Source organism: Oncorhynchus masou, chromosome 21, assembly GCF_036934945.1.
Source record: "Oncorhynchus masou masou isolate Uvic2021 chromosome 21, UVic_Omas_1.1, whole genome shotgun sequence".
Taxonomy (NCBI): Eukaryota; Metazoa; Chordata; class Actinopteri; order Salmoniformes; family Salmonidae; genus Oncorhynchus; species Oncorhynchus masou.
The window spans coordinates 21,409,056-21,481,144 of record NC_088232.1 but is presented as its reverse complement, the minus strand read 5'-3'; the positions used below and the strand labels follow the sequence as shown (position 1 = coordinate 21,481,144).

The window sequence follows — 72,089 nt, the reverse complement described above, 5'->3', positions numbered from 1 at the left end:
TTCATCATCAACAGTACATACTTAAAACGAGACAAGGGCAGGAGCAGGTCAGAGAGAAACTTGGCACAAACACAAAATTCTTCAAAAACATATTCAAATTTAGATTTTAAATCATCACCAAAACCAAGTGCTCCACTTACCTGCTCCTTCCTCTTCAGCTGCTCTAGCTATGTTTGCTACATACTTCATTGCGGAGAAGGACATGGAGAGGAAACAAATGTCCGTGGGCATGACGTAGCGTTTAGCTGGAGCAAGGAGTTTGGGTAGCCAGGGAACTCTACATCTCCCCCATTACTCGTCAATGCAGGTGAACATCTACTGTACTTGAATTTACTGCTTGATTGAGAATACTATGGTAGTAATATCTTCATTGAGTAGCCTATTGATTGAATGTAAATTACTATTTTTCTGATATTGCCCAGGGAAGATTTCTTATTAAGTGGGAGTGGTGATAAATGATATCCAGGAACCAGGGTGAGGAAGTGGGTTGAAGGGAGGGATGGGAGGGGGAATGGCCACGACACTGCTGAATGGACATCAGGTCCACATGGATGTGCTGTGTGAAGAGGAAATCTCTTTCTGGTCCTGAGAGTAGGATATAGACAAGGAAATTGAGAATAGGGTCTCAGGATCAGAGATGAGAGGTTGACAAAAAATGCTGTATAGGCTAAAGTCTATTCTCATGCTAAACCTAGTCAGTCATAATCTGGTGAATATGTTAAATACATGTTCAACAGACAAATTAATGAATTCTTACGAAGTTATTTGCTCCAATGTATCTATCGATAAGAGTCCTACTAATCACCCCAATCAACTGTGAATAACCACAAACAGGCAGCCCAAACAACTGCAAACAAGTACCGCAAACAACCCCAGAGAACCACAACAAGCCAAAAACAACCACAAACAGGTACCAGCCCCCCCAAAAATAACAACAACAACATTAAACAACCGCAAACAGGTACCCCGAAGAACCAAACAACCACAAACAGTCAACCCAAACAACTGCAAACAAGTACCTCAAACAACCCCAGAGAACCACAAACAACCACAAACAGGTACCACCCCCCCCCCAAAAAATAAAAAAAATAACAACAACAACATTAAACAACCACAAACACAAACAGGTACCCCAAAGAACCACAAAGAGGTACCCCAAACAGGTACAAACAACCACAAACAACTACAAACAACCACAAACAGGTACCCCAAATAACCCCAAACAAGTAGTACAGGTGCTCTAATGCCATGTACCTGAGGATAATTTGTCACTAGCTCTGGTCCAGGGCATAGCTAGTAGCTAGCTATCTGTGGTCCAGGGTACAGCTAGTGGCTCTGGGCCACAATAGCTCTGGTCCAGGGTGTAGCTTGTAGCTGGCTAGGTCTGGTCCACATTAACTTTGGTCTAGCTCTTGTCTGCAGCAGTGTTGGGATTAGTTACTTGGGAAAGTAATACATTACATATTACTCTGTCATTAACAAAAGTAAGGCATTACTTTACTATTTTACTTTGTGTGGAAAGTAATGTGTTAAATTACTTTCAATAAAAAATACATTGATCTATTTTTCACTGTGGGAAGGAGCAAGGCTAGCCACATGTGTTCTTAAAAAGATAGGCTACTTACTAACTCAGGTTTGATCACTAGTTTCTCCTTTTATCTGTGGCAATGCTTTCCTGTGCTAGATGACAAGTGCTGCGGCTATATACAGTATGTGCTGCTTAATTAGCCATAATATACTGTAAGCCATACATCTGTACAGACCTTTTCATACAAAATCGTTATTTCGAGCTGCCAGTTCTGGTTATAAACCGCAGGTACACGGACCTATAGAGATGTATAGAGGTAAAGTAAATCTCAGTAAGACTAAAATAATGGTGTTCCAAAAAAGGTCCAGTTGCCAGGACCACAAATAGAAAAACCATCTAGACACCATTGCCCTAGAGCACACAAAAAACTATACATACCTTGGCCTAAACATTAGTGCCATAGGTAACTTCCACAAAGCTGCGAACGATCTGGGAGACAAGGCAAGAAAGGCATTCTATGCCATTAAAAGGAACATAAAATTCAACATACCAATTAGGATCTGGCTAAAAATACTTGAATCAGTCATAGAGCCCATTGCCCTCTATGGTTGTGAGGTCTGGGGTCCGCTCACCAACCAAGATTTCACAAAATGGGACAAACACCAAATTGAGACTTCTGCAAAAATATCCTCCGTGTACATCGTAGAACACCAAAAAATGCATGCAGAGCAGAATTAGGCCGATACCCGCTAATTATCAAAATCCAGAAAAGAACCGTTCAATTCCACAACCACCTAAAAGGAAGTGATTCCCAAACCTTCCATAACAAAGCCATCACCTACAGAGAGATGAACCTGGAGAAGAGTCCCCTAAGCAAGCTGGTTCTGGGGCTCTGTTCACAAACACAAACACACCCCATAGAGCTCCAGGACAGCAGCACAATTAGACCCAAGCAAATCATGAGAAAACTAAAAGATAATTACTTGACACATAGGAAAGAATTAACAAAAAACAGAGCAAACTAGAATGCTATTTTGCCCTAAACAGAGAGTACACAGTGGCAGAATACCTGACCAAAGTGACTGACCCAAACTTAAGGAAAGCTTTGACTATGTACAGACTCAGTGAGCATAGCCTTGCTATTGAGAAAGGCCGCCGTAGGCAGACATGGCTCTCAAGAGAAGACAGGCTATGTGCATACTGCGCACAAAATGAGGTGGAAACTGAGCTGCACTTCCTAACCTCCTGCCCAATGTATGACCATATTAGAGACACATTTTTCCCACAGATTACACAGATCCGCAAAGAATTCTAAAACAAACCCAATTTTGATAAACTCCCATATCTACTTGGTGAAATTCCACAGTGTGCCATCATAGCAGCAAGATTTATGACATGCTTCTTGTTGCCACAAGAAAAGGGCAACCAGTGAAGAACAAACACCATTGTAAATACAACCCATATTTATGCTTATTTATTTTCCCTTGTGTACTTTAACCATTTGTACATTGTTACAACACTGTAAATATACATACTATGACATTTGTAATGTCTTTATTCTTTTGAAACTTCTGTATGTTAAATGTTTACTGTTAATTTTGATTGTTTATTTCACTTTTGTATATTATCTACCTCACTTGCTTTGGCAATGTTAAAACATGTTTTCCATGCTAATAAAGCCCCTTGAATTGAATTGAAAAAAGGGCACACTTTCCACGAGATAGGAAGCCCTCTATGTGCTTTGCTATCACAGAAGGGATCAATGGCAAAGATCAGAGTTGCGCCCTCTATGCATTTCTATGGACAGCAGCTGTCATAACATTTCTCCAAACAACCTTCCTCCGCTCACTCGAGAACTAAATTAAGCAACAAGTTGAGATCGTGCCCGGTAGAGATATGATTTGAAGAGTAATGCATGTGTTGTTTGATATAGTAACTGTGATAATATTATCCCATTACTCATGAATGTTGCATAACTGCAACACTGGTCCGCACTAACTAGCTCTGGTCCAGGGCGTAGCAAGGAGCTAGCTAGCTCTGGTCCGCACTAGCTCTGGTCCAGGGAATATCTAGTAGCTAACTAGCTCTGGTCCGCACTAGCTCTGGTCCGGGGCGTAGCTAGATAGCTCTGATCCGCATCAGCTCTGGTCTAGCTATGGTCCACACTAACTATTTCTGTTCCAGGATGTAGCTAGTAGCTCTGGTCCGCACTAGCTCTGGTCCAGGGAATATCTAGTAGCTAACTAGCTCTGGTCCGCACTAGCTCTGGTCCGGGGCGTAGCTAGTTAGCTCTGATCCGCATCAGCTCTGGTCTAGCTATGGTCCACACTAACTATTTCTGTTCCAGGGTGTAGCTAGTAGCTCTGGTCTGCACTAGCTCTGGTCCAGGGAATATCTAGTAGCTAACTAGCTCTGGTCCGCACTAGCTCTGGTCCGGGGCGTAGCTAGTTAGCTCTGATCCGCATCAGCTCTGGTCTAGCTATGGTCCACACTAACTATTTCTGTTCCAGGGTGTAGCTAGTAGCTCTGGTCTGTACTAGCTCTGGTAGAGGGCATAGCTACTAGCTACACCCTTTACCAGAACTATTTAGTTTGGACCAGAGCTAGCTAAATAGTAGCTATGCCCTAGACCAAAGCTAGTACAGATTGAAGCTACAAGCTATGGCCTGGACCAGAGCTAGTTCATGTGGACAAGAGCTATCTAGTTACGAGCTATGCCCTTGACCAGAGCTAGTGACAGATTATAGCTCTGATCCAGGGTGTTAGAGCACTGCATGCACACATTGGACGACAGGTAGCCTAGTGGTTAGAGCATTGGACTAGTAACCGAAAGGTTGAAAGATTGAATCCCTGAGCTGACAAGGTAAAAATCTGCCATTCTGCCCCTGAACAAGGCAGTTAACCCACAGTTCCTAGGCCGTCATTGAAAATAAGAATTTGTTCTTAACTGACTTGCCTAGTTAAATAAAGGTTAAACAAATAAACATACCAACTGAGATGCAAAAATACCATCTGAGATGCATGTGCTTTGCGGTTTGCAAACCAGGTGGCCTCAGCATGCATATTTTGCAGCTGGATGCTTCTCGTTGCTTGGGGTTGTTCAAAAGTTTATTTGTCACGTGTGCCGAATACAACAGGCGTAGGTAGACCTTACAGTGAAATGCTTACTTACAGGATCTAATCAATAGTGCAAAAAAGGTATTAGGTGAACAATAGGTAAGTAAAGAAATCAGCTACACAGCTGATGCTCTCATGCATGCTTCAGTGTTGCTTGCCTCGAAACGAGCATAGAATTGATTTAGCTCGTCTGGTAGGCTCGTGTCACTGGGCAGTCTGTAATAGTTTGCAAGCCCTGCCACATAAGACAAGCGTCAATCTTAGCCATATATTGACGCTTTGCCTGTTTGATGGTTCGGCGCAAGGCATAGCGGTATTTCTTGTAAGCTTCCGGGTTAGAGTCCTTCACCTTCAAAGCGGCAGCTCTACCCTTTCGCTCAGTGTGAATGTTGCCTGTAATCCATGGCTTCTGGTTGGGGTATGTACGTAAAGTCACTTTGGGGATGACGTCATCGAAGCACTTATTGATAAAGCCAGTGACTGATGTGGTGTACTCCTCAATGCCACCGGAAGAATCCCAGAACATGTTCCAGTCTGTGATAGCAAAACAGTCCTATAGTTTAGCATTTGCTTCATCTGACCACTTTTTCACCACTGAGTCACTGGTGCTTCCTGCCTTAATGTTTGCTTGTGAGCAGGAATCAGGAGGATAGAGTTGTGGTCGGATTTACCAAATGGAGGGCGAGGGAGAGCTTTGTACGCGTCTCTGCGTGTGGAGTACAGATGATCTAGAATTTTTTCTCCCTCTGGTTGCACATTTAACATGTTGATAGACATTTGGTAGAACTGATTTCAGTTTCCCTGCATTAACGGCCAGTAGGAGCGCCGCCTCTAAGTGAGTGGTTTCCTGTTTGCTTATTTCCTTATACAGTTGACTGAGTGGGGTCTTAATGCCAGCATCTGTCTGTGGTGGTAAATAAACGTGATCGTGATCGTACCTCGTCTAATTTATTGTCCAATGATTGCACGTTGGCGAGTAATATTGATGGTAGCGGCAGCTTTCCCACTCGCCTTCTCCGGCATCCGACTCTTTGTCCTCTGTACCTGCGTTGCTTCCTCTTGCAAATAACGGGGATGTCGGCCCTGTGGGGTGTTTGGAGAATGTCCTGTGCGTCCTGCTTGTTGTAGAAAAAAATAATTGTCTAATCTGAGGTGAGTGATCACTGTCCTGATATCCAGAAGCTCTTTTTTTGCCGTAAGATGCAGTTGGAGAAACATTATGTACAAAATAAGTTACAAATAACGCGAAAACACACCACATAATACACAATTGGTTGGGCGCCCCTAAAACTGCTGCCATTTCTTCCGGCGCCATTTTAATGTTTGGGGTACTTTTGAGTTCTTTTGGGTTTCTATTTGGGGTTGTTTCATTTTCTATTAGGGGTTGTTTGTGGTTGTTTGGGGTGCCCGTTTTGTGGTTGTTTGGGGTTGTTTTTGCTACCTGTTTGTGTTTTTTGGGGGTTGGTTTGGGTTGCTTGGCGTACCTGTTTGGGGATGTTTGCTGTTGTTTGGGGTGGTTTGTGGTTGCTTGGGGTTGTTTGGGATACCTGTTTGGTGCTTGGTGTTGTTTGAGGTACCTGTTTGCGGTGATTAGTATGATCCATGGATAATACTATTGACTATTTACATCACTATTTCCTTGATACCAGACCTTGAATAAATCATTAGTGGATATACTGCATCTTCATGCAACATCATTTTATAATGTTATGTCAGTGCCAATCATATTTTATATCCACATGTCTGTCTGAGTGCTATTCTATGACTGTAATAATGTAGGTGGTGTATTATTTACGTGGCTAGCGGCTTTTAACCCAGTTAGAATGCAATCAGCAGGATTATTGACAATTGTAGGGAGGCATGAGACACTTCAATTCCCAGTGTCAATAACGTAAGTAGCAGGGATCTCCAAGAGCGGGCGTACATGTTCATTAAGGCGTTAAAGATGCCTCGGCAGCCATTATGCCTGGCTGCGTCATTCCCTACATAGTGTACTACTTTTGACCAGAGCTCTATGGGCCCTGGTCAAAAGAAATGCACTGTAGAGGGAATAGGGTGCCATTTGGGACGCAGCCCCTGACTGAGATGGGTAGAGCAGGAAATCATAGCAGCTCCCCTCCAATCCACTTACCCAGCGAGCGGAGAAATGCCAGATAATAATGTAATGAATCAGAAAATATGCAATTCTGTTACATCTATCAGGCCACTCTGTCTATATGTGGGAGGGTGCAATGGCTAATTCACATTAGATTGGAGAATCAATCTACACACCACAGCAATTCATCCCGCTGTTGTCGCTTTCCAGTGGCCAACATATATTCATGTTTAACATTTAGGGTCAGATCCATCATGAGGTGTTTAGATATCACAGGGCCAGGTGGAGTAGTCTCTCTCTCTAATCTCTCTCTATCTCTCTCATACTCATGGTTGTTCTATCTGAAAAGGAACTATCAAAAGACAACGATACACACTAAGGGTTCTTGGAGTCATTATGGTTCCACATAGAACCATCAACCTCACCAACGAAATCTTGATGAACCAACCATCTTTTCTTAGTGTGTATACATATAGAGTTTAGCAAAGCATCCTCCATGTTGGCACCAACCATCCCATAACGATAACATTCTAATTTGCATTCTAACTAGAATGTGTTGAGGAACTTTCTTTGCCAAGATGCCTGTCATTAAAATTCTGAATCTAAACTGAGTTGTACTTGTATACTGTAGCTTGTTTATCTGTGGCTCTGGTTCTATCCAGTCTGATTTTGTGGTTCAATCCAAGTCTCTCAGCGCCTTCAGTACAGTTTGGTGATCAATAGTAGCACCCTGACACCAAATGAATCCATTCACAGTCATGGAAAGGCTAAAGAAAGCCATGATACCTGTATTGAGACAAACACGTTACATTCCTTTCTAAGAAACACATATGATGCTATTTCACTCTAGAATAAAGAGCAGATGTAAAGTTTCATTAATACATTGGTTTGAAATCCTCTTTTATAATGTGAGCTCAATTTGTCATGTTTTGAAACGGGCAATAATGGTAGCGATAGTGAAGTAAGGGTGGCAGCCAATGTTATGAGCAATGTATCCTCTATTCCTGTAGGTTATAGGACACATTCTCCCAGCCAGACATCCTATAACTATTCTCTAGTCCGCATAGGGACTCATGCACAGAGACACAGGCATAAACACAGAAGCATGTACACACACACACACACACACACACACACACCACACACACAAACACTATATCTGGTAACAATGGACATAGCCTTAATGCAGGGGCTGAACCTGATTAGAGGAGAGAGGAGACAGGCAATGGTGTCAAGGTCAAATTAAGTCAAACTGCACTGAAGTGTGGTCACCAACTCTCATAGAAGGGGACATAGGCTCACTTGACATTGACATAAACCCTCTATCTCAGCCAACAATGTCTCTAATACTCCCAAATAGATTTTCATTGAATGGGATAAAAAGCTGTCAATGTCATGTTGCTTTGATCTGTGAATATTCTCCATATTTTATCTCTTCAGATAGTTGCATTTCAGCTAGGCCAGATGTGTCCTTGATTATGATAATTATCTGAGCATGTTTTTGATAGTCTCACATGATTATTGACAGAAAATCACAGTCCTGTGGTGCTTGTAAAGTAAAGAAACTCACATTTTCATCTCCCAGGGAAACCATCTGTCGGTCAGGAAAGCCCCGTTACTCCATAATATCTCTATTTTAGCACTTAATCAATTCTAGTAGATGCAATGACAACCCAAGACAACATTTAACACAGATTTGATATTTTCTGCTCATGTTTGCACCTTTTTATTTGCTCAGAACAGAAGAGGCAGTCTATCTCAGGCCAAACCATTAGGGCTGGGGACCATTTTTCATAATCCAGTGGAACCCCTTAGATCAATACTTTCCTGTGTGTGTGTGTGTGTGTGTGTGTGTGTGTGTGTGTGTGTGTGTGTGTGTGTGTGTGTGTGTGTGTGTGTGTGCGTGTGTGCATGCCAGGGTGTGAGGAAGAGAGCGTGTGTATGGGTGAGTCTGGCTGTGTGTGAGGGGAAAGAGTGTGTTTGTGTGTGTGTGTGTGCTGGGGTGTGAGGAAGAGAGTGTGTATGTGTGTGTGAGAGAGTATGTGGGGGAAGTAGATTGTGTGTGTGTGTGTGTGTGTGTGTGTACTTGATAATTATACCTCTGGCGAGTTGGGAGACCATCATTCAGGGGTCCCTTACTCAATAGAAACTGCACCCAGTGTAAGTGTGTGCACAAGTCAGTGTGTGTGCCTGTGTCTGTGTGTTTAATTGAATGGAAGCTGACCATGGTAATGACCATGAGGCATAGAGCCCAAATGTACCTGAAAGCTTGGGACCAATATATCCAGCAACTGCAGCAGGGCATTAAACACTGAGTTCAGGGGTAGTCCACTGCTATTGTTTTCTGCTTGATAAGTGCGGTGAAATGTGTTGTTATACGGTGCCAATGGCGACGCAGCTTCAGACACCTCAGCCATTTTGAAATCTCTGCAGTGATTTTCACACTAAGGAGGTACATCTCTTCAACTGAACAGACCCTCTTCCAAGGGAATTTATCGCAATGTATGTTCAATCAATCCTGTCTTCCTCCCCCATCCCTTTGTATCTTCTCTTTACCAATCGTGAGGAAAGCACTGTCATTGCACTGTCAACTATGTTGTCTCACCGGGCAGTGACCTTCTGGTACTAAGACAGTGTTTGTATCCAAAATGGCACCCTATTTCCTACATAGTAGATACTGTTGACCAGCGTCCTACAGTAGTGCGTTATATAGGGAATAGGGAGTCTGTTGGGATGCAACCTCAGTGTCACCCGTGTGATGTCCCACCCTCAGTTTTACAGTGGCCTGGCTATTAGTTGACTGGCCAGCACAGTTACTGTAATTGTTCAGGGATGACAATGGACAACCAATGACATGATCACTTAAAATATAGAGTCGACAGGCTAGTCCAAGATTCAAATTAAATGTGCTATTCCAATGTGCTAGTATTCACCTGTATTTTAGATATTTGTTCTGTGTTTGTGGTAATAGAAATACAGAAATATAGAAAATATAGCATATACAATGGTGGTATACAATATACAACCAACGAAACAGAGAAGTATTTTACTCATACCAAGTAAAATGATACGATTGCGGTCTAGATTATTTTCATAAAAACAGTAGAGTCCACTTGTCCTCGTCAATCTGTCGTGTGACTAACAAACAGAAAATGCATCTTAAAACTTAAAGCAATGGTCCTTAAAAACACTCCCTCTAAGCGTACTCTGTAAGCATAGCAAACATGATTGCATGCTCTGTGATTAAAAAAAAAAGAATACAGTGGATCAATTATAATTATACCATGGATATGGAGAATATAAAACCTCATGTAAAACCTCAACTGATAGTTGCTCCCAGGCATTTATGACTGAAGAATGAGGACCATGCAGCACAGCCACTGCATGCACTGTCTGAGCTTCTGTTGTTCCAGAAACTAGTCCTTAGATTTTCATTGAATGATATGATAACGTTCAGACCATAAACAAACCTAAGCAAGCAATACCGGGGACTAATCAAGGACATGTGTCAGTGAGGGGTTACACTTTTGGGAGTTTCTTGCATTGGAATTATATTGAATTCTGCTTATATCACACAATAAACAAAGTTCAAATGCTGAGACTCCGAGACCATTGATTGAGTGCTTTGAAAGTGAACGTTTTAGAGTGAAATCTGTAGCCTATCGCCGTTGCGCTGTATCACTACAATGGACAGCACCCTACATACTAGAGCAAGGCTGTTTTGGTATTGAATATAGGCTACAAAACAGATATGTGAATGCAGCCATACACACGGCTGTTTTGCCAAAATAATGGCAACTAAATGCTGAAAGTAGCAGCCTAGTTATTCATGCACGCAAACAAAAATACTGAATAGCAGTTTAGCTTAGAATACCGACGCAACTGCAAACGTGAACAGAACAAAACACTGGTACCAAGTAGTAGGCCGAGTAAACAAAATATAATATTGATAAAGGCATGACACAATCTATATTTAGGCTAGTTACATTAATGGTAAACAATCACAGCAAATATAAGGCGAATGTAGATCCAAATAACCTGAACATAGCCTACAGCCCGCTACAGTGAGATGCAGCCATGTACAGCTGTCTCGCCAAATAAATTGGCTTATACGCACGCTTCAAACTCTAGGACAATTTGACTACTATTCTAATGAAAATAATTGAGATTGCAAATGGATCATATTACTTGGTATGAGTAAAACACTTATCTGTTTAGTTGGTTGTATATAATTTAAGTAGCATTCCAATGTGATATACTTTATATATTTCTATATTTCTACTACCATAACCACAGAAAAAATATCTAAAATACAAGTAAATACTAGCACATTGGAATAGCACATTGAAGTTTAATCTTGGAATTTGTGCCTATCAACTCTGTATTTTAAGTGATCATGTCCTTGGTTGTCCATGGTCAACCCTGAACAATTACAGTAACTGTGCTGGCCAGGCAACTAATAGCCAGGCCACTGTAAAACTGAGGGTGGGACATCACACGGGTGACACTGAGGTTGCATCCCAACAGACTCCCTATTCCCTATATAACGCACTACTGTAGGACTCTGGTCAACAGTATGTACTATGTAGGAAATAGGGTGCCATTTTGGATACAAACACTGTCTTAGTACCAGAAGGTCACTGCACGGTGAGACAGAACATAGTTGACAGTGCGTTGACATTTCCCTCACAATTGGTAAAGAAAAGATGCAAAGGAATGGAGGAGGAAGACGGGATTGATTGAACATACATTGTGATAAGTTCCCTTGGAAGAGGGACTGTTCAGTGGAAGATATTTACCTCCTTAGTGTGCAAATCACTGCAGAGATTTCAAAATGGCTGGGGTGCCTACAGCTGTGCAGCGGAGATACAGAGTGTGTGCCAACATGTCACTCAATCATTTGAACTTTTTTGCTATTTTTATAAAGGGGATGTAAAACTCCTCCACACTGGGCCCGTAGAAGACCTGGACAAAGTACCACACATATAGTATGAGTACACTACCTTCAAATCTGTCCTCAATATGAAAGTATCTCACTCACAGACACTGATCTCCCCAGAGAGGGAGCATTTATTTATTTACTTTTATAGATGCCTACACAACTGAAGTAGACGGAAGTGTGAATTTAGAGGCTAATTACTGTCTACACCAGGAACATAGGTTAGAGATAATTTAGATAGGTCTACTGTTTATACACCTAATTCCTTCCTCTGCTCTCAAGAGGAATCGCGGGAGAATATGTGTGTACACACACACTACAGTATACTGTGTACACATGTAAAGGACGTCATGCTGATTGCTTAGCGAGTACCAATTCTTCCAGATTCAGCCCATACCTGACGCAAACTCAGGACCTCTGCCTTGCTAACACACATGACCGCTCTCCTGAAGCATTTTACCAGTCGGCGCCTCGTGAAAAGCTAGCTATTCGCTGGCGCAAGAAGTGACACTTCAGGCTGAGGAGTACATTTCACACATCCCCATGTGCGACACACACAAAGACTCACAGCTCAAGACTAATGAGGAAAACAATCAAACCATGACCTGGATCGGTACCGGATCATGTAATTGCAGCCATCAGTAGAAAAGGTGGCAGAGAGCCAAAGTGGACTACAAGTCTGTCTGATCTTCAGTGCGGGCAGAGTTTGGCTAAAGTATAAATGACCTTTCACTAGACTAGAGACTGGTTAAAAATAGATGCTAGAATAGAAGCTTCATGAAATGGAATGTCAGAGGTTGACAAAATGTCTGAGGATGAGGGATGCAACTTACTACAGTAATCTATATCATTTTGGAATGTTGGAGAGATTAAAGCCTTCCCTCAATGTTCCACATTCCCGAGACAAGCAATTTGATATGGGACACAATACATTTTGTGACAAACAAATTGCAGTGTCGTCATCTCAGAATTTGTTCTCAAGGATACCATTCAGTGTTTGACTTTTTTTTTTTTTTTTTACATTTATTATCCAGCCTACACTTGTCCCTTTCAAATTAGGGCCCGACTTTTGTGAGAGCTGAGGACACATTTTGGAAGAAAATAACTCAAAGAATCGATGATACAGACTCTCTACATAATTTGTGTATTTCTCCCAGAGGAGACCGTAGCATCACGGATAAAACATTTCTTAAGTGATAAAGAGATGCGATAAGACTGATAAAGCAACAAGATACAAATAAATAATCAAATACGAGGCAATCAATTTTTTCCCAACAACATTTCAATGTCAATTGAATGTATTTACATTTTACACTTTTGTGCAGAAAACACATGGATTCAAAAGACCTTACATTATGAGCTGATCATTTCAAGGCACATATAATATATTACCATAACATGTTTTTTTTGCTGAACATAAACTCAAATAGTTGCTTCATGTCCAACTATCTTGACAGATGTGCTTGTTGACCTTTCATTCTCAACTATACCATGTACAGCTTCCTTATGCTTTAATTTTCATTTTTGGAAAGCAATAAGATGCAAACTTATGACCTGTGCATGATTTGCTGAGTCAAGCTGTTTTTTAAACAGCTTGGGAAACAATCAAAAGGTTCAACAAACTCCATAACTACAGTAGCCTACTACCATTTCATGAACAGTATTTCCAAGTTGTGGTGAATGACCACTGGCCAACATAACCATGTGTTGTTACTGAAATAAATACTTGAATCAGATGCCGCAGGTATCAAGCATCTCAGAATAGGAGTGCTGATCTAGGATCAGTGTATCCAATTTTGTATAAGATGACAGAGGGGGACATGATCCTAGATCAGCACATCTAATCTGAGACACTTTATGTCTACCAGCCCTGGAATCCATGCAGCCATTTGACCAACACTTCTCAAAACTGTGTTCATAGAAATGTGTCTTTGTTATGTAGATGAGGTGATGAAAGAGAGACACTCACTGCAATATTACTTACATAGGGAGAACTACTATTCAATACTCAGCAATGTCCAAGCAAATAAAAAGATCAAGAATCATGAATGAATCATTGACAATAATGACAAATTCTGCCCTCTTGTGGTGCATTTGAATGAACAGATTCTCTCCCTCTTTCCCTCTCTCTTTCCCTCCTGTTCCCCCCTCCTTCCTAAACTTTCTCCCATTCTCTCTCAAATCCTTACTGTGAGAAAATATTTATCCCCAAAGCTCATTTCCTGAATGGTTGGTTCTCTCTGTCACATTGAGTTGCCAAATCAAGTCTATGACATAAACCCTTTTTGTTTTAATTTCCATTGCCAAAACATAGGATGTAGCTATATCTGTTATGGACATTGTGCATGTTAGACTCATTACTGGCTAGGCTATTTTTATAGGAATGAGTAGACTGTCTGACTATCATATGACTTCCACATGGACCAATCTTTATGGAGCTCAAAATATAAGATGATGAGAGAAAGCTCTGATTGTAAAGAACTGTCTGCACAGAACCGAGTTACACAACTTTGAGAAATAAATAACTTATAAATCAATTAGCATTTTTTACTAAGGGAATATAAAAGTTAGCTGAATTCAACATTATAGCCCAGCCGGTGTATAAATTACATTGCAGACACAGAGGTCTTTGAAATATACTTTTCAGTGTACTGTATGTAGTTAAGTGTATTTGTTAATACAAAGGGGGTTCTATAACACTCTGCTATGCAAAACCATCATGTACGGCAAAAGTCTGCGTCTGCTTGAACATTGTTCTTGCAGTATACTGTGCTATTGCTTCCCAGAGGGCAGTCTCTGAAGCCAATGCCCCCATTAGGGGTATAAATGGGCTGTATGCGGTAGTCTCCCTTGAGGAGCTGCTCGTTGTTCAGGGACGCTATCTGGAAGCTGGTCTCAGTCATTTCCAGTATAGAGTTATCCTTTTTGGTTCCTGCCTCGCAGTAGTCGTCTTTTCTCCTGCCCTTATTGTATTTCCACTTGGCCGAGGACGACCGACCCTTCTTGTGCATGTGCCAGCAGAATATGCTAAGGAGAAGCACCAGAACTACGATCACGGCCCCTCCGATGAGACCAGCCAGAAGAAAGGGAGTACTGGGGTCCTGCTGGGTGGCCTGCTCCGGCCCCGGTAGCCCTGTATTATTACCTTGGCCATAGGAGACCGGCTTAGTCACAGCCTCTGAACACACTGTATCATCCTTGGGCCGGTAGTTATTGAACGCGTCCAATGGGATGACACAGATCCGGTAGGTGGACTTAGGCTTGAGGTTGACCAAACGTATGCCCCGGTGCTCCCCTCCCACCATCCTCTCCCTCACTGTGTCTCCCGACAGGCTGGGACCCATCTTAGCCCAGGTGACCTTGTAGGCTGTGACAGGAAAGGAGGCCACCCAGCTGACGTGGATGGCTGAACCATTGAGTATGGTGAACTTGATCTGCAGGGTCTCCCGCTCAGGGTCCAGGGGCGGCAGGTTAGTCCTCTGTTCCCCATCTCTGGAAGGGGAGGAGGGGAGGAGAGGGGGGTTATGTGTGGGTGAGAAGGGGAGCCTGGTTGGGGGAGAGAGAGACTCTGTGTCTGAGGGGTAGCCTGTGGAGGAGGGAGGGAAGCGGGTGGTGAGGCCTGGCGAGGTGGGGGGCAAGTGGGTGGGCAGCAGGGCAGCCGTGGTGCTGCGAGGGCACTGGATAAGCTCGGTGTTGAGCTCTCTGATTACCATGCCCCGGACAGTTTCGGGCTTCTGGCACATGAAGCCGCGCACGTTAAGGGAGACTGGCAGAGACTTTAACCACAGTATGACCCAGTTAATGCTGCAGTCACACAGCCAAAGGTTGTTACGAACAGTGAGCTGTCTGAGGCTGACGAGGCCATCAAAGACCCCCTCTGTCAGGGACTGCAGCTGGTTGTTGGAAATATCTAGCCTCTCCAGCTTTCTCAGCCCCGCGAAGGCCGTCACAGGGATCTCATTCATCTGATTATCCTGAAAGTTCAGCTTCACCAGAACATCCCCTGGGAGAAGCGGGGGCGGGTAGGTGAGGGAGTTCCGCGCAAGAGACAGCTCCCGTAGTGTCACCAGTTCCTGGAAGGTTCCAGGGGCCACACCCTCATCCGTCAGCAGGTTCCCGTCCAGCAGGAGGCGCTCTAACCTCGTCACATTCCTGAGCGCCTCCTCGGTGATCACTGCAATCCGGTTCTCGTCCAATCGCAACTCTTTGAGGTCCTCAGGGAGACCAATAGGGACACTGCTCAGGTGGTTCTTGGTGAGGAAGAGCATCTTGAGGCTGACGGCCTCCCTGAATGCCCCTTCTTCCACCCCAACTGTGGAGATAGAGTTATCGTCCAGGTGGAGCTCCTCCAGCCACAGCAGCTGAGCCAGCGCGGCCCTGGAGATGGTCTGGATGTTGTTCTCCTGCAGGTGCAGTACCCGTACATTCTTGGGCAGGTTGATGGGAAACTCGTCCAGCTGGTTACCATAGAGATAGACAGTCTCCACGGAGGCGACGTTGTGAAGCTCCGAGGGGAAGCCGGCATTGTTGATCTGGTTGTTGTGGAGGTAGAGGGTCTTGTAGCCCTCTCCGATCCCTAGAGGCACCGAGGTCAGGCTCCTCTCGTTGCAGTAAACAAAGGTCCTGTCACAGCGGCACTCCTCGGGGCAGCTTGAGCCAGACGCCCGGTAGAACTGCATGTGCAGGCCCAGCAGTATGGGTATCCATGGCCTGAGGAAAGAGGCCCAGTCTTTATTCCACACGCGCAATGGATGTAGCTCCATTATAAACAATAGGTCAGAACTGATGGAGCTGTCGTCAAAAGAACGACAAATGACAATCACAATAGCCAGTAGCAAAAAAGGGAAAAAAAGAACAAAATAGTAAAAATCCACCCGAATAAAAAAGTTCTGTAACCAGCTGTGAATGCTTAGTTTGCTGCTCCGGCAGTAAGCAGTGGTGGAGCGGCAGCAGCAGCAGTGCTGGAGAAGGCCTCTGGTGGTAATTCCTCCGTAATTGCCTGTCCTAAGCGTCCTAACACAAGAGCAATGGTCTCATTAAGCAATGTGCCTCCTTCACCGGACGCCATCCACACTCACTAGCTCGCTACAGGGGATGATAGCAAAGCTCATCACATTTTCACTCTCAGTCAGCCGCCGCAGTGCACTGTGAGGGCCAATTTAAAATGGTGGCTACCAGAGAGCCATGTATGGTACACTCAGGGTTATCATTGGAGAGACCCCTCCTTCTCCTTCTCTTCCTCTCTCTCTGTCTTTCACTCTCTCGTTGTTTCACTCGCTCACGTTACACACGGCTGGGCCCGGACTGATGCTGCCTCCGTTGGAATTGACATTTGGATCCAGAGGCCTATTTTCAAAGAGACAAATGGAGAAATCAGTCGGATGATCTTAGAATGCATGCTTTCCCTCTAAATTAACAGAAAGGAAGACTTCAATTTCTATCCCTCAAATACAAAGTGAAGCATTGTAAATTAGAGAGAACAGACTCAACATGAATTGACTTATGCATCACATCTTGTGAAGCATATCTTTCAACAAAAGTTTACCAGACTTATGCTTTTCAACAATATCATGTTGACAGACGAGTGGATGGTAAATCTGATAGACACACTTATTTCATATCCTACACCAGACATGTGTTGCAGCAGTGGATGTTATATAAAACAGTGAACGTTGAATAATGCTCTTGTTGTAAAAATAATGTAACACTTTACAGCTGTAATTATGTCATGAAACAGCTGGCCATTGTGATCTGTAGCATAGTTTTACAAATGAATCACAGGTAGAAGTGTCAATGAAAATGTCCATGAAGCATTGTAGGTTTAATCCAATTGTGGCCATATAATAATGGAACAATGGAAACATTATTGTGTGGAAAAAGTATTTGCCCACTTTCTAATTTTCTCTACTTTTGCATATTTTTGATACTGAATGTTATCAGACCTTCAACCAAAACCTATTAGATAAAGGTAACCTGAGTGATCAAATAACAAAACAATTACATACTCATTTAATTTATTTCATAAACAAATTTATGCAACACCCAATGATCCTGTGCAAAAAAAGTAATTGCCCTCCTTACACTCAATAACTGGTTGTGCCACCTTTAGCTGCAAGGACTCCAACCAAACACTTCCTGTAGTTGTTGATCAGTCACTCATGTCGCTGTGGGGGAAGTTTGGCCCACACTTGCATGCAGAATTGCTTTAACTCAGAAATATTTGTTGGTTTTCAAGCATGAACTGCTCGCTTCAAGTAGTGCCACAACATCTCAATTGGGATTATGTCTGGTCTTTTGATTAGGCCATTCCTAAATGTAAAATGTGTTGTTTTTTAGCCATTTTCATGTAGACTTTATTGTATGTTTTGGATCATTGTCTGGCTGCATAACCCAGCTGTGTTTCAGCTCACAGACAGATGGCCTGACATTCTCATGTAGAATTCTCTGATACAGAGCAGTTATACTTTTGACTGATCTGTCTATAGAACATTTTTCCAAGAGTCTTGATGATCATCCAGGTGCTTCCAGTTTTTTTCAGTCAACTTTTTAGACAAGATGTGTCCCATTTTGTCTGGCAAAAACCAAACACTGCATTCCACAGTAAAAACCTCATACCAATGGTCAAGAATGATGGTGGTAGTGTGATGGTTTGGAGATGCTTTGCTGCCTCAGGACCTGGACGACTTGCCTTAATAGAAGGAACGTTGAATTCTGCTCTGTATCAAGGATTCTACAGGATAATGTCAGGCCATACATCTGTGAGGTGAAGCTTGAAGCACAGTTGGGTCATGTAGCAAGACAATGATCCAAAAAACATTTTATTTTGTATCTTTATTTAACTAGGCAAGTCAGTTAAGAACAAATTCTTATGTTCAATGACGGCCTAGGAACAATGGGTTAACTGCCTTGTTCAGGGGCAGAACGACAGATTATTATTTAAAAAATATATATTATAATTATTTATTAATTATTATATATTTTTAACTTTGTAAGCTTTGGGATTTGATCTTGCAACCTTTCGGTTACAATGCTCTAACCACTAGGCTACCTGTCGCCCCAAAACAAATAATCAAGTCTAGATAAAAATGGTTAAAAAGCAACACATTTTAAGATTCGGCATGGCCTAGTCAAAGTCCAGACCTAATCCCAATTGAGATTTTGTGGCAGAACTGGAAATGAAATCAAAATTCTTCCACAGCGATGTGAGAGAATAAATAACAACTACAGCGAGCATTTAGGGTGGCAGGTAGCCTAGAGTTTAGAGCATTGGGACAGTAACCAAAAAGTTGCTGGATCAAATCCCTGAGCTGATATGGTAAAAGTTTGTCATTCTGCCTCTGAACAAGGCAGTTAATCCACTTTTCCCTGGTAGGCTGTCATTGTAAGTAAGAATTTGATCTTAATTGGCTTGCCTAGTCAAATAAAGCTTTAAACAATGGTTGTAGTCATTGGAGCTAAAGGTGGTACAATACATTATTGAGTGTAAGGGGGCAATACATTTTTCACACAGGGTGTTAATTAAATAAATAACTATACTTTTTGGGGGGTTATTTGTAAACTCAGGTTCCCTTTTTCTAATATTAGGTTTTGGTTGAAGATCTAATAACATTCAGTATAAACAGGGTTGGCTAGGTTACTTTCTAAATGTAATCCATTACAGTTACTAGTTACCTGTCCACATTTTCTAACAGTAAAAATTCCAGAAAATTATGTCATGGCTTTAGAAGATTCTGATAGGCTAATTGACATCATTTGAGGTGTACCTGTGGATGTATTTCAAGATCAACCTTCAAATTCAGTACCACATTGCTTGACATCAAGGGAAAATCAAAAGAAACCAGCCAAGACCTCAGAAACAAAATCTTCTAAAGCCATGACATAATTTTCTGGAATTTTCCAAGCTGTTAAAAGGCAGAGTCAACTTAGTGTATGTAAACTTCTGACCCACTGGAATTGTGATACAGTGAATTATAAGTGAAATAACCTGTCTGTAAACAGTTGTTGAAAAAATGACTTGTGTCATTCACAAATAATGTCCTAACTAACTTGCCCAAACTATAGTTTGTTAACAAGATATTTGTGGAGTATTTGAAAAACTAGTTTTAATGACTCCAACCTAAGTGTTTGTAAACCTCCGACTACAACTGTATATACAGTACTAGTAAAAAATGTTGGGTCACACCTACTCATTCAAGGGTTTTTCTTTATTTTTACTATTTTCTACATTGTAGAATAATAGTGAAGACATCAAAACTATGAAATAACACATCATGTAGAACCAAAAAAGTGTTAAACATTTGTTTTATATATAGAGTGGGGCAAAACAGTATTTAGTCAGCCACCAATTGTGCAAGTTATCCCACTTAAAAAGATGAGAGAGGCCTGTAATTTTCATCATAGGTACACTTCAACTATGACATACAAAATGAGAACAAAATCCAGAAAATCACATTGTAGGATTTTTTTATGAATTTATTTGCAAATTATGGTGGAAAATAAGTAATTGGTCACCTACAAACAAGCAAGATTTCTGGCTCTCACAGACCTGTAACTTCTTGTTAAATAGGCCCCTCTGTCCTCCATTCATTACATGTATTAATGCCACCTGTTTTAACTTGTTATCAGTATAAAAGACACCTGTCCACAACCTCAAACAGTCACACTCCAAACTCCACTACGGCCAAGACCAAAGAGCTGTCAAAGGACAGCAGAAACAAAATTGTAGACCTGCACCAGCCTGCGAAGACTGAATCTGCAATAGGTAAGCAGCTTGGTTTAACCTCTTACACTTATGGTGGCGCTATTTCATTTTTGGAAGAAAAACGTTCCCGTTTTAAACAAGATATTTTGTCACAAAAAGATGCTCGACTATGCATATAATTGCTACTGTTCGAAAGAAAACACTTTGACGTGTCCAGAAATACAAATATCTTCTCTGTGCGTGCCCTTTAACGTGAGCTTCAGGCAAAACCAAGATGACTTGGCATCCAGGAAATGACAAGGATTTTTGAGGCTCTGTCTTTCATGATCTCCTTATATGGCTGTGAACGCAAGAGGAATGAGTCTGCCCTTTCTGTCGTTTCCCCAAGGTGTCTGCAGCATTGTGACGTATTTGTAGGCAGATCGTTGGAAGATTGACCATAAGAGACCACATTTACCACGTGTCCGCCCGGTGTCCTGCGCCGAAATTGGTGCGCAAAAGTCACCTGCCAGTATTTTTCCATGGGGCACAGAGAGAGAAGCAAGCTTCCACGAACTGCATGTCAATGAAGAGATATGTGAAAAAACACCTTGAGGATTGATTCCAAACAACGTTTGCCATGTTTCGGTCGATATTATGTAGTTAATCCGGAAAAAGTTTCACGTTGTAGGTGACTGCATTTTCGGTTCGTTTCGGTAGCCAGGCGCAATGTAGAAAACGGAACGATTTCTCCTACACACAGACGCTTTCAGGAAACACTGCGCATTTGGTATGTGGCTGGGAGTCTCCTCATTGAAAACATCAGAAGCTCTTCAAAGGTAAATGATTTTATTTATTTGGTTATCTGGCTTTTGTGAAAATGTTGCGTGCTACATGCTACACAAAATGCTATGCTAGCTTTGCATACTCTTACACAAATTAGTCAATTTCTATGGTTCAAAAGCATATTTTGAAAATCTGAGATGACAGTGTTGTTAAGAAAAGGCTAAGCTTGAGAGCAAAGGCATTATTTTAATTTTATTTGCGATTTTCAGAAATCGTTAACGTTGCGTTATGCTAATGAGCCTGAGGCTTAGTCACAATCCCGGATCCGGGATGGGGAGTTTCAAGAGGTTAAAGAAATCAACTGTGGGAGCAATTATTAGGAAATGGAAGACATACAAGACCACTGATAATCTCCCTTGATCTGGGGCTCCACGCAAGATCTCACCCCGTGGGGTCAAAATGATTACAAGAACGGTGAGCAAAAATCCCAGAACCACACGGGGGGACCTAGTGAATGACCTGCAGAGAGCTGGGACCAAACTAACAAAGCCTACCATCAGTAACACACTACGCCGCCAGGAATTCAAATCCTGCAGTGCCAGACGTGTCCCCCTGCTTAAGCCAGTACATGTCCAGGCCCGTCTGAAGTTTGCTAGAGAGTATTTGGATGATCCTGAAGAAGATTGGGAGAATGTCATATGGTCAGATGAAACCAAAATATAACTTTTTGGTAAAAACTCAACTCGTCATGTTTGGAGGACAAAGAATGCTGAGTTGCATCCAAAGAACACCATACCTACTGTGAAGCATGGGGGTGGAAACATCATGCTTTGGGGCTGTTCTTCTGCAAAGGGACCAGGGCGACTGATCCGTGTAAAGGAAAGAATGAATGGGGCCATGTATCTTGAGATTTTGAGTGAAAACCTCCTTCCATCAGCAAGGACATCGAAGATGAAACGTGGCTGGGTCTTTCAGCATGACAATGATCCCAAACACACCACCCGGGCTACGAAGGAGTGGCTTAGTAAGAAGCATTTCAAGGTCCTGGAGTGGCCTAGCCAGTCTCCAGATCTCAACCCCATAGAAAATCTTTGGAGGGAGTTGAAAGTCAGTGGTGCCCAGCAACAGCCCCAAAACATCACTGCTCTAGAGGAGATCTGCATGGAGAAATGGGCCAAAATTACAGAAAACATTTGACCTCTGTCATTGCCAACAAAGGCTATATAGCAAAGTATTGAGATAAACTTTTGTAGGTGACCAAATACTTATTTTCCACCACAATTTGCAAATAAATTCATAAATCCTACAATGTGATTTTCTGTTTTTTTTTCTCTCATTTTGTCTGTCATAGTTTGTGTACCTATGATGAAAATTACAGGCCTCTCTCATCTTTTTAAGTGGGAGAACTTGGACAATTGGTGGCTGACTAAATACGTTTTTGTCCCACTGTATTTGAGATCCTCCAAATAGCCAGCCTTTGTCTTGATGAAAGCTTTGCACACGCTTGGCATTTTCTTAACAAGCTTCATCTGGAATACTTTGCAAACAGTCTTGAAGGAGTTCCCACATATGCTGAGCACATGTTCACTGCTTTTCCTTCACTCTGCAGTCCAAAGCAAAACATCCCAAACAATCTCAATTGGGTTGAGGTTGGGTGAGTGTGGAGGCCAAGTCATCTGATGCAGCAGTCCATCACTCTCCTTGGTCAAATAGCCCTTTTGTATCCTGGAGGTGTGTTGAGTCATTGTCCTGTTGAAAAACAAATGATCGTCCGACGAAGCGCAAACCAGATGGGATGGCGTATCGCTGCAAATTGCTGTGGTAGCCATGCTGGTTACATGTTCCTTGAATTCTAAATAAATAACTGACAGTGTCACCAGCAAAGCACCTTCAAACCATCACACCTCTGCCTCCATGCTTCACAGTGGGAACCACACATGTGGAGATCATCTGTTCATCTACTCTGTGTCTCACGAAGACACAGCTTTTGGATCGAAAAATCTCAAATTTGGACTCATCAGACCAAAGACAGATTTCCACAGGTCTACTGTCCATTGCTCGCATTTCCTGGCCCAAGCATGTCTCTTCTTCTTATTGATGTCCTTTAGTAGTGGTTTCTTTGCAGAAATTCGACCATGAAGGCCTGATTCACGCAGTCTCCTCTGAACAGTTGATTTTGAGATGTGTCTGTTACTTGAACTCCGTGAAGAATTTATTTTGGCTGCAATTTACAAGGACGGTAAAATAGAATAAAATTATCCTCTGCAGCATAGGTAACCCTGGGTCTTCCTTTCCTGTGGCGGTCCTCATGAGAGCCAGTTTCATCACAGCGCTTCATAGTTTTTGCGACTGCATTTGAAGAAACTTTCAAAGTTCTAGAAATGTTCTGGATTGACTGACATTCATGTCTTAAAGTGATGAGGTACAGTCATTTATCTTTGCTTATTTCAGCTGTTCTTGCCATAATATGGACTTGGTCTATTACCAAATAGGGCTATCTTCTGTATACCACCCCTACCTTGTCACAACACACTGATTGGCTCAAACACATTAAGAAGGAAATCAATTCTGCAAATTAACTTTAAAGAAGTTACACCTGTTAATTGAAATGCATTCCAGGAAACTATGTCATGAAGCTTTTAATTTTGATTAGCTTAAAACTTTTCTGGTTACTACATGATTCCATATGTGTTATTTCCAAGTTTTGATGTCACTTTTATTCTACAATATAGAAAATAGTATAAAGTAAAAAATTAAGAAAACCCCCTGGAATGAGTAGGTGTGTCAAAACATTTGACTGGTACTGTATGTACTATACCAATCAAAGGTTTGGACACATATTCATTCAAGGGTTATATGTAAATATATATCATTTTACAAGTCAAAAAATTGATGTAGCAACTGCAGATTGCCCCTTTTTAATTCTATCAAAAAGTGTGCGAGTTTGAGCATGTGTCCATTAGGCCTATGAATTATGTTGTTTATCAGCATGAATTAGATTGAGCAATAAAAGACCCGTTTTATTCCATAGGCTTGGATCTGCACTATGCAGCTGTTGCAAAAGTGCATTTTTTACTGGCTGTCCACTGGTTTCAAAAACAATGATTGATAAGCAGCTTAAACTTCTTCAATTCAACCATTATTGGGTTCAAATACACAGAAAGATTTGTGAGCAGCCATCCACAACAACCACAATCTAAAAGGCTCAAATAGCTAAATGAGAGAGCTGCATTGTGATTCACATCAATGCGCTATGTAGATATCAATAATAAGTCATATCCGTATCGCCGTAGACTACACCACTCCTGTCATCCTTACCCCCAAGTGTTTATTCAAGTTGGATACTCTTTGGATGCCGACAGCAGTCGCACCATTGGAAGACATAGCATGGAATGTAGCCTACAAAAGCCTATTCCTTTCTTTTCTCATGATCCATTGAACACATTTGGAGTGTCATCATAGTGGTCTCTGACTTGTGGTCAGACTCGCTCAGGTGGAACAAACATAAACGTGTACATTTTTTCAATGCTGATTTGAATGTCATTGAAAAAAACAGAAATCTCAACAATTTTTCCTCTGCAAACATACATTCTGAATTTAAAAGTAATAATTTTCAAAAGTATCTGTAATCTGATTACAATATTTTGCTGGAAACGTAATGGAATACAGTTACTGTTTTTTTGTAATCCGTTACTCCCCAACTGCCAAAATAAAGAAAATACCAACATAAAGTGTCTTAGGGCGTTGGGCCACCAGAACAGCTTCAATGTGCCTTAGCATATATTCTGCATGTGTTTGGAACTCAATTGGAGGGAAGGGACACCATTCTTTCCTGAGAAATTCAATAATTTGGTGTTTGTTGATGATGGTGGAAAACGCTGTCTCAGGCACTGCGCCAGAGTCTCCCATAGGAGTTAAATTGGGTTGAGATCTGGTGACTGCGACACACATACGCTCAGATAGATTCTACCTGTGCAGAACACATGCCCCTTTGCTGGTGGTATAATCAACTCACTGCCCGCAAGTCGTCATAAAGCTTGCCACCCCACAACCAGTCCCGGTTGCCCCTTTTTCCCAGGATGCCCTGTACAGAGATTGTGCGCTCGGTATCCAAACATGCATGGTTTGAGACATGCGGTCACCGGTTGAGTATGTGTAGCTAACTACCCAGTTTAAGTATCAACATTACTGCCACAGCAGCATACCATTTGATTAACACTTGATAACACTTGATTTAGCCTACATCATCAATATTCGATCTGGTTGGTTGATACGTGGAGCAAAGAGAGGCAGAAAGACATACAGACGTAACAATCAGTAAAAGAAATAGAGCTAGCTAAAGAGAAGATTTACATCAATCATCAACATCAATGATCAGCTGATTGCCCACCATTTTCTCCTGATGTCAATTATGTCTATAGGAGGCACTGTAACTACACTGAACAAAAATATAAATGCAACATGAAACAATTTCAAAGATTTACAGTTGATATAAGGGAATCAGTCAATTGAAATAAATTAATTAGAACCAAGTCAATGGATTTCACATGACTGGGAATATGCATCTGTTGGCCACAGATACCTTAAAAAAAAGTAGGGTCCTAAAAAACTCTCAGTGTCTGGTGTGACCACCATTTACCTCATGCAGCGCGACACATCTCCTTCGCATAGAGTTGATCAGGCTGTGGAATTGTGGATTGTGGAATGTTGTCCCACTCCTCTTAAATGTCTGTGTGAAGTTGCTAGATATGGTGGGAACTGGAGCACACTGTCGTACACGTTGACCCAGAGCATCCCAAACAGGCTTAATGGGTGACATGTCTGGTGAGTATGCAGTCAATGGAAGAACTGGGACATTATCAGCTTCCAGGAATTGTGTACAGATCTTTGAGACATGGGGCTGTGCCTTATCATGCTTAAACATGAGGTGATGGTATCTCTGAGCATTCAAATTTCCAACGATAAAATGCAATTGTGTCCAATGTCCAAAGCTTATGCCTGCCCATACCATAACCATGGGACACTCTATTGACATCAGCAAACCGCTCGCCCACACGACCCCATTAAAGCTTTCTGCCATCTGCCCGGTACAGTTGAAACCGGGATTCATCCGTGAAGAGCAGACTTCATCAGCTTGCCAGTGGCCTTTGAAGGTGAGCCTTTGCCCACTGAAGTCGGTTACAACGCCGAACCTCAGTCAGGTCAAGACCCTGGTGTGGACAACGAGCATGCAGATGAGCTTCCCTGAGACTGTTTCTGGCAGAAATTCTTTGATTGTGCAAACCCAGTTTCATCAGCTGTCCGGATGGCTGGTCTAAGATGATCCCGCTGGTGAAGAAGCCAGATGTGGAGGTCCTGGGCTGGTGTGGTTACATGTGGTCTGCTGTTGTGAGGCTGATTGGACATACTGCCAAATTCTCTAAATGAAGCAAGAGGTGGCTTATGGTAGAGAAATTAACATTCAATTCTCTGGCAACAGATCTGGTGGACATTCCTGCAGTTAGAATCCCACTTGCATTTTCCCTCCAAACTTGAGACATCTGTGGCATTGTGTTGTGTGACAAAACTGCACATTTTAGAGTGACCTTTTATTGACCCCAGCACAAGGTGCACCTGTGTAATGATAATGCTGTTTAATCATCTTATTCATATTCCACACCTGTCAGGTGGATGAATTATCTTGGCAAAGGAGAAAAGCTCACTAGCAGGGATGTAATCAAATTTGTGCACAAAATTTGAGAGAAATAAGCTTTTTTTTGCATATGGAACATTTCTGGGATCTTTTATTTCAGCTCATGAAACATGGGACCAACACTTTACATGTTGCAATTATATTATTGTTCAGTGTAGCCTGCTTACAATTTGTGATTATGAGTGAATGTGTTTTGTTGCAGAAAGAAATAGGCCTGTGTAAAATGTTCACTACAGAGCTAATTGTTATGTTACCAAACTCAAGATATTAATTATGAAAGTAAAAAACAAAATTGAATCAGGGGGAATGCCCTTTTATTATTTTGAGCTCCTGCCTCGAGAAAGGACTGCGCGTGCGTGCACACACGTACACACACATTTGAAACTCGCAATGCACGTTTGAGACCCCTCATTTAAACTCACTGAGATCTCTTCTTCTAGCCATGGTAGCCAAAAGAATCGGCAACTGGGCGTTTTTATACATGACCCCAAGCATGATGGGATCTTAATTACTTCATTAACTCAGAAACCACACCTGCGTGGAAGCACATGCTTTCAATAGACTTTGTATCCCTAATTTACTCAATTGTTTTATTTATTTTGGCAATTACCTGTACATTTTCAACTTTTTAAAACGTATAGAACAATTTTTTGCTGCATGTGCTGAAGCTGGCAAGAAATGCTGAATGAAATAATCAGAGTGAGAGAGAGAAATAAATAGAAAAACAGATGCATACATAAATGAATAAATAGATCAATCAATAAATAAGTAAAGTAAATTGAGTCAGGAATAAAGAAAAGCTCCCAAATGTATTTTGAATAGTGGTGAAGTAAGTGAGTGATGCTAAAGAGATCACTGGCTCTGGGCATTGAGGTGTTTAATCTGTCAAATGCCACGGTGATGGGCAGAGATTTGCTCCACTGCACTCACAAGAAGCACTGCACAGTCCTTCAATAGTAATGAGAGAGAGAGAGAGAGATACACAGGACGAATTACATTTCATAATGTCTCTCTCTCAAAACACACATACATGCATGCACACATACACATACACACGTCAGTTCTATTAAAATTCGAAATGTTGTGATTCAGTTTTTTTAGTTAGAGGGGGAACAGAATCTTGCAACTGAAGCTAAAGCCTGGGCAACAATACTCCAGTGAAGTTGATTTGCCTATATATGCCATTGATGACGATTATGCTCTAAAACATAAAATGGAGAGTTGACATCATACCAGATACAAAAGAGCATGTGGGTCATTCTTGAAATACAGTGGCATTTGGGGGAAAAAATATTTGGATACATCCTATTGTAACCAACTAATATGGTAGTTTTACCACTGGTAAGAGTAATAACATCAATGATGGTAACACCAACGAGATATTTTAGGTAAATTCGGATTTTCTGAAATGGAGGTCACAAATTCTAAATCCTAAGGTTATCAATACTTTAAACATCTTTTGCTAAGTGATATGATTAATAATCTTTCTGACAATGTAATTGCCCTTCATTTATATTTAGTAAAACTAAGTGACACTTTGGATTTTGACACACCAAATGATCAATGGAATCCTCAAATGTATGACATAATAGGAAGGTGTGATTAACTAATAATTTTCTTTAAAATAGACCCTTCCTCCGATAACAATTTGCCACTAGAGAGAAGACTCAAGGTCCCTGTATATCTTTGTTATGAGTGATTATCAAGGCGCTAACACCAATGACATAGTACTGAGGGACACACATTACACTGCTCATTTTTTATTTATTTAAATTGCCATTTTTGTATTATTGATCTGTACAAAATATGAAATAATTTTGTTCACTTTCTAACATTCTCAATAATAGATATATCTAAATCCCCAAAACAACTCTACAACTCCACACATCACTACTAGGACAAGCCTGTTTGCTTGCCCTAAGTACTTTAAGCGATGAATAAGTATACAGTCTTATAGTAAAGGACTTGGATTATGTTTTATCAATAATAAAAACAGTTCAATATAAACAAAAACATGTTTGTTGCATAACTATTATTAATTGTAATGTGTTGTGTTTGGTTGAAAATGCCACTGCAATTCAAGAACGACCCATGTAAGACAATGATTCACATTTAAACATGAGTGGACTAATTCAGTTGTATTCAAGCAGTAAAACATGTACTTGCAATCCACCTCCCATAACTGACGATATCTACCCTATGCAACCTCAAGCAGTATCAATATTTAAAGCTGAAGGGGCTGAGCAGGGGTGTCATGCAACCCAAAAAATCAGAGGGGAAAAATAGTACTTGAGGATCTAGTAGTAAAAGTCTGAGTTAAAGGTTGAAAGGAATGTGAGTCTTATTCAGTACATTTAGTTATTGCTTGCTTTTCTTAAGTCTTCCAACCTTGCCAGCATGCATGCCAGCTAAACTAGTTAGGGAAGCTAGCTACTCTAACTTGATTGATAGCCTGAAATGGCCTCTTGGTAGCTAGTTATGAGGTTTGGAGATCGGGAACCTATTTGGGCTAGCTAAAGCCAACTTCATATAATTGCTAGGTGGCTAGTAGTGTTACAGGAAGAAAAAACTGGGCTAATCTGAGGGGGCATGTGTCCCTGTGCCTCCTATGGGCATGACAACTCTGGGACAGAGATCCAGATATGACCACATGAATTATAAAGGTAGAGAAGAGAGATGGGGACAAGTAATGAAGTTACACCTGGTTGGCTGTCATGGAAAATGTCCAAGACATTATCTGATAACTTAGTGTAAACCTCTACTTTTTACCCTGCCAGGACAGGAGGAAACGAAGCCTGGCTGACAACTAGTGTCCCTCAAGGGTTCTTTGGGAAGGATGATGGTTCGATGTGGAACCATACTGACCCAAAGAACCCTTTGAGCCCTTTAATGGTTGTTTGCTATACAGAAAAAGGTTCTTTCATCTTTTGGTGGTAATTAAAATGTCAGGGTGCCAGCTCATTCAAATATTTTGGGGTGTGGTTTGCCCACAGCTTTTTTTGTGCAACCTTGAGTGAGAGTGTCATTCCAGTTTATCTAATCTGTTGTGTTTTGCTATTATATGACTAAAATGATTATAGCTGGTAATGGTGTTTCAGGTAACCCTCAGATATGGCCTTGTGTCACTAATGAGCTATGGACTAAATCGTTTTTTTAAATAATCTTCTTTCTGGCTAACCAGAAAAAAGAACCCTGTATGGTTCTTCATAAGGTTCTCTGTAGAACCTTATAGATTGAGAATGGTTCTATAAAAAAACATTCTCAGTAAAGGTACTATAGACAATGGGAGGCACACAGTACTGTGTGGGTCCTGTGTGGCTCAGTCGGTAGAGCATGGCGCTTGCAACGCCAAGCGTCGTGGGTTCGATTCCCGCTGGGACCACCCATATGTAAAAGTAGTGGCCCCAGCCGACTTGTAAGTCGCTTTGGACAAAAGCGTCTGCCAAATGGGATATATTTAGAGCCATAGCTACATAGAACTCTATTCCACAGACACATTTACACATGATAAGACACGCACTCTACACATGTGGACATGTATGTTGTATTGTAAATATGTGGTGGTGGAATGGTGGCCTGAGGGAATACACTGTATGTGTTGGGTAAGGTGTTATATGATGTAATGTCATGTAGTATTTGAAACTGTATGTAACTGTCTTATGTTGCTGGACCTTAGGAAGAGTAGCTGTTGATTTGTTAGCAGGATCAATAATAAATGCAAAATACAAATACTATAAAGAACCATTAAAAAGGGTTGAAACCATAGTGGAACCCTTTTTTTGTGCTATATGGAACCTTTTTTTATAGTTCTTTATAAAAACCGTAGAAAAGGGTTCATGGCACCATAGAGGTTCCATTTAGAACCGTATGAGCATGGTTCTTTATAGAACCTTCAAAAAACGGTTCTATATAGCATCAAAAAGGGTTCCACTATTGTTACAAGCCAAATAACCCTTATTTGGCACTATATATAACCATTTGTTTTTGTGTAACACGGATCATCAGCTTCTGAACTGGATAGTGAATACCTAACTCTGTCCCTAATCCAGGTGAAGCACTGGACTGGCAACATCTTTAAATAGAATCCTGAGCCGATGTGTCAATATAGCCAGCAATTTAAATAAATGTCAGTTACAGCTGCCAATAGCAGCGTTGGTAAAAGTTCCTTATTATTACCAATATGTCACGAACCGCAGGTGAATTTCAAACGCTGCGCAAAAAGGGAAAAACGACACTCACAATGCCAATAGATTTGTCTGAAACGGCTCACTTGAAGTACTTGATTTGAAATCAAATGGAAAATACATATAAAGTACATTTAAAAAGAATATGTAGTCAGTGTTTCATATAGGCTTGTTTTACATGTCGAAATAAAATACAAAACCATCGGCTATATTGTGCGTACAACATAAACCATATGCGTGACATCAAATTTATCCTATTTTAGCTAAAGTTTTAAAATATATGTATATTTACCACCGTAGTGTTATTGGGCTATAGTGGACAGCGCTGTAGGTATTTAATAACGCACATCCAGATGTCAGCGATAAAACTGGTTTTAGGCAGTAAGATGGTCTTCACCTTTTTCAGGAATGCTGAACGTCGTTTTATTGTATATCCATGGGGCATGGTGAACTATCCCTGGTCCGTTTCCCCCGTAAATGACACAGGCTTTCACTCTGTCAGGCTTTCAGGCTTCCACATTTTGACTGGTGTACTCCAGGGTCCTAGCGGCTCTGCCCGAGAATTCCCGGAGGCGGGTGGTTGTTGTGGGGGGGCATGCTGGTCCGGGCAACGATTCAGTTTATCCCCGGTATGCTCCGCTACTCCTGTACTCCGCTGGCGATGCCACAGCAGCAGTCCTTCGCCTCCCGGGCTGGTTCAGAGGCGCCACCAAGTTCAGCGCTGCCTTCAAAAGATTAAAGGATTACATTCGGCGGAGAGATGGGACTTTTGTCTCCCACCCCTTCATGTACACCCAAAAGAACCGACTGCGCGCAGTTCTCAAGAAAGCAGCCCGATTTCCTAGCCATAAACGACTAACATTGGATTGTTTATTGCTAATGCAAGAATTGCCTTTTCCCCTTGAAACCCATGGGAGACGTTAACTGTAATGAATTCAGCTGATAGCGATCTTTCCCAACTGCGCGCTCTCTCTCTCTCTCTCTCTCTCTCTCTCTCTCTCTCTCTCTCTCTCTCTCTCACACACACACACACACACACACACACACACACACACACACACACACTCTCTTCCTCACACCCTGGCGCACACCTAAGCGTTTCTCACTCTGTCTCTCCCACCATTTCAAGATGACTAGCCGTCCTACACTACACACCACAAAATGTGTGTTCCTCAAGAGTTATTTGGGAATGGTGATGGTTCTATGTGGATTGTTTTAAAATATTTTATGGTGTGGTTTTCACATTGGTCTTTTTGTACAACCCTAAATGAGTGTCATTCCAGTTTATATAATGTGTTGTGTTAGGCCAGATTTTGATTTATTATGAAGGACTATGGAGTGATGCTGGTTTATGAAAGACTCACGTATGGCCTTGGGCCAATTGAGAATGGTTGGTTGACTAAATCAGTCAGTGGGTTTCAATTCCCTCTTCAGGGACCCCAAGCTGTTCCAGAGATAAAATCATGATTTTCATTCAATTGGGTGATGTTTGAAAGAAACCAGATCAAAGTATGATGACCAAAGTACGAAAAATTACTGTTGCTTCTAAATTGATTAAGTTTGATCATAAAGTTACTGGGCCCCTCCCCCATGTCAAACACTTGGATTAATTATCAGAGTGACCACCTTAACTCAAATTTGAATACACCAATGGTAAGATGATATTATTTTACCTAATTTATATTTGCACTTATTACCAACATCGGAGAAGGCATGTTTGCGGAGAGGCGTGGTTTATATACTGTAGGTAGGTACTCTACTGGTGCCAAAATTGGACTGTAGGATGTCAGCAAACATAATTAGATAAAAGTTATTATATATAATTATAATATAATTATAAAAGTTGAACTTATTCATCTATGGCAAAGATACTTATATGTTTGTCCTTTCATCTGTGTCTGGTTTTAAATACAGTTGAAGTCGGAAGTTTCCAAACACTTTAGCCAAATACATTTAAACTCAGTTTTTCACAATTCCTGACATTTAATCCAAGTAAAAATTCCCTGTTTTAGGTCAGTTACGATCACCACTTTTTTTAAGAATGTGAAATGTCAGAATAATAGTAGAGAGAATGATTTATTTCAGCTTTTATTTCTTTCATAACATTCCCAGTGGGTCAGATGTTTACATAAACTCAATTTGTATTTGGTAGCATTGCCTTTGAATTGATTAACTTGGGTCAAACGTTTCGGGAAGCCTTCCACAAGCTTCCCACAATAAATTGGGTGAATTTTGGCTCATTCCTCCTGACAAAGCTGGTGAAACTGAGTTGCTCCCACATGCTTTTTCAGTTCTGCCAACACATTTTCTATAAGATTGAGTTCAGGGCTTTGTGATGGCCACTCCAATACCTTGACTTTGTTGTCCTTACGCCAGTTTGCCACAACTTTGGAAGTAAGCTTGGGGTCATTGTCCATTTGGAAGATCCATTTGCGACCAAGCTTTAACTTCCTGACTGATGTCTTGTGATGTTGCTTCAATATATCAACATCATTTTCTTTCCTCATGTTGCCATATATTTTGTGAAGTGCACCAGTTCCTCCTGCAGCAAAGCACCCCCACAACATGATTCTGCCACCCCTGTGCTTCAGGGTTGGGATGGTGTTCTTCGGCTTGCAAGCCTCCCTCTCTTTTCTCCAAACATAACGATGTTCATTATGGCCAAACAGTTATATTTTTGTTTCATCAGACCAGAGGACATTTCTCCAAAAAGTACGATCTTTGTCCACATGTGCAGTTGCAAACCATAGTCTGGCTTTTTTTAATGGTGGTTTTGGAGCAGCGTCTTCTTCCTTGCTGAGCGGCCTTTCATGTTATGTCGATATAGGTCTTGTTTTACTGTGGATACAGATACTGATGTACCTGGTTTCTCCAGAATCTTCACAAGGTCATTTCTTGTTGTTCTGAGATTGATTTGCACTTTTCGCACCAAAGTATGTTCATCTCGAGGAGACAGAACATGTCTCCTTCCTGAGCGGTATGATGGCTGCGTGGTCCCATGGTGTTTATACTTGCGTACTATTGTTTGTAGAGATGAACGTGGTACCTTTAGGTGTTTGGAAATTGCTCCCAAGGATGAACCAGAATTGTGGAGGTCTACGTTTTTTTCTGAGGTCTTGGCTGGTTTCCCCATGATGTCAAGCAGAAATGCACTGATTCTGAAGGTAGGCCTTGAAATACATCCACAGATACACCTCCAATTGACTCAAATTATTTCAATTAGCCTATCAGAAGCTTCTAAAGCCATGACATAATATTCTGGAATTTTCCAAGATGTTTAAAGGCACAGTCAACTTAGTGTATGTAAACTTCTGACCCACTGGAATTGTGATACGGTGAATTATAAGTGAAATAATCTGTCTGTAAACAATTCTTGGAAAAATTATCTGTGTCATTCACAAAGTAGATGTCCTAACCGACTTGCCAAAATTATACTTTGTTAACAGTAAATTTGTGGAGTGCTTGAAAAACAAATTTTAATAACTCCAACCTAACTGTATGTAAACTTCCAAATACAACTGTAGTTACTGGCTAACTAGGTCTTCAACCAGCATGGAACAAAAGGGGTTGTTCAAAACCTTGATGCAGTTGTCAAGTCATCACAACCGTCAGTGCTGCTGTGAACTGCATCACAAAACATGTGCCAAATGGTAGATACCAAAAAAATGATATCATTGATGCAATTTCAATGTTGTATGAGTTGCTTTGTGTTTCACCAAATTAGTTTCACACTATTTTATTAGTGATGTTATGTTTGAAGCTCTGAGGCATGCATCAAATTTGCTAAGCAGTTAACTTCGAAGCAGTGTCCCTGTGCGTGTTTTGCTTTATCAGAAGTATGTCATCAGTGATGTCTGAAGCTTCGTTTGATCACGTGCTTTTTAAAACGTATTTTGCAAAATGCGAGATCCCACAGATTTCGCCATGGTTCCGGTGCTTTCTTCAATTCCAAGCTGCTTTGCAACACCGACCTCTACTGGACACCGTACTTACAAATATAGTTAGGATTTTGTACAAAAACTTTCATCTGACCGGTAGGTTTCAGGTAGATTAGGGAACTATAGAACATTCAGGGACATGAGGTTAAATCCAGTTTAAGACACAATATTTAGAAATCACACTTTCTGCACTGTTGTTCAAATACTTTGTTTTATTTAGTATATGTGACCCGTTTCAGAAAACTAGGCGTGTTTTGCAAGTCACGACTTCCCAGGAGAGCCATTTAAACCCTTTTAATTTAATTTAATTTGATCAAAATGCGTTTTTTGACAGAAATGCCTCCTGGAACATGTGCCTCAATAACAAACTTGTATGCTATCTGAAAATACGAAAAAAAATTTAAATTACGAGCCTTATTTGTTAAGCTATAGAAAAAGACAGTAACATTCCAACTAGCCATGATTGGCTGAGATAATGACTGGGCTGGAGTTTGGATTGGAGTTTGGATTGGTCTGCCATATTGAATGCGTCTGACTATTTGAGCGTTGGTAATCCTGTCGAACGCAGCTTTAAAAAAAATGTATTGTATAGTGGAGCTGCATAAGTGTTGCTCTCCATTTTCTGACGGATCAAGTTTTGAAATCAGTGGAAACAGAGTATGATAGCTAAAGAGATGGAGAAAACACCTGTTTTTGAAGATTACATCTTCAAAGTAAGGGCAACCATCGTATGGCATTCTTGACCGGGAGACGCGTCCATGATGCATGGTGATGTTTGCATGTAAAATAGTCTAGCGTTATCCAGTTACAATTTCAAATATTACACGTTTCTAATTTTGACAGAAAGTGGTTTCATTACAAGCTAAAGTAGCTAGCTAGATAGCTAGCTAACGTTAGCTGGCTGGTCCCCTAGTTGACGTTATTATTTGTTTCCCAGAGCTGTTTTTTTAATAGTTAAAATCTAATGTTAGCTAGCTAACATTGTACCTGGTTGGTTAGTGCCTAGCACTGTGGCATTGTTGCCACCATGTTCATTGTTGTTTAACTAGCTAACATTAGCTTGCTGGCTCGTTATCTAACGTTACGCGATGTGTGTGATCTTAAACATTGTTTATCTAGCTAGGTTCATTGTTTACCTAGCTAGCTAGCTAGCTAGCTAGCTAGCTATATGTCTTAAGCTAAAGTGTACTGTTAGCTAGCTAGCTAACGTTAGCTGGCTGGCTCCCTAGCGGACGTTATTATTAGTTTCCCAGAACTGTTTGCTTTTCTAGTTTGCAAAAGAAAGTGTTTCATGTTATCCAGAGTTAAACAAATCATTGGCCAGAAAGTCAAGTGTTCACTCCGAGAGCAAAATGAGATGGGTGGAGCTAAAGCTTAAGAGGGTGTGAACGATGCTGAATGGGTGTAGACAAAGAAAAGCTCTTTAAAAACATTCAAAAGTGAGTTTACAAGTTGATCAACTTTCAAAGCAGAATACTTTCCCATTGTTCCTCAAATGTAATGTATGATATACCATTTTGTAGCTCTGAGTCTCTACTTTTATCCTTTGTAAAAAACACAATTTCACATTTTTCTACACAAGACCGAATCCAGGTGGTGAGTCACAAATATGTAGATAACACACACTCATGCGTGCACACAAATACACACAGGTCTTTATCCTGTCAATATCATCATTAGTATTTTGTGTCCACTGCCTCTATGTGACATTATCAGGAGCTTTGTGGCTCTAAGTTCAACTGCCAAACACCACATCTGCTCTCTTTCTCCGACCACTTCCATAATTAAAATAATATTTAAATCTGGCTGTTGGTTACTAAATCATGAAGTGATGGGCCATATCAGGCCCTCACTGACAATATGTCCTTCATGGTGGTTTATTTGGGTGGTGTTGGTATAATCTGTGTTATGATGAGACTATGCAGCCCACAGAATTAAAGCTTTAAAGGGACAATCTGGAATTGGTAGGTTCATTTTTAAAACTTTTAAATGAATGATATTATAACTTGTTGTTGTTTAAATTCGTTGTTGCCCCTTTAAGTACAAAGGCAGCTGCGAAATGAACAAACGCAGTGGTGCTGAACACATTCAAAGCACTGTCTGATATTAAATACATGTATTATATACTCTCTAACTCAATAGAGGAGAGCAGAATGATTTCTGTCTTGTTAAGTGTTCCACAACTGGAAATGAAACATCATCAAGCTGGTATTTGTACATTTCATATGGCACTTATTTGAGAGACTACAGGGTTTGAGGTTGTAAAGGAAGATCTGTGGTAAAGGTTGTATGTGAATCGTGAAATTTAAGCTACTGTATGTGGGCTATATGCAGTGAGTCAGGTGCTGCAAGTTCAACATGCTATATGAAGGTGGCAGTAGTGCACAGGATTGTACCAAATCTGGAGTCATGATATAGTATGTCACACATGAAGGACACCCAACCTTATGGATATAGACCTTCCCTTTGACCCCTTGAAGTGTGGTGCCATGAACAGTCTGTAAAACATATCTTTGTGACCTTGCAAGTACATAGAGACACAAAGCTATTCATTAGAACATACATGCAGTGGAGCAAAAAAGTATTTAGTCAGCCACCAATTGTGCAAGTTATCCCACTTAAAAAGATGCAAGAGGCCTGTAATTTTCATCATAGGTACACTTCAACTATGACAGACAAAATGAGAAAACAAAATCCAGAAAATCACATTGTAGGATTTTTAATGAATTTATTTGTAAATTATGGTGGAAAAGAACTGTTTTCTCTGCTGTAGCAGAGAAAACTGTCTATGACTTGGGTGACTGGAGTCTCTGACAATTCTATGGGCTCTCCACTGACACCGCCTATTATATAGGTCCTAGATGGCAGGAAGCTTGGCCCCAGTGATGCCCTGGGCCGTACGCACTACCCTATGTAGCACATTACGGTCATATGCTGAGCAGTTGCCATACTAGGCAGTGATGAAACCGGTCAGGATGCTCTTGATGGTGCAGCTGTAGATATTAATGAGGATCTGGGGATCCATGCCAAATCTTTTCAGTCTCCTGAGGGGGAAAAGGTTTTGTCGTGCCCTCTTCACGACTGTCTTGGTGTGTTTTGGACCATGACCATTCCTTAGTGATGTGGACACACAGAGGAACTTGAAGCTCTCAACCTTTTCCACTACAGCCCTGTCAATGTGGATGGGGGCCTGTTCGGCCCTCCTTTTCCTGTAGTCCACGATCAGCTCCTTTGTCTTGCTCACATTGAGGGAGAGCTTGTTGCCCTGGCACCACACTGCCAGTTCTCTGACCTCCTCTCTATAGTCTGTCTCATCATTGTCATTGTGATCAGGCCTATCACTGTTGTGTTGTCAGCAAACGTAATGATGGGTTGGAGTAGTGTTTGGCCATTCAGTTATGGGTGAACAGGGAGTACAGTAGAGGACTAAGTACACACCCCTGAGGGGCCCCAGTGTTGAGGATCAGCGTGGCATACGTGTTGTTGCCAATCCCTACCACCTGGGTGCAACCCGTCAGGAAGTCCAGGATCCAGTTGCATAGGGAAGTGTTAAGTCCCAGGTTCCTGAGCTTAGTGATGAGCTTTGTGGGCACTATGGTGTTGAATGCTGAGCTGTACTCTATAAACCACATTCTCACATATGTGTTCCTTTTTTCAAGTGGGAAAGGGCAGTGTGGAGTGTGATTGAGATTGGGTCATTTGTGGATCTGTTGGGGTGGTATGCGAATTGGTGTGGGTCTAGGGTTTCCGGGAGTGTGCTGTTGATGTGAGCCATGACCAGTCTTTCAAAGCACTTCATGGCTACCGATGTGATTGCTACAGGGCGGTAATCATTAAGTTAGGTTACCTTCACTTCCTTGGGCACAGGGTGGTTTGCTTGAAACATGTAGATATTACAGACTCGGTCAGAGAGAGGTTGAAAATGTCAGTGAAGACACTTGCCTGTTACGCCGCGCTTGCTTTGAGTACATGTCCTGGTAATACATCTGGCACTGCGGTTTTGTGAATGTTGACCTGTTTAAAGGTCTTGCTCACATCGGCTACCGAAAGCATCATCACATAGTCATCCAGAAAAGCTGGTTCTCTTGTGCATGCTTCAGTGTTGCTTGCCTCGAAGTGAGGATAAAAAGCATTTCGCTCGTCTTTTAGGCTCGCGACACTGGGCAGCTTGCGTCTGGGTTTCCCTTTTAAGTCCGTAATAGTTTTCAAGCCCTGCCACATCTCATGTGAATCAGAGCCGGTGTAGTAGGATTCAATCTTAATCCTGTATTGACACTATGCCTGTTTGATGGTTCGTCTGAGGGCATAGCATGATTTCTTATTAGAATCCAGATTAGTGCCGCTCCTTGAAAGTTGTAGCGCTAGCCTTTAGCTCGATGCGGATGTTGTCTGTAATCCTTGGCTTCTGGTTGGGATATGTATGTACAGTGGTTCCTCCTTTAAAAGTTGTGTCATACTGTAGCACACCTTACGGGATGCTGCGGCAGCATTCTATGACATGTTATTTAATTGTCAGACATTTGCAAGTTAGTGCATTAACATAAGTTAATGACCACCAGAAGTTAGTGACCACCAGAAGACAACTTTGAGAATCATTCGATAGTCTCCCATATTGGCATTACTAGAGAATTTAAAACATTTTTTGTCATAACATAGTACATGGGATGAATTTGATTAATATTATTGTGTTTCTATTCCGAGAAAAACAAAAAACGAAACCCTCAGGTTTCCTTTAGGATGGAATAGAACATTTTGCGCTGTACAACGTGACGGTCGGGTGTAGGCTACAGCATAAGATGGTTGGATAATTCTAAATTAATTTCTAAGGGGAATAACATTTCCACAGCCTAATTATAATGTAACCAATATTCATTTGCCTATGGTAGGCCTACAGTATATCTACAAATATTTTTTCAATGACATGACTCTCCGCCAATAATTTCATTTAGAGGATTGGAGGATTCTAAATGAATATCTAAGGGGCATTTTCTGTTAGAATCTATTGGAATATCTAAGGGGATTTTATATCATTCTAAATGAATTATTAATAATAATAATAATAATAATGCTTTGTATAAAAAGTTATGATATTTTGGAGATTTAGTTTTCATTTAACCTAGAGTGAGCGAGAAAAAATGCTATTCTTGAACATGGGGTGAGATATTCTCACTAATTTGTAAATAAAGCAAATTTGTTAGAAACCTAAATTGATAATTTAGCAGACATTAGTCTGCTACAGTGAGCGATTGTAATTTGAATAAATGCCAAAATATAACCCTACTAATGGCCATAATGATGTTGTACAAAGTGACCATGTGTGTTTGAAAGACTATTTTCCAGTAAGCAAGAATTTGTTGTCCTTCATTAGACAACTTTGTTCCAGTATTTCTGTAATTCAGTGATATTTATTCCCATAGTAATTCGTTATGGATCCATAACTAAATCAACATCTGCATTTTGAAAGAGTATTTTTATCATTATTTTATTAACTAAATCAGAAAGATGCTGATGAAGAAATACAGTACTGTACAGTATATGCTTTTACATTTGTAAAAAAACATATAAGCCACCTGCATTTGTTTATTAGGCTACTTTGCAGTCTGACAAGTAAATATAGCCAACAATGCATACTGTAGTAAACATGGGAAAGTGCCTAATTCCTTACATAAGGGAGAGCAAGCCATGTCCAGACTTTCTCCGTGACCTCAAGTACCTTCAATAATGACTGTACAAGAGAATGCGGGTACACAGGAGACCGGAGTTCAATTCCCCAACGGGGAGGAAGGAGGAGGATGTCCTTGTAAATAAGAACGTGTTCTTAACTGATTCCATGGTTCTTATTTCATTTTAAAATTATTTTGTTAATGAAAGCGTAAAGATGCCATTATTAGTACATTGTTTTAGTTTGAAGTGCGGACTGGTACTAAGAACAGAACAGCGGGAACGTTTCCCTAGTCAGCGCCAATATTAGTGCAATGCCCCTTAAATATTTTGGAGATGATTTTGTTTTCAAATAACGTAAATTCAGCGAGGAAAAAGGCCATTCTTGAAAATGGGCTGAGACTGTTACTAATTTGTAAATAAAGCCTGTTTGTTATTTATAATTATTTATTTCTGTTTTTAGAGGGAGAAAAAATAAAAATCTACAGTCATCTCATAGATCTCCCAGTCAAGGACAGCATGGGTATTGCACCAGCATCTGTAGCAACACAGCTTGCACTGCTATATGTCTTAGACCATTGCACCACTCGGATGCTGTACAACATGACCGGTCGGGAGTGGCCTACACTACTACAGTAAGAGCAAAATAATCCTAACATAAGTTTTAGTAAGTAATACTGAAGTCGTGCACAATTATCTGTTTCTATTTAGGTTTATGTCACCCATTCATTGTCAGTTAGCTACACAGTAGGACCCAAAAGCATAACCAGTGCTGTAACTCCCCTTTGCTGGTCTGGAGCAATGAAGTGGTGACGCAGGGTACCGTACTAAACCACAAATTACCTCTAAGTCCCGCAGCGTAAGCTCACAACGTTTAAAGGTGGAACTAATGTACGGTCACTGTGGGGACGACGTTGTCAATGCACTTATTGATAAAGCCTATGACTGAGGTGGTATGCACCTCAATGCCATTGGATGAATCCGGGAACATATTCCAGTTTGTGCTAGCAAAACAGTCCTGTAGCATAGCATCTGCATCATCTGACTACTTTCATATTGAGCGAGTCACTTGTACTTCCTGCTTTAGTTTTTACATGTAAGCAGGAATCAGGAGGATATAATTATGGTCAGATTTGTCAAATGGAGGGCGGGGGAGAGATTTGTATGCATCTCTGTGTGTGGAGTAAAGGTATTCAAGAGTTTTTTCCCTCTGATTGCACATGTGACATGCTGGTAAGAATTTGGTATAACTGATTTAAGTTTGCCTGCATTAAAGTCCACAGCCACTAGGAATAGCGTTTCTGGATGAGCATTTTCTTATTTTCTTATGGCCTTATAGAATTGGTTGAGTGTGGTCTTAGTGCCAGCATCGGTCTGTGATGGTAAATAGATGGCTACGAATAATATAGATGATAGCTCTCTTGGTAGATAGTGTGGTCTCAGCTTATCATAAGGTACTCTACCTCCGGCGAGCAATACCTTGAGACTTCTTTGACATTAGACATCGCGCACCAACTGTTATTGACAAATGGACGCACACCCCAACCCCTCGTCTTACCAGACGTAGCTTCTTCTCTGGTCTGCCGGTGCATGGAAAATCCCACCAGCTCTATATTATCTGTGTCGTTGTTTAGCCACGACTCAGTGAAACATAAGATATTACATTTTGTAATGTCCCATTGGTACGGTAATCTTAATCATAGTTCATCAATTTTATTTTCCAATGATTGCACGTTTGCCAGTAAAACGGATGGTAGTGGGAGTTTACTCACTCGCGTACTGATCCTCAGAAGGCAGCCGACCTGCGCACCTTTTCCCCCGTCTTTTCTTCACGCAAATGACACCGATTTGGGCCTGTTCCCGGGAAAGCAGTATATCGTTCTCGTTGGACTTGTTAAAGGAAAAATCTTCTTCAGGTTTGAGGTGCGTAATCACTGTTCTGATGTCCAAAAGATATTTTCGGTCATAAGAGGCGTTAGCAGCAACATTATGTATTAAGTTTAAAAATAAGTTACAGACTCAAAAAAACGTACAAAATAGCACAGTTTGTTAGGAGCATGTAAAACGTCAGCCATCCTCTTTGGCGCCATCTTGGACAGAGGATCTCGAAATCTCTGCGCAAGAAACACGAACATAAAAACACTAATGCTAGGCTATGTTCTGTCAATTGTGCTGTTATTATGTGCCAGATGTTATAAATGGCCCATTTCCAAGATTGCCTTGTCATTTCAATAGACAGGCTACAGATAAAAATCTGGGTTCTTTAACAAAATGTTGCCATAGATTGCTTAGATAAAAGGCAGGTAGCCTATAGGGTTACATCTGATTTAATATAGTCTACAGTAGCCTAGACAAGATGTAGACAAGATGTAAACTGAACAATTTAGCAGCTTTCTTAGTTCAAATACTGGAAACACTGATCTTCCTCACTGGCTTTAAGCACCAGCTGTCAGAGCAGCTCACAGATCACTGCACCTGTACATAGCCCAACTACCCCATTCCCCTACTGTATTTATTTATTTATTTAACTCCTTTGCACTCCAGTATTTCTACTTTGCACACTCATCTACTGTCAAATCTACCATTCCAGTGTTTTAATTGCTATATTGTATTTACTTCGCCACCATGGCCTATTTATTGCCACCATGGCCCTTATCTCGCCTCATTTGCTCACATTGTATATATATTATTTTTTAACTGTATTATTGACTGTATGTTTGTTTTACTCCATGTGTAACTTTGTGTTGTTATAGGTGTCGAACTGCTTTGCTTTATCTTGGCCAGGTCGCAGTTGTAAATGAAAATATATACATATACTAATTTATTCAACATGAATAGGAAGGCGATTTCGTAATAAGACGTTCTTGTGTTTCCCAATAGCCTGCTGGAATAGGCTACTGAAGATGTCGTTACAATTTCGCTGAATTCAATATTAATAATATGTGTAAGAACTGAATATGCTTGTCAACAACAACCGGTTTTTGTGTTTTACCTGTAGCCTAATCTGACTACTTTTAACTTCAATCTAAAGCATTCATAATAACACAAGTTCCACAGAAATGTGACTACCAGAAATGGAATAATGTGTCCCTGAACAAAGGGGGGGGGGTCAAAATCAAAAGTAAGCGTGGGATCTGGTGTGTCTACCAGCTGCACTGCAGTGCATCTCCTCCTTGTGGACTGCACCAAATTTGCCAGTTCTTGCTGTGAGATGTTACCCCAATCTTCCACCAAGGCACCTGCAAGTTCCCAGACATTTCTTGGGGGAATGGCCCTAGCCCTCACCCTCCGATCCAACAGGTCCCAGACGTGCTCATTGGGATTGAGATCCGGGCTCTTCGCTGGCCATGGCAGAACACTAACATTCCTGTCTTGCAGGAAATCACGCACAGAATTAGCAGTATGGCTGGTGGCATTGTCATGCTGGAGGGTCATGTCAGGATGAGCTTGCGGAAGGGTACCACATGATGGAGGAGGATGTCTTCCCTGTAAGCTCAGTCTGATGATGCTGTGACACACCGCCCCAGACCATGACAGAGTCTCCACCTCCAAATCGATCCCGCTCCAGAGTATAAGCCTCAGTGTAACGCTCATTCCTTCAGCAATAAACACAAATCTCACCCCTGGTGAGACAAAACTGTGACTTGTCAGTGAAGAGCACATTTTGCCAGTCCTGTCTGGTCTAGTAATGGTGGGTTTTTACCCATAGGCAACGTTATTGCCGGTGATGTCTGGTGAGGACCTGCCTTACAACAGGCCACCAAATCCTCAGTCCAGCCTCTCTCATCCTCTTGCGGATAGTCTGCACACTGATGTGTGTTCCTGGTGTAAATCTGGCAGTTGTTGTTGCCATCCTGTACCTGTCCCGCAGGTGTGATGTTCGGATGCACCGATCCTGTGCAGGTGTTGTTACATGTGGTCTGCCACTGCGAGAATGATCAGCTGTCCGTCCTGTCTCCCTGTAGCGCTGTCTTAGGCTTCTCACAGCACGGACATTGCCCTGGCCACGTTTGAAGTCCTCGTGTCTCCTTGCAGCATGCCTAAGACACGTTCACGTAGATGAGCACCATGGACATCTTTCTTTTGGTGTTTTTCAGAGTCAGTAGAAAGGCCTCTTTAGTGTCCTAAGTTTTCATAACTGTGACCTTAATTGCCTACCGTCTGTAAGCATGTTCATTAATTGTTTATGGTTCATTGTAAAGTGTATAAACCCTTTACAATGAAGATCTGTGAAGTTATTTAGATTTTTACAAATCATATTTGAAAGACAAGGTCCTGAAAAAGAGACATTTCTTTTTTTGCTGAGTTTACATTAATAGGCTACTTGATGGCCAACAGAGGAAAATGTATAATTCTCCACTTTTAGCCTAATGTCAGTTCCATTGAGGACTTTTCCCTTAAAAAGAACCACGGGAGGGAGTTTCATAACTTCCACTCCATTCGAGCGTATTAATATGTTTTATGGAAAAAGGTTTGGAAATAGGTGTCTCCATTAACTTCTTCGATATAGGGGGCGCTCTTTTAATTTTTGGATAAAAAAACGTTCCCGTTTTAAACAAGATATTTTGTCACGGAAAGATGCTCGACTATGCATATAATTGACAGCTTTTGAAAGAAAACACTCTGACGTTTCCAAAACTGCAAAGATATTGTTTGTGAGTGCCCCAGAACTAATGCTACAGGCGAAACCAAGATGAAATTTCATACAGGAAATGCCCCAGATTTTGAATGCAATGTGTTCCAATGTCTCCTTATATGGCTGTGAATGCGCAAGGAATGAGCCTACACTTTCTGTCGTTTCCCCAAGGTGTCTGCAGCATGACGTATTTGTAGGCATATCATTGGAATATTGACCATAAGAGACTACATTTACAAGGTGTCCGCTTGGTGTCCTCCGTCGAAATTATTGCGTAATCTCCAGCTGCGTCCACTTTTCCCATTCGGTTCAGAGGAGAAAGGCAACTGCCACGAATGATTTATCATCGAATAGATATGTGAAAAACACCTTGAGGATTGATTCTAAACAACGTTTGCCATGTTTCTGTCAATATTATGGAGTTAATTTGGAAAAAAGTTTGGCGTTGTAATGACTGAATTTTCGTTTTTTTTTCATAGTCAACGTGATGAACAAAACGGAGCGATTTCTCCTACACAAATAATCTTTTTGGAAAAACTGAACATTTGCTATCTAACTGAGAGTCTCCTCATTGAAAACATCCGAAGTTCTTCAAAGGTAAATTATTTTATTTGAATGCTTTTCTTGTTTTTGTGAAAATGTTGCCTGCTGAATGCTAGGCTTAATGCTATGCTAGCTATCAATACTCTTACACAAATGCTTGTGTAGCTATGGTTGAAAAGCATATTTTGAAAATCTGAGATGACAGTGTTGTTAACAAAAGGCTAAGCTTGTGAGCCAATATATTTATTTCATTTCATTTGCGATTTTCATGAATAGTTAACGTTGCGTTATGCTAATGAGCTTGAGGCTATGATTACGCTCCCGGATACGGGATTGCTCGACGCTAGAGGTTAATGAGAATCTAAATAGCCTCCCTACAACTGGTGAAAGGTTGTCACAACATATGTGTGTGCTGCTCTTGCTCCTCTCGATCACTTGACTCAGCCAATAACTGTATACTCTGGTGCCCTTGATTGGCTACTGCATGCCCGGCGGTGTCCCAGCCACCAGCTCATAGCCATTGTTGCAGTTCCCGCTACCACTCCATTTCGGCTTCTCCCGAAGTTCACGCCCACTATCCTTGGTAGCGATGGTGATATGTGTGTGTTTTTACATGTGATTAGCACATTAATAAAAATAAATCTGCTAATTAAACTATTGTACTGTTTTTTTAATGTTTGTGTGTGATGATTAGTGATTAAGGCAGTAACACAGTAGTGCCTTGGGACCCAAAAACATAATCAGTGCTCTAACTCCCCCTTGCGCTGGTCTGGAGCAATGAAGCAGTGACGCGGGGTACAGTACTAACCCACTGATTACCTCTAAATCCTGCAGCATAATATCAAAACCTTTAGTTGAACAACCACTGTAGTGGAAATCATTTCAGCTAAAAAGTAAGCTATAGAGATTTGCAACCAGATTTGTTAGGAGGCAAATACATATAAAAAAATTAAAAAAATAAGAAAAGAGGCACACTCTCTAAGCAAAAGAGATTCTCTGTTGAAATGTATCAGCGTGCAACAATTTCCATCAGCTGGTGTGGAGAACAACAAGCCTCCAAGGAAAGGCCATTAATTCACAGCGTCAGACGAGCCCCTGTTCACTGGTTCTACCAGCAAAGAGGGCGAGTCAGGGCTATCCACTTCCACAGATGATGACAGCTGCCTGGGTGGACAAGAACAGGTGGTCTCACTAGGCTAGCCACACCTCCAAACATTGCCAGCGGAGACCCTAATATCTAGGACCCGTGCTCAGATTCTTCGCTCCACGTCCCCGATGACAGTGGTGCTGCTGCTGGTAAATCCGACTCCCAGACAAAAAAAACCCATAAAATATCCCGGTGAGTGGCCAAAAGATATGAATGGATCTTTACAGGATATGTTAGCGCAGGCTTGGCCACATCAAGATAAGGAGGGGAATTTCCCAAGATATATTTTCATTGGCCCACTACAATAGGAGGATGACGAACAGAATGCTATCCATAGATGTTGGTATAGCCAAATCCTCCAATACTGTCCCATGCACTCGTTAAATACCTCAGTGTCTGGGAAGTGCTTGGTGTATTTGGCCTCAAATTGAGTGAGGGTATCCCATACCCTTTCTTCTAAGAAAATAGCAAAAGGTATACCTGTTGTTAGTTTTATATTTATACTTAGAAATAAATACATTAAACGTTTGGGGAAACCCTGCTATAAACAACCATTCAAAAAGGTTCTAGAAGGCCCCAAAAATTCCGCTATGGTTACAACCCTTTTTTTATGACTCAATATTGCAGCGTTTCCCAAAATCAGTCCTTGTTTGTCATGTTTGGGATTCTCTGGATTAAAGTGTAAGACAGCGTGTTCCAGTTCCCGTAAATACCCAGCAACTTCACAAGGCCAATAAAAAGGAGTGGGACAACATTCCAAAATGCCTGACTCAACAGCGTGATCAACTCTATGTGAAGGTGATGTGTTGCGCTGCATGAGGCAAATGGTGGTAACACAAGATACTGGCTGGTTTTCTGATCCATGCCACTCATTTCTTTAAGATATCTGAATTCCCAATCATGTGACATTCATAGATTAGGGCCAAATTAATATATTTAAATTGACTGATTTCCTTATATGAACTGTAACTCAGTAAAATCTTTGAAATATCTTTTTCAGTATAACTTATTTTTCCTAACCATTCTGAATGCTGGCTGGTGGTGAATACACATGCCCAGCTCTGGCTGGATTCAAATAGGAGTTACACATCACTTTACAAGCCTGCATAATGTGACTTTCAGTCCACCATATTAGGTTAAATCTAAGCCAACAAAGTAAGACTTTATTTTTGTTCAGTCAATTTTAATGATAACACATTCACTTAACAACTTATTAGTGCTGCAATACGGCAACGGGATCGATATGACAACAGCCAGTGAAAATGTAGGGCGCCAAATTCAAAACAACAGAAATCTCATAATTCTAATTCCTCAAACATACATGTATTTTATACCGTTTTAAAGGTAATCTTGTTGTTAATCCCACCACAGTGTCTGATTTCAAATAGGCATTACAGCGAAAGCACCACAAACGATTATTTTAGGTCATCACCAACTCACAGAAAAACCCAGCCATTTTTCCAGCCAAAGAGAGGAGTCACAAAAAGCACAAATAGAGATAAAATTAATCACTAACCTTTGATGATCGTCATCAGATGACACTCATAGAACTTCATGTTACACAATACATGTATGTTTTGTTCGATAAAGTTCATATTTATATCAAAAACCTCAGTATACATTGGCACGTTACATTCACTAGTTCCAAAACCAACCACTGATATTGCAGAGAGCCACATCATTTTACAGAAATACTCATTATAAATGTTGATGAAAATACAATTGGTAGACATGGAAAAATAGATATACCTCTCCTTAATGCAACCGCTGTGTCAGAAAAAAAGCACACCATGCAATAATCTGAGACGGCGCTCAGAAAAAAAAAAATATTATTCGCCATGTTGGAGTCAACAGAAATAACATTATAAATATACCCTTACCTTTGATTATCTTAATCAGAATGCACTCCCAGGTATCCTAGTTCCACAATAAATGTTTGATTTGTTCGATAATGTCCATTGTTTATGTCCAAGTAGCTACTTTTGTGAGGGCGTTTAGTACACAAATCCAAATGCTCGTGCAGGCCTCCAGCTGAACGTCGGACGAAAACTTCCAAACGTTATATTATAGGTCGAAGAAACTTGTCAAACTAAGTATAGAATTAATCTTTAGGATGTTGTTATCATAAATCTTCAATAACGTTCCAACCCGGAGAATTCCACTGTCTGTAGAAAAGCCATGGAACGCAGGTCGCTATCATGTGAAATGCGCATGACCAGGACCTGGCTCACTGCCAGACCACAGGCTCAAACAGCTCCCATCCGGCCCCACATCACAGTAGAAGCCTCATTCAAGTTTCTAAAAACAGTTGACATCTAGTGGAAGCGGTAGGAATTGAGCAACCTCAGATTTCCCACTTCCTGTTTGGATCTCTTCTCAGGTGTTTGCCTGCCATATGAGTTATGTTATACTCACAGACATAATTCAAACAGTTTTAGAAACGTCAGAGTGTTTTCTATCCAATACTAATAATACTATGCATATATTAGTGACTGAGGAGCAGGCCGTTTACTCTGGGAACCTCTGGGCACCTTTCATCCAAGCTACTCAATACTGCCCCTGCAGCCATAAGAAGTTAAAACTTGTTTGGGATAGGGGGCAGCATTTTCACTTTTGGATGAATGGCATGCCCAGAGTGAACTGCCTCCTACTCAGTTCCAGATATTATGCATAGTATTATTAGTATTGGATAGAAAACACTCTGAAGTTTCTAAAACTGTTTGAATTATGTCTGTGAGTATAACATAACTCATATGGCAGGAAAACCCTGAGACAAAATCCAAACATGAAGTGGGAAATCTGAGGTTTGTAATTTTTGAACTCACACCTATCGACTAAACAGTGGGATATGGGTTATTTTGCACTTCCTAAGGCTTCCACTAGATGTCAAACGTCTTTAGAACGTTGTTTCAGGCTGCTCATGTGAAGGGGGGCCGGATGGGAGTTGTTTGACTAAGGGGTCTGCCTATATATAGCCTCATCTCAGTCATACATGAGAGGTATCTCTCGTTCCATTTATTTTCTAGAGACAATGGAATTCTCTGGTCGGAACATTATTGAACTTTTATGATAAAAACATCCTAAAGATTGATTCTATACTTAGTTTGACAAGTTTCTTCGACCTGTAATATAATTTTTGAACGCACTTTTGGATTTGTTTACCAAACACCCTAACAAAAGAAGCAATTGGACATAAATGGACATAAATTATGGATATTATCGAACAATTTTTTTTATTGTGGAACTGCGATTCCTGGGAGTGCATTCTGATGAAGATCATCAAAGGTAAGTTAATTTTTATAATGCCATTTATGAATAATGTTAACTACCCAACATGGCGGATATTTCTCTGGCTGGTTTGGGCTCTGAGCGCCGTTCTCAAAATATGCTTTTTCTGTAAAGTTTTTTTGTAATCTGACACCGCAGTTGCATTAGGGAGAAGTGTATCTAAAGTTCCATGTATAATAGTTGTATTTTCATCAACATTTATTATGAATATTTCTGTGAATTCATGTGGCTCTCTGCAATATCACTGCATGTTTTAGAACTAGTGAACGTAACATGAAGTCCTATGAGTGTCATCTGATGAAGATCATCAAAGGTTAGTGATTAATTTGATCTCTATTTGTGCTTTTTGTGGCTCCTCTCTTTGGCTGGAAAAATGGCTGGGTTTTTCTGTGAGTTGGTGGTGACCTAACATAATCGTTTGGGGAGCTTTCACTGTGAAGCATTTTTTGAAATCAGACACTGTGGCTGGATCACCGACAACTTTATCTTTAAAATGGTGACTAATACTTGTATATTTCAGAAATTTGATTTATGAGATTTTTGTTGATTTGCATTTGGCACCCTGCAATTTCATCAGCTGTTGGCGAGGGGTTCTGCTAGCGAACCCCAGTCCTAGACAGGTTAAGACCTCACTTGATGAATGCTACATTACTGACAAAATGATGAATATGACCTTTTGGGATATAAAGAAGGATTTTATCTAACAAAACAACATAGATGTTATAGCTGGGACCCTTTGGATGACAAATCAGAGGAAGATTTTCAAAAAGTAAGGGAATATTTAATTGTTATTTGTGATTGTATGGAACGTGTGCCGGTGGAAAAATATTTTGATGTGGTGCGCTGTCCTCAAACAATCGCATGGCATGTTTTAGCTGTAATAGCTACTGTAAGTCAGACAATGCAGTTAGATTAACACAAATGTAAGTTTTCAGCCGATATAAGACACTTATATGTACCTAAATGTTTAAATTCCATAATGTTTATGATTATTTACTTGAATTGCACACCCTCCAGTTTCACCAGAAGTTGTCCCGCTAGCGGGACACCTGTCCTTAATGCTGAAAAGTGTGGACCCGAATAGACACTGGACCAGTGTTAAATTTAACACTGTCAGTGTTAGATTTAACACTGGATAATTTGCTGTGCACACCCACCAAGACATGTAGACAGCCATAACACCTCATCAGACCCCTCAAATGGAAAAACAATGAACATATTTATCAGACCCGGGACTAGGAGAGAAAGGGTGGCAGTGTTCAATCAGCTAATTTGTTCAATATGCCAGTTCTCTCAGTCAGAGTCAAATTATCAGGCTAAAAAAGCCCTGGGTACAACAGACATTGAGCTGGGTGGCAGGCTGTGAAAACAGACTGGCAACAGAGAGACGCCTGTTAATGGCCGGGCTACAGACAGACAGGAGAGGAAGGACATGAGAGCAAAGAAGAGGGAGGGTTATTGAGCAAAGAGGAGCTCGATCCCTTTCTCTCTCTCTAGCTTTCTCTCTCACTACATCTACCGCTCCTCTCTTTTTATTTGTCCCTCCGACTCTTCCTCCCTCTCTACAAATCTCTATCGCCTCTACTCAATTCTCTCATTTCTTATTTTTCGCAACAACTTTTTACCCCCCTCTCTCAAACTCACCCCCTTCTATCCAACACTCCACACGTCCCTCTTTCTCATTCATCTCTCCTTCTCTCCAACTCATTATGCCTATTCCTCTTTGTCAAATTCTACCTCTGCCCACATCTCTATTGCCACAACTCTCTCCAAAAAAACTCCCTCTGTATCTCCTCACCGTACGTTCTTTGATATCAAGGCTGATTGGGGATATTCCACTCTGAGTTGTACAACCTAAATCCATTGTAGTTCTGCCAGTGTCTTTTCTCTCTGTGCTCTTTTCTGACCATTAACATTCTTTTTCTGACCCATTTTGACATCATCCGACATCAAAGGAGTTCCCTGCTGGGGATGTTCCATCTCTTAGATCATCAGTTTGACTCAAAAGTATTGCACTATAATTCAATTAAATCTAATTGTCACATGCTTCGTAAACCACAGGTGTCGACTTACTGACAAGTTGAATCAAGGGAATAGTGTGCCATTTGGGAAACAGACAATCTCTAGTCTGAAAACATGGAGGTCTGTTCTGAACACAAAGCCTGTCTGAAAAGATGCAACCTCTACTGGTTGTAATGGAACAAAAAGTAAGCTACAGTAATAGCACCCTGGGAGACCATCATGGAGTCCAGTTTACCAGCATTAATCTCAGGCTGGCCCACAGGCCATACTAGAACACAACAACAATCCCTCAGTCCAATCTAACAATCTAATGCTTAATTATTTCATCAGTTGTTGTAATGTCATTTCACCCCTTGACACAAACATTAACAAGTGCTATTGTCTTTGAGAGTCGCTGAACATACATTATTGTGATTGATGTTGGTTTTGTGATTATCGTGCCATGCCTTCTCAAAAGACGGTTGAGTAAACAGACAAATAGCTTCAAGCAATGGACAGGTTTCTCCCTTTTGGCTGGTCTCTCTCTCAGCTGGGCTCTCTCTCACACCGTTGAAGACACTGGCTGCTGCCTGCTACACTCTATAAAGTAAAGGCTCCTGGAGGATCCTTTAGGGGTTATTCAAATTGAGACTGTGGGGGAACCACTACAAGTTCTTCGAATAAACTTTTTAAAAGGGTTCTTCAAAGAACCCCTTTTAATCTTTTAATGGATCCTCAAAGAACCTTTTGAAGAACCTTTTAGGCTACAATTGTTTAACTACCCCCTCCTCCCATGTTATTATTAATATGCATTACAATAACAACAATAACACTATTTTAGTCGTTAGTGTTTATTATGATTTTAGTGGGAAAGCAGAATTTTAAAAAATCTAAATATGAGGTAAACTCCCAGCAGAGCCCCAAGTCCAATGGGTATATCCTCTGGCATGTTGATGTTCTCCCCATCCATACCCCTAATGTTTTTGCAGCGCATGGTGATCGAACAGGTTTCCTGTTTTATTCATCAGGTGTAAGGAGGGTAAAGTCTGTGAATCCAAAACAGATGTTTAACAAAACATGCGCACAACAGTATTTATACCTTGGTTTTTGTGGTAAATGTGAATGAAAAAAAGCTCTTTTGATAATGGTTTTCATACACATACCTTGTCCATAATGTAGAGGCCTGTGGGATTTTCATTGAAGAGGAAAGGGAGGAGGATGGTAAATGTGATCTGCATAACATATCAATACCAATTGACATACCTGTGTATGCCTCCTCATCTGTATACCTGCAGACACAGACACAAAAGCGAGCAGTTCATTCATCTGCACCCAATACTGCTAGCCTTCAACCAATTATTATAGCCTACATATTGTTACCTCTTTGTGGATTGATATCCATTGAATTGTGTACATTTTCTGTTTTAGAAAGATTTGCACAAATATGAAAAGATAGATGATATCATCATAAAACAAAATCAATGTAGATCAGACAAGGGACAAACCTTACCTTAAATTGAGGAGATCAAATGCCTGCCCCTGCTGTTCTTTCAAATCCAAATGTTTCAGTGGGGCAACTAAGGAGGTTCCTCGATGAACCCCAGGTCTTGGAATAACATTTTGTCTGCAATTTTCAGTGCCTAGAACACTACGGTTCTTCTAAGAACTTTGAGGATCTTAGAAGAACCCTTGTTGAACCCCTAATATTTAGAGTGTACACATAGCTAGTTACACCAGAGAAAACGAGAGAGAGAGAGAGCGAGAGAGAGAAGCAGGAGCTGCTTCGCTTCCTGCCTGACTGCTGCAGCCCATACAGTACCTCCTCCTGGGGAGGAGAGGGGGAGAAAGGAGCAAGTCAAGTTGTTGACACAATAGTTAAATATATAGGAGAAGCCAGGGTGATAAGAAAGATAAATAGGGTAGGGCTAAGAGTTGGGTTCAGAGGAGAAAAATAGGAACATTTTGAAAAGTTACAGTAGGAGAAAGCAATGGGGAAGCTAGAGAAAGTACAAGACACTGAAGAAAGCCGAACATGCTGTCCCCCAGTGACTCTTCAAATGGATACATTGATTATTATCATTGTCAATTACCATTCCTTTCACATCATATGCATGCATCATACAGAGAGGAATTTTAGCCAAAGGAAACAGCACTCCATCACGTTCCTCCTTTCCATTATAAATACAGAGGAGTTGCAACAGTTGCTCACCCCATAATTACACTGTTTCAAAATGTCAGTTGGTGACTTTCGTGGATTTTGCCGATCTAAGTGAAGTGCTCGTGAAGTGAAGTCACAAAATGCTCCTTTCTTCTCTGGCATAATGTTCCTTTCTCTCTCCATGATCCAGTCAGATTCACACTGGTTCTTTTTCAGGCTAGATCCCAATTCCCTATAGAGCACTACTTCTATCTGACCAGGGCCCATAAAGCTCTATATAGGTAATAGGGTGACATTTGGGATGCACCCCACCTCAGATTCTAGATTTCATTCAACTGTTACAACTCTCTCAGGTAACTTCAAATCCCAATCCCTACTTACAAATCTATCCTCACGATAGCTCAAAGATACGTGTCGTTCGTCGGAACGACGTGTCGGAAGGGACGAAAGCCGGCGGGTTTGTAAATAAGTCATTTTCTGTTCCTTGTTCCATATGGCGCCAGTGGAGCAGTACAAGCCTGCTCAGTTTGTGGGCCCCATCTGGGCAGTTGGAAGGTTGGTTTGTGTTCTGACCTTACACCTTCCCACATGTTACCACCACCAGCATGAGAGAGAGAAAATGTCAATGAACAAACATATTGCTCTCTTCTGAGGCCAACTCACGATTAATTAAATCAACGACACCCCTGTCGGTGTAGCACAGTTAGATCCGTTACTCACAGTTCTGCGTGAACATTTTGTATTTTTTACTTCTTGAAAATGCTGGATATCACAAGACCATCCCGGATCAACAGAACATAATGACAATCCAGGATGAACACAACTATGACAATCCAGGATGAACACAACTATGACAATCCAGGATGAACACAACTATGACAATCCAGGATGAACACAACTATGACAATCCAGGATCAACACAGCTAAACAGCGGAACATAATCGGAAACAATTTGAGCTGCTCTCCCTCAATCCTCACACAAAGTCACGAGCTCTAAATGATGATCCAAAATCAAGTGTAAACACAGCTTAATGACAATCTAGGATCAATCCGGACATTCTCTGCTATTATTCGGCCTGCTGTACAGCACAGTAAACATTAACTAGGCCAGTGAGTGATGGTAATGTGAGGCATATTAATGAACAGGACAGCTTTCTTCTCCAATTATTAACCAGAGGGTTGGACCTGAGGAGATAACTCTTCTTCGGGTGGCACAGAGCCGAGCACCAGCGGCTGTCACGCCGCCACCCCACACAGCAGATTAATGGAAGGACGCCGCTGCAAATGAATCACATATGGCTCATATCCTTCTCATCCATGAAAATGCATAAGTATCAAGGATGTTTTTCTTTGTCAATTCTAAAGTGTGATTCAAAGTGGAGCCCGGTACTCGGTTCTTCTAAGAAAAGGGAGATAAAAGAGAAATGTAAATCAAGGAGACCAAAGTCACCTACCTGTGAGTGTGTGAATGTGTGTGTGCTGGCACATGTGTCCACGTGTGTGCGCACCCACGTGCCTTTGTGCACATCCAGGGTGGGAAATCATTACCATTGAGATTTTCCATTGTATAATTCATGTGTTCTGGTCTGTTCTGGGCTCCACCTGGGCTTTAGGTTCATCACATGACACATGAGATTAATTACAGTGGTGTTAGGAAGCTGAGGAGCCAGCACCTGTCCCGTCAGAACCATACATCAGCATTAAGAAATCAGCCCTCTGCGAACCCTATTTATCAGACCCATTAAATGCCCGTAAGGGCCCAAAGTGCTGCAGGAGCTGTGGAGAGAGAATACCATTTGAATGTGTGTTTAAAGGTCCGGCCCCAAGCCCACCTGAATCGCAAGAGGAAAAAATATATTTACAGATAAGGTAGATTAGCTCGAGAGCAATATTGCAATGACTGCAAATGTTATTTAAAAATGGTATCAACTAAAAAACAAAATGGCTTCTTTGTAACTATAATGATGTTCATGGAGGTAAATTTGGTGGTGAGGATTGACGCTGGAACAGTGTTGTCAGAACAGTGTAAGCTGCTGTATGTGTTCATACGAAGTTGATATTTGAAACATGGACAGTCCAAGGCCAACAGAGTGCCATACATTATCACAATCCAGGCTTTTCATATTAAAGTCCAGCCAACAGAGAAATTGAGTCACACATCGAGATGTGGCATACTCCATTTCAAAGTAGTGGGGAGGGCAGGGAGTTCCAGACCTGCATTAGCCATGTTAAGGAAGGAATACCACATTCCCAGTCATGGCACATTCCTTGGACAGGTTAAAAAATATCCCCTGGGGGACAGGGATTGGCTTGTGTCCAGTCTAACTGATAGCTAGACCTCATAACAAGAAGGACTTGTTTTTAATGAATGGCCTCTTTGCATGCACAGCGGGAACATGAAGCTTGGGCTTTCTGACAGTAGACCTCGCAGGCAGGCTCAGACCTGGAGCCCTAGCCCTCCTGTCTTCTGTCGTCTCTCTCCACATCACCACTGGGCTCTGGGCTTAGCTGTATTGTTATTATTATTCCACACTCGGCTGGAGTCTGTGTGCCTCAAACAAGCGCAGGTATTGTGTTTTGTGTTCCACACGGAGGGGAAGAAAGCGGGAGCGAGGGAGGGAAGGGGGGTACCAGTCACATTTCCCATCAGGGTCCGTCTTGGCAGCGGAGGGAAGGAATACCCCAGTCATCTTTCAACAGTATCCACTAATGAACCGTTTTTATATGACAGCATGTAATTACAAAAACGGCCAGCCATGTCATGAAACCTTTTTTCCTACCACTCTCTCTCTCTCTCTCTCTCGCTCTCTGCATCTGATGTTGAAATCATTCTCTGTGCCAGTTTCTACATCTACATTTGGAATCCAATTCACACCCCTGACAGTGTGGATGTTGTCAGACTCCCCGTACTAATATTTTGACATAACTGTACAGAGCAGTCTGTGCATGGCACTACCTTCCTCCTACCTTATGGAAGTATTCAGATACAGACGCGCATACCAAACACCTGTCAGTGGGTGGAAACACTGTCATTTGTATCATGATTATCTGAAAACTGTTACACAGTTTTTAAAACTATGATTGAAACTGTAAAATTGGTTAGTTCATATGCAAGAAAGTCAGTGTGTAGTTTATCAAGTGTATTTTTCTACATAAAACATTAAAGAATTGATTTGAATTTATGTAAATTAAAGGCGGAAAGAGCATTCCAGCATCAAATATTGTAACTTATTGTGAAATAATTTTATGACAACGTTTCCCTACGCGGAGAAAGATGGAGAGAAATATCCACATGCCAGAGATCTTATTTTCTCGTCTCAGTACTGTCCCTGCTGCCCTTGAAATTCTCAAAATGGCAAACTAATTTGTCAGCTTTTAGCTTGGTTTTCTACCACTTCTGACCTTAGACCACCCTACCCTACCAAACCAATCAATATGTCGAAAACACACACACACACACACACACCACACACACATTTTCCACTCCCCACCACAGTTTTGGTTGAAGATAGGTTATCATGCTGCTTACAGTCATGCAAGCGAACAGGTAGATTCCTAATGATTTCCACTCTCTACTCTGTGAGACTTCCAGGCAGTTCAAGTCCCACGGCCAAGGCCTCAGTCTCTCTCATCAGTATGCTGCACAGTAGAGCAGACAAATGCTTTCATCACAATGCAGAGGGCGAGCTAGGAGATGATACTTTGAGATGAAAACAGACAAATCATCTGTTTTCCAGAACGAGGGTGAGATTCGGATCTCCCCCTGATGGAGAGAGAATGGCTCTCTTTTTCTCTCTACTACTGCCTCTCTCCGTCCGTCCGTCCGCCTGCCCGTCCGTCCGTCCGTCCGCCCGTCCGCCCGTCCGCCTGTCCGTCTGTCCGTCTCTCTCTCACTGTCTCTCTCTCACTGTCTATCTCAGTCTTGTATAACTAACCTTGTTGGGACACACAATTCCGTCCCATTCAAAATCCTATTTTCCCTGACCCCGTACCCTAACCTCACCCTCTCCAGACCGGTATGATGTACAATATAGAAACAGGGCAGAAAGTTGCAATACGCACGTGCAACCCATGGTTTGATACCAGCATAAACCACAAAACCTAACCTTAACTATAACCCTAAAACTAACCCCAGCTCCTAACCCTAATGCTAAATCTAATTCTAAGCCTAACAAATTCTACATTAACTCTAAACCTTTTAGAAATAGCGTTTGACCTTGTGGGGACTAACAAAATGTACCTTGTTGGTCTGTTTTTTGTTTGTTTACTATTTTGTGGGGAATTCTGCTCCAAGAACAGGGATAATATCCTGCCACTGCAGATAACTTAATCATACTGTGTTGAGTCTGCCAAGAAGACACATGAATATGCATATCTACAATATGTCACAGTAAAGCTATTTCCAGGACATGGACTAAATTCTGTTGGGCTAGCTTCTAATAAAATATTCTACAATGTGTTCTACATGTGAAACGGTTTACTTATTTAAATAGTGGCTTACCATAGGTTGTTTCCATGTCCTGTAACACATATGAATTGGCTTGAGAACACAGGCAACAGCTCTCCTCTTCTCAATCTGTGTCTACTGAGAACTTGTACTTTGTTGTACTTTGGACAGTTACTTTGATATGTATTCTAGAGTTTCTTTGTTTCCCAAATCACAATTTTTCTAACTAAAATCCTTTTACTCCTCAAAATGTGTACTTCTCTTCCCACATTGTTATGGTTATATTTTAATAGCCCTCTATGGGACAATGGGAATGCGTAGACCGCAAACACAGAGAGCTGGCCTGTGTTTAGCGAGCTAGCTCATTTGTGTGAGTGTCCATTACCTATACATAAAATGCCTTGCATTGACCCTGTGTCCTAATTTACGACACAGTCAGAAAAGCCTTGCTAATGGGCACACTCCTCCTAAAATAGCCTGCCTCACAGAGGCCACCATACATCATGAAACTGTGCCTGGGGTTGCATCCTAAATGGTACCCTATTTACTATAGAGCACACTACTTTTGATAGGACTCTGGTGTCCACTCATTTTATTCCATCAGGCGGAAAGGAAAGGGAAGACCCCCGGTCGAAAAAAACAAATGGCGTTAACAGGAGCACTTTCCTCTGGGCGATAAAGAGGGAGGGCACGTTCCTCCCTCTCGGTCTCTGCTCGCTGCACACCACCATGTCATTCCTGGGGTATTTAATAGACCAAGTTGTGATGGACAACAGTTTGTAACTGGAGATTTGTACCTTCCTGGGCCACGTCTTTATGCCTGCAGCCAAGACTCAAATCAGCAAAATTATGTTGAAATGTCGACATCACCGGCATGTCAGGTGCTGAATTAAAGGTAAGAAGATGTCTTTCCAGACGTTGAAAATACATCTGATTTGGATATTGAAATTATGTCTTATAGAGACGTCAGAATACTGTACATCTTTTCTTGATGTTGAAATCAGGTGTATGTTACGTACTGAATGAAAGGTTAAAATATGTATTTTCCAGACGTTGATTTACATTTACAGACATTGAAAATATTTTTTTTACGGTCATTGATTCTATGGCCAAATTTCAACATTATATCACAATAATTATTTTCCAAACCAATTAATAGGAAAGAGGAGCCAACTGGAGATTGCAACAAAACATGTATTATTGCTCCCATCTATGACATGCTTTTACTGTGTGTTATCTTTTTCAAAAGCTTTAAAACTGGAAGTGAGGATGTTCGAAGTAATCCAATATACAAAATAAACCAACAGACCACTTCAATTACAACTGATTTTTTCCCCCCTTGCAATGACTGTAATATGTTGTTTTTCTACCTTAGTTGAATGCGCTGAGTGTAAGTCACTCTGGATAAGAACGTCTACTGAATAACCAAAATATAAATGCAAAAACAAACACTTGCAAAGCATGCTGGGCATTATTTGAATTAGCCCCCAAACAAGTACACATGTGGTCGGTGCGGACCAGATCCAAACCCGAACAAATCATAGATGCCTAGGCTATGTTTCACAAGTATGAACATCACAGTACAGTATAGCACAGTTTAGTACAGTGGAGCATAGTAGAAGATTGAAGAGTACAGTACAATATGGTACAGTACAGGGCAGTAGAATTTTATTCAGTAGAATACAGTACAGTACTTACAGTACAATAGTTTAATTGCATTAGACTAGAGTACAGTAGAGTACAATACAGTAGAGAATACTACAGTAAACTATAGTTTAATTCAGTGAAGTAGAGTACCGCACAATACATTATAGTTGAATAGTTTTTCTTGGTGAGAGCAGATGCACCCAGGGATGGGGCTAGTGTACTACGGCTGTTCAAGATCAAAAACTAGTCTAGTCAGAAGAAAATAAATACAACAAATCTGGATAAACAAAGCTGAAAACAAATGTTTTACCAGGGAGTGGTCCTAAATCGGTCCAGGAGTTGTGCCTGTGACCATTCTTCTTTTGTTGCTGATGTTGCATGGTCATGGAAAAACTTGACCCACATACTGTATGACTACTACTGGCAGCACATTTGTTTTCAGGTAGGTTCATTTGTATTTATTTTGTTTTTCATCATCATAAGCCCTATGCCAGGAAAGGGCAGAACAGGGTCCTTACCATGGTGGAAGGCTGTCCCGAGATGTACTCAATATAATCAGAAAACCCCAGCCAGTGTTAGGAACATTTCTGTGATAACCTGTGTTTGCAATGAGGTCAAATTACTGTACCGTGGTTTCACCAACAAGAGCTACAATCCTCTGCTTTGATCCCTGCCAGCTAAGCCATCACTCAGGCTAGGGCCTGGGAGAATTCACTGGAGGTCCGACCGGACAGCCCCAGGTTCCAGGGCCCAGAGCCAAAACCCTGAAGTATTGCAGCAATCTCAATTAATGAATATTGTTTTAGTGGTGGTATCATTTCACGGCTGATACAGTGTGTACCATGAAAATAGCGAGCAGCGGGGGCAGCCTGTAACCGATCTGGGCGGTTGCCTTGCCAACAAAAACTGACTCACTTCTTGGAATCTTTGAATTTGCAACAATAAATCAGGACAGGGAGTAGCGGTCAGTCAATCTACCCAGGGTCTGAAACTCAAGCCGTCACATTGTGTGTGTGGCTGGTGTGTGTGTGTGTGTGTGTTGCATTTACGTGTGTGTGTGTGTGTGTGTGTGTGTGTGTGTGTGTGTGTATGTGCGCGTGTGTGTGCGCGCGTGTGTACATGTGTGTTGGGTCTAGGGGCTCAAAGTGAGGCGTCTCTCTGGATCATATCTGTGCCACTTAATCATGTCTCTCAGCAGCTGAACAAATGGAGATTGACATTGTTCCCACTTCTGCTCTCATCCCTATGAGTGGCTTACACACGGGCATGAGCGATCCCAGCACATGCGTGTCACAAGATATACGAGCGGCTGCACATATGAACTACTTCACAAAACGTGTTGAAGAATAGAGTGGAAGTGTGCACTACGTCAAACAGAGGATGAGCTAGGAATAGGACAGTTTGGGTCTCCACGTACGTGAGGCTTTTGTGACTTATGTTCTGACAAGCCCTCCCCGGCTAGCACAAACTACTTGACTAACAAGCAATGCAGTGCAAAAGGGAGTACAAACTAACTCAGAGCAGACTTTCACAATTTCACTGGTCCAGGTAGTTTTAAACTTGGTTTTGGCTATAGTCTGGCTTGTATTATACCATATTGAAGTCATTACATTATAATATAGTTTGACTTGATATTGACACTGGGATATGGACTTTTAATGATTTGATACTTAACGTGACTGAATAGTCATGAGAACATAACCAAAAAAAAAGAGATGTAAGCCAAGTGTGATCGCTCCATAGACTTTGGCAAGTCAACTCGGGAACACTTATCTCATCCTGGTCTTATGAGGTAAAACAGACTTTCAAAAAAGCTTTTAGAAAGTTAACTTTTCTAATGGGACAAATGGTATCTTGAGATATTCACATGTAACTTAGACCTTCGCTTGAATCTTTGATGTCAATTGGAGAATTCTGAGTCTGAGTTATGCTTCCAAATATCAAATTCCGATTTGGCACCAATGTGCATATAATCAAAACAACACAAAGTCTGAAAATGTGCTTTACATGTGTTGTGGCTTTTATTCTTTATTTTCTTACGATTCCATAACTCCTCCCTATATTCACAAGGGTCTAACAGTGGGTGTGGAGAAGATTTAAATGTGCCGCAATAACAGCGATATTCTTTCACAGTTCTCACTTTGTGTCACAGTTTCAAACTTCTCATTTCTGTCCAGACCACAGTATTTACAAGCATAGACAAACAATGCTTTTCCCCAAAAACCTTCTCTGTGGTATGTCATTGTACGGTACATGCAGTTGTGTCTGTGTACTGTGTATGTGTGTGTGCGCGCGTGTGTGCATGTGTGTTCGTGTGTGCATTCTTGCTTGCTTTCTTGTGTGTACAGTATAAATAAATTAAACCCACCAAACAGTGCCATTGAGCCAACATCCATGCACATATATTACATCTGGTTTCTCAGATGGGGCTATAGATGTTCTCTATCAACATAATCATCTCCACATGCCCTGTGGAGTGTGCAATGTTATGTACACATTGCTCCCTAACCACCGCCTTCAGCTACAAATCACAATCAAAATGATTACCTCTCTGAGATTAATGTAGCCTACTACATGACCTGTTACAATAATGCTTTCGGGTTGCGTGATTGAATGGTTGCAGTAATTTTGAAGACAGCGAATAATAGGCTACACAGGTTATTTTGTTCAAACTGGGATTGAAAATGTACCAAAACTTACAGTGCAGCTAAGAGTATAATAATGTTTTTTAAGGTAAGTTTTGGTAATGGTGTAGACAGAGCCAGTGGGTGACAATCAGTGGTTTAACAGAGTTACAGTGCAGCTAAGAGTATAATAATGCTTATTTTAGGAAGCTCTCTTAAACCACTGATTGTCACCCACTGGCTCTGTCTACACCATTGCATCATACCTAGGGCTAAACCATTTGTGTGCCCTACTCACAACTGACAGTTAGCTCTCATTGGCTATTCTGAAAAAATATGAACAATTCTGATGACAGAAGAAAAGGAGAGCGGAGCAAGACAACCCTTCAGAGATTGTGTGTGTTTGTTTCTTTATTTATATTTAATTGTATCATTTTTCATTTTCTTACCTTTTCTCCCCAATTTCATGGTAACCAACAGTCTTGTCCAATTGCTGCAACTCCCATACGGACTCGGGAGAGGCAAAGGCAGAGAGCCGGTCGAATTGCTGCAACTCCCATACGGACTCGGGAGAGGCAAAGGCAGAGAGCCGGTCGTACTCCGAAACACAACCCAGCCAAGCCACACTGCATCTTGACACAATACCCGCTTAACCCGGAAGCCAGCCGCACCAATGTGTCGGAGGAAACACCTAGCAATTGTGTCAGCATGCATTGCACCCGGCTCACCGCAGGAGTTGCTAGAGCACGATGGGACAAGAATACCCCTGCTGGCCAAACCCTCCCTCTAACCAAACGACACTGGACCAATTGTGCGCCGCCCCATGGGTCTCCCGGTCATGGCCGGCTGCGACAAAGCCTGGACTCGAACCAGGATCTCTAATGGCACAGTGCCCTAGACCTCTAGTGCCTTAGACCACTGCACCACTGTCTGTTTCTGTGTGCTTGTGAGAGAGCTTTAGCAATTTTTTTTTTTTCTCTATTCCCCCCCCAAGCTTAGCTGAGGTCGATGCTTTGTCTTCCATCTGGTCTGCCACCAGCGCTAGGCCCCTTTAATGTGAAAGACACAAGGTTAGGGGATCCACTTACTAAACAGCAGCAGCCTCCGTCAGGTAATCAACTAAGCATGGCATTGCAATTTGACCTGGGTCAACCAGGCTCATACCTCCACTTTAAGACAGGAGGAGAAAGCCCTGTAAATGTCCCAAATGGTACCCTATTTAGTGCATTACTTTTGACCAGATCCCTAGATCCTCAGACACTCAGTCAATGGGAATTTGCATAAAATGCTTTCTATTTAGTGTGGCCTCCACTGTTCGAATCTTGGTTATCTCTATATCCTGTTGTCTCAGTGTTTTTATGTGGGGGGTTTTCTTGCCTGGAAAAAAAATTGAAATGTTGTTTATAGACCATTGCATCATTTTGTTTGTTCCATAAATATTTTTAAATGTATGGTTTTGAATCTGTTTCCAAGGATGCCAACAGGCTGAACGTACGTAGGAGTTAGGATTAACCACTAATGGGGGTTAAAAAATGTGGCCTGCAGGAATGAGGTCTAATCCAAATGGAGCTGATTTGGATTTAAGCTTTTAATAAAGATGCAGAGCATCACACCCACTTGGCAGACATAAACTTTTCCACTTCTCTTTGTTTCTTGGCAGCATCATGTAAAACAAAAGTAGAATACAACCCACCGGTTGCCAACCCCTACTCTCCCAGACCTCTTTGAAATGCCCAATAAAGTCAATATAGTCATTTTCTCCTGTTTTCATTTCCCTCCTCCTCTGCCTCTGGAATGATGCTAATATGTTTTTCTAGCCAAGTGCCCCGACACCACAACAAATTCTTTAGGAGCGAAGCAAGAGTCTAATGTTTACCACCTTGGAACAAGTTTTGAGTCCATGCTTTTGGAAAATCTGCAATACACCAGTGGATCGTTAACAACCTTTTTTAACATATCCCAGTTATTACAGAGCTAATGCTGCATTGGATGGGTTGATCTTCAGTTTCGGCTAAGTTTGCAAAATTTCTGTAACGTTCCTCAAATGGACAGGTTTTTCCAGAAATCCTAGTTAGAATATTCCCAGAATCGGGAAGGAAAAAGCAGGAAATCCGGAATCAGCCAACCAGTATTTCTGGAAAACCTGGTGATTTGGGGAAAGTTATTTTTTCAAACCTTGAGGAGAGTAGAGGATTCAAGGCTAATGGTTGCTCAGACCTACTGGCTACGTCTCAATGGGAGGTGCTAACAGTATAAATGCATAAATAAATAATTTGGTAATTTGAATAACCGAAGAAAGAAGCTGGAGCCCCCTGCTAAGAAATGTATTATCTGGTCCATTGAGCTAGATTTCTCCTCAAAGGAATACAGTTCAGCCAATTCAATTCAATTCAACAGTAATCTTGTATTTAACAGTTGATATGCTCTATCTAGCCTGATCATAAGATGTAAAGACCTAAATATGAGACGTTTTTTTTCATTTGATGATATCTACTCACTATATGCTTCATAGAAAACCCCAGAGAACTCTCTAAAATTAGGTGTGAAATTCTTCTGTCTCGTACTGAAAAACTTCTACAGTTTGCTATAGAATACTACAGTACTTACTATAAAAGTCTATAGTAAACTGTAGTATACTGTAGAATACTATACTACACCCTGTAGTATCCCTCAATCATGTGTACACAGCAAATTCTCCAGTGTTAAATCAACACGGACAGTGTGAAATTGAACACTGGTCCAGTGTCTATACGGGTCCACACTTTTCAGAGGTTAAATTAACAGACTGCTTAGTGTAAAGGCTTATTTGCGTATTTTCCAGAGTGCCTTGCCTTTCAAGTAAATGGTATAGTTGCCACCAATGACTGTATTTGTTAGTGACAGACATGGCTGTTGAATTCATCAAGCAAGATTATAATCTGGTATGTTATAATTAAAATACAATTACTTAACACAATACAACAAGTATTTCAGAAAATCACATTATGATGGATTACAAAGTGATGTGTAAATCATGTTGCAATCAAGGCAGAGTGGGGATATCTAGCATTTTGAATTTTTATTCAACCACAACCTGATTTTAGATTGACTGCCGGGTTGGGATGTATAAGATGTGAAACTACCTAAAGCATCTAAACTGGAGTTTGGACAAATGTATGTTAATTATATTTGATTAACATTTGATTAGTTATGCTACTTTGTTTCAAAAACATGTATAGAAACAAACCAAACAATATCAAAAAAATCCTTACACGTTATAGAAAGATCACACACACACACACACACACTCCACTTCTATGTCAAAGATAATAAAACAAAACACTATAGTAAATACTACAGTATAGTACGATCTTCAAGAACAATACATTAATTACAATAGTATTTATACTATATGTAACTGGAAATACTACATTATACTACAATATACAACAGAAAATACTGCAGTAAAGTCTGCAAAAATACAACAGGGAATACTATAGTATTTATACCATAGTATGCTGTAGTATTTTTTCATGTGGGTCATCTGTATGTTTTAGAGATCTGCCCTGAGGAGGAGTAAGATTTGACAAACTAAAAAACAAAATGATAAGCATAACATGAGGACAAGCTACTTTGTGACCAGCAAACAAGAGACCCCCAAAAATGTATGCCTTGACATTGTTCACAGTTTGGAGTTAATAGCCCAAGTCCTTGCTTACCCTCAATATGTCTCCCGTCATTTTTGAAAGAGAATACCCCTGGAACCATCCATTTACTACAGAGTATTGCTACTACCTAATTCAGCTCTGTCCTGGTTCCGGGAGCCCCTTTAACCTGTCTACAAAGCCAGGGGAACCAGCTTCAAACCAGCCCTGCCCGGGGAGAGGAGATCTAAAGATATACTGTTCTATAGTCATTAAGTCTTGTCGTCATTAGGTACCCAATGACTGTACTGTCAATGGGCAAGTTCAGCAAGTGTTCACTGTTTTCTGTGTGTGCACGTGGACATGCACGTGTATTGTGTTTCTGTATGTGTGTGCTTTTTTTGTGTGTTTTATCTTTCTACAACCACAGTGGCGTACAGTAGGTGACCTGTCCACAGCGACCCGATCAGCAATGAAACTGTCATGTCAGCACTTTGTCACATGTCTCACAACACGTAAATCCACTGTGACTTCTGTGGCATAAGCAAAGGGAAAGCCCCAGAAGGGGTTGTTGCTTTTGTCAACATACAGAGTAGCAGCCAACATAAATGCATTTTCATCACAATATAAATGGCTGGGAGCCATTTTATTTTCTAGTAAATACATTTTTTTTGAACTTCTTCAGGCACTAGATATAACAAACCTAAAACTACAAAACAAACTGCTGGTAAAAGTTTGTATTCTATCTCACATTTCTTTAGAACAGTACAAAAGCTCTTTTTGATCTTGAGATGTTTTCAACGCTCTTCCGCTGGTCAATCGGCTTCATAGAAACACAACAATCACCCCATTGAATCACAAAACAGTTGTGAGATCTATTCAAATTCTGGTCTGTCTGAATTGTACTATTTCTCTGAACAGCTCTGTCCAGGATTTAATGATTGAGGTAGTATTTGAATTAATTAATGTCAGTAAATAGAACTGCAGGGCAAACAGCTAAACAGAGGCACTGATGGGATGGCAACCATAACTGTGGTTCCACCTTTGATCAAAACACTGTAAAAGACAAGTGGATGGACTGCAAACACACTAGGAAAGCAGAGACATGAAATATGCACACACAAACACAACCCACACACACACACACACACACACACGAGTATGTCCTTGCAAACGCATACAGTAGATATACACACAGAACTCTTCTAAGAGCCTATCCGTATAATGCTCAAGAGGCCTAGTAGTGAAGACCACCATTGAGACTTTCATTTTATTCCCGTTATGGCGAATGAAACACCTGATGTAAGATTTTGATCTGGTTCTGTCTGTTGTTTTAAATCTACTATTCCAAGCTACAGTATGTCATGTCACATCTACTCCCGCTCCCCCTCGGTCAACGTTGCCAGTTTATTCATTATTACGCACACCTGCCACCATCGTTACGCGCACCTGCGCTTCATGAGTCACCTGGACTCCATCACCTTCCTGATTACCTCCCCTATATTTGCCATTCCCTTTGGTTCTTTACCCAGGCATTATTGACTCTGTTTCTGTGTTTCATGTCTGTACGCTACTCGTGTTTCATGTTTTGTTCCATGTTTAATTTCTTTATAAATTCACTCCCTGTACTTGCTTCCCGATTCCTAGCGAACACGTTACACACTGTAACGGAAAACTGTAAATGATACGGTCATTTTGTCTATTATCAACAGTAAAATACTCCGAAATGTTTTAATGCAGCATACTTAACATTAGGATGCATTGTGGTGAAATGTTGTGGGCGGGGAAAGAAATGCTGCATTTCAAAATGGTACTGTAATTCCACCCCACAGAATACAGTACATTACTGTATTTTTGGAGCAACAAAAACCTTTTGACCACTAGTGAGTGCATGGTATTGTTGTTTCCAGGTAATTAACATATTTTGAGGCATGCCTTGTAAGAAGCCATCTTTGATTCAACAGTGAATTTAACTCCTATGTGGTTATAGTGCCCCATCATTTAAAAATGTATAGGGTACAGATCGGAGTGGAAGCAAGTCTTAAATCTTAAAGCTGCAATGTGTAACTTTTTGGGCGACCTCACCAAATTGACATAGAAATTTGTGTTATACATCTGTCTTTCTCATTGAAAGCAATTAAGAAGCAGTAGATCTGCTCTGTGTGTGATTTTTCTATGCTTCCCGTTGTCAAGTAAAAAAAATTCTTACATTTTTTCCCTTTTTTTATATACCTTTTTTTAACCTCTATTTAGTTATTCAAGTTTAGTTTTCGTGTCTTTTACTTTCTGTTTTGTACACCAGCTTCAAACTGCTGACATTTTTTTATGATTTAGATGGTACAATGATTCTCTACACTACACTTGCTTGTTTTGTCACATAACCTAAAACTAGCCAAATTATTAGACACTTTGCAAGCAGGAAATGGTGGCGCGATTTCTGCATAGTGCATCCTTAAATGGTTGAGCATTTTGCCATGTCCTTTTAGTCTGTTTTGCTCTGTAGTTGCCGTCAGTTTAGAAGCCTTTGTTAAGCCCACTAGAAGTGCAAGTAATATACTGGAAAACACCAAATATTCATTCAAATCATTAAGTGTCTATTGACGCATGGGCGGCGTCTCAATCCACTACATCTGCCAATGTTGGCCTTCCACATCTGGCGGTGGAAGGTGGCTGAGCTACAGCGGTGTTTGTCAGACCATGAGATATCCCAAAAATTGGTCTTCTCATGGAAACGTTTGGGCTACAAACTAATATGTAGCGTCCAAAACATTTGAGCTTCAAACTAATATGGAAAGATGAGATTCTCACAAACACGATGGTTTTCTCCATTTTGCTCTCCGACCCCCACAAGTGCCATGGGACTCGTCAGAATGTAAGTTGAGGAGAGATACTGTATTTATTTATATTACAGTAAATGTACTGTAAAATGAAATATAGAATTTTACTTGCCACTGAGCCTGTAAGCTACTGTCAAAATCAAGGTAACCCCTTTCCAGTGAGCAAAATTCCCAGAAGTGGGGAAACGGTGAACAGTTATACGGATTTCATGGACTGCGGCCTGTCTGTAGTTATTCTAAATTCATGTTCAGATTTAAAGAACTTACAACAATACATCAGACTAGATGACATCTGTGTATTTTCAATGAATTGCATTTTGTGGTATCGCTGTATTTTACAGTACTGTTTCCAATAGGAGATTGTATGATAGTAATGGTACTTAGGTCAAAAAAATTGAATTTGTAAGCATATGTTATTAAAGCTGGTTTCAAATGGTACGGTAGTGAAGCAGTGCTTGATTAAACAAACTAGTAATTTGTATGTTGTTATTGTGTAATTACAATTGTACCAAGTATTTTATTTGTAAATACATAGAAAATACTGTACTGTAAAATAAAGTTTAAAAAAATATATAATACCACCATATAGGCTTTACATATTAAGTCATTAAAAATGTATATTTATATATATTCTGTAGTCTTGTCCTCCAAACACTAGCACGGAATTGAGGAGGAAATTCACTCAACAAAATAAATTAAGTAATAGGATAATGCCGTATTTCCATCTACATGGCAAATCCGTGTGCCTTACAATATATCAAAGACATATTTGAAAAGTACAGTACGTGTTTCACTCTGTGTCTTTGGACAAAATACTTGAAAGTCCGGCAAGAATTCAAACCATCTTTGAAACTACCCATGCTTGTGTGTTGCATTATAAATGAAAACTTTCAGCTTGAGTTACTCCTTGTAATACATGCTGTGTTACATGTGATCTTCATATAACTTTGAATATGACTTTGAATATGGTTTCTTGTTTCACATTTGATCTCAATGTACTGTAACATTGAATATAACTTTGAGGATAGTTTTGTCGTTCATTATGTTTTCAACATACATACTTTTATAAGGTTTATCTAACCTCTACCAAACACGTCTTCGTAAACATTGAAATAATGATCATAAAGATTTTAGTTAATTGTCCAGCCGTTAAGCGCATGCAGCAACAATTTAACGGTTCCCCATATAGATTCTCATTATATCAGGTAATTAGGTAGGCTGGCTCTTTACCTTCTCTAGGGCTGCTGTCAGGGACTCTAAATGCATGCAGTCTCGCAGTCCTCTGTGGCGCTCCCCCTTCCTCGTACTGCACGGTTGACTTGCAAACTTTTAGAGAGCGAGCAGGAGACTGGGGCCACTGCTCAGCGGCTCAAGCAACTTTTCAGTGAGATCAACACCTCAGCATTTCCTTCTCTTCATACTGTGTAACTTAACCCTCTCACTCCCTCTGTCCCTCTTCCTCAACTCCCCCTCAGCCCTGGACCAGCCCTCCACAGGCAGGCATCACACCTCCAGTTGGGATTTCGACTTCCTCTCCTTTTTATTTAACCCCTAAGCCCAGCTAGCGATGAGCTCACAGGTGCAGTAGGGTCGGGTTTCCAGGCCTCGTGAAGGAAGGAGAGCCTGGGGAAGACCAGAGAACACAGGGGAGAAGGAAAAAGTGAGAGTGGCCAGGCTGGTTGAGGAGTCTCTGCATCTCACAGATGAAGACCATGTGATGATCCGTCCAGCAGGCTAAAACTCCCCAAGCTTTAGAACAGAATCGCAACTTCAACCAAGCTTAAGGTAGGGGAAATGGCACTCTTGTGAACAATGAGTGGTTCCCCAAAAAATAGGTACAGAAACTTTTCAAGCTAAGCGGTAGTTTTTATGAGGTCAAAGTGAACAGTCTATTAGCGTTGTTATTTAGAAAGGGATTTCTACGGGTTCATTACAGTGTGATGTGCTTTTAAGTTATCTCAGGTTACTTACCTATGACCTAGTTTTACATGATGTGTCTCATCTGAATGTTGCAGAACACATGTGCATTGCATCATTAAAGGTAATGACATCATGTCATAACCCCTCCTAGTATTGACGGTAATGGAACCGTGTAGTAGTTCATTGGAGAACACCACATTGGAGAACACCCCATTCCATATGGAGTGCACTACTTTGGACTAAAACCAGTGCATAACAGTGAATAGGGTGCAATTTGGGACGCAGTTAGAACATATATAAAACTCACTATTGACTTGTTAGTAGTAGTGGGACAAAGAAAATGTGTTTTCTTCAATCTCTTGTCAACAGAGATATTGTAATTCAAATCAACAGGACTGGATGGCAGTATGCCTAGAAACTTCTGTGTTTGTGCATGTGAATAATGGAGCCGTGTGGTTCCACAGATGAGGTATTAGCCCATATTTATTATTTATCTGGGTGAGAGAAAGTGCTTTGACAAGGTCTAGCTAGCACAGGCTCCCACTGGTCTATGGCTGTCTCAAATTGAACCCTATTTTCTATATAGTGCACTACTTTT

At 41.0% G+C, this 72,089-nt stretch overlaps 1 protein-coding gene and 1 long non-coding RNA gene across 3 annotated transcripts; both read right to left on the bottom strand.

Moving 5' to 3' along the window:
• Window positions 1-12,469: 12,469 nt before the first annotated feature.
• On the bottom strand, window positions 12,470-71,099 carry si:dkey-87k14.1 (leucine-rich repeat transmembrane protein FLRT2). 2 transcript variants are annotated; one of them, XM_064927772.1, is made up of 2 exons: window positions 70,802-71,099; window positions 12,470-17,025 (listed from the first exon to the last, which is right to left on the bottom strand). In XM_064927772.1, exon 2 carries the CDS (start codon window positions 16,440-16,442, stop codon window positions 14,397-14,399), a length of 2,046 nt encoding a protein of 681 aa, XP_064783844.1. In that variant the 5' UTR covers window positions 16,443-17,025; window positions 70,802-71,099; the 3' UTR covers window positions 12,470-14,396. The 2 variants fall into 2 exon arrangements, with proteins under 2 accessions (XP_064783844.1, XP_064783845.1); XM_064927773.1 differs by lacking the exon at window positions 70,802-71,099 and adding an exon at window positions 31,419-31,946.
• LOC135507359 (uncharacterized) lies at window positions 53,082-54,033 on the bottom strand. The gene is made up of 3 exons (XR_010450650.1): window positions 53,746-54,033; window positions 53,399-53,524; window positions 53,082-53,281 (listed from the first exon to the last, which is right to left on the bottom strand). It is a non-coding gene; the product is annotated as an uncharacterized LOC135507359 (long non-coding RNA).
• Window positions 71,100-72,089: the final 990 nt, after the last annotated feature.

Excerpts from the sequence above, each read along its gene's own strand:
- si:dkey-87k14.1 (XM_064927772.1), bottom strand. The coding sequence starts at position 16,442 with ATGGAGCTACATCCATTGCGCGTGTGGAATAAAGACTGGGCCTCTTTC.